The following is a 72,089-nucleotide window of genomic DNA, read 5'->3' as shown; positions in this document are numbered from 1 at the left end:
GTGGAATCAACTTAGGTGTCCATCAACAGTGGATTGGATAAAGAAAATGTGGTACACATACACCATGGAATACTAGGCAGTCTTAAAAAGGAACAAGATCACATCCTTTTCAGGGACCACAAATGGAGCTTGAAGCCGTTATTCTCAGCAAACTAACACAGGGACAGAAAACCAAACACCAAATGTTCTCACTTCTGAGTGGGAGCTGAACAATGAGCACACATGGACACAGGAAGGGGAACAACACACACTGGGACCTGTTGGGGGATGGAGAGTGGGGAGGGAGAGCATTAGGAAAAATAGCTAATGCATGCAGGGTTATCACCTAGGTGATGGGTTGATAGGTGCAGCAAACCACCATGGCACATGTTTACCTGTGTAACAAACCTGCACGTCCTGCACATGTATCCTGGAACTTAAAATAAAACAAATTTTTTAAAAAAATGGAATCATGTCATTTGCAGCAACATGGGTGCAGCTGGAGGCCATAATTCTAAGCAAATTAACTCAGGAACAGAAACCCAAATACCACATGTTCTTATTTATAAGTGGGAGCTAAACAATGAGTACTCATAGACATAAAGATGGCAACAATAGACATTAGGGACTAGAGTGGTGGCGGTGGTCGGGGGCGGGGAGGTGAGGCAAGAGCTGAAAAACTAACTATTGGGTACTATGCTCATTTTCTGAGTGATGGGATCAATCAATCCCAAACCTCAGCATCATGCAATATACCCAGGTAACAAACCTGTACATGTACCCCCAGAATCTAAAATAAAAGTTGAAATTATTTTTAAAATTACAAAAGAATGGTAACAAAAAAATTTTAAGCATCTGTGGCTCCATCTACCAGGTACCAGGCTTTTCTATGCCACTGGGGCTGTATCAGACAAGGTTTCCTGGCCGATACTCAACCTGCCAATTCAATTCTGCCTAAAATTCAACTTGACTTTGTCCATAGAATGAAAAGCAGTTGGCCTGAACGCCCTGGATAAATTATTATAGTGTCGCAAAAGTAGTTGCAATTACTTTCAATGGCAAAAGCCACAATTACATTTGCACCACACTCAGTTGTGAAGGGGCTGCTTCTCCTGGGTTCTGCACAGAGGTACCAGCCAGTGTTGTGAGTCAAGAATCAGTAGCCAGCAGCAAGCAAAACAGCAAGGCCAGACTGTGACCAGGCAACCAAACTGCTACTGCTCTGAAAGGCTTTTGCTTCCTGCTACCAGATTTATTGTCATCTGTTTTTAATAACACATTTTCCTTAAGTGATTGAAAGCACTTCAAAAATTTGTTTTGTTTGTAACGGACGTCCACAAAGAACTTCGGTGCACATTTTTTTCTTGTTTGATCATCATTTTGACCATTTCGTTAAACAGGCAAAACAAGACATATTTTCTCCAATTTATAGATGAGGAAACTTGAGCCCTTGGGAGGTTCAGTGGCTTGTCTAATCTAAAGTCGCACAGCTAATAGGTGGTAGAACAAGATCTAGAACCCACTTTTCTTGACTCCTGGTCTAATTCTCCTTCAAGTTTTGCACATGTCTTCCTAAAACTGAAATGAATGCTCCTCCAAACCAGGTGACTTGAGCTCTAGAAAGTCCTGATTTTTTTTGGTCTGAAATTCCCTTTTATCTCGTGGAAATCACTTCTTGCTGCTATTTGACCTAATTTCCTCTGGCTCCGGTCTCAGTGGGAAAGAGGAAGCCCTTTGGGACAAGAAAACACGAAATTCCTTCCCAGCACGTCAGATCTGAGTCACCATCTCTCTGCCCCACTCACCCCATGACCTTTGACTCCCTGGAGAGCTTAGGAAGGGTCAGGCCAGCCACAGGAGATAAGGTAAAAAATGAGAAACTTCTTCTGGAGGTCTATTTGCTTTCCAAGAAGCCCCTGCGACAAGGGGGGCCTCTGATCTTATTTTGCATGAATTCAACATCTCATGGATGAGATTTTTTTTTTTTTTTTTTTTTTTTTTTTTTTTTTTTTACTGGATCCATATAATCCTCTTCTCTGTAACAGCCTTTCTGGACTGACTTGGATCCATCCCTGCAGTGATGTGGGGCCCGGTGGGGTGAAAGGGCTGAGGAGCACAGCTCAGCCTGTGCTGACAGAGAGACGCTGTTCTCAGACATTGGCATCCAGGAACATGCCAAGCCCACATTCACGGTTGTCGGCCTCCCTACAACCCACTGGAAAGGCAGGAACTGAAAGCTGCTGATTTCACGTGCAACCTCTTCAATCTCCCACTTCTCTCAAACATACACTATCAGCTCCTTGGCTCAAAAAGCCAGAGAGAGCCTGGCTCTAAGTTGTTGTATAGCAGGACATCTGAGGATAGGTTCCAGGCCTGAAAGCTGCTCGGGGTTTAGCTGGCACATGACAGTCCTGGTTGGCAGGCGGTGGGAGAGTCTCGGCTCAGGCCTGAGCCCAAGCCTGCAGTGCTGTTGCCATAGCAACCACTACTTCTAGCTGCTAAGAAAACCCAGGCCTAGGTCTACACAGGCCAGAAGGAAGGTGGTTTCAGAGCTGGTCCTGGGTCTTACCCTCTCAATTTCACTCCCCTCTTTGTCCTTGATTGGCCTAATCCTTCCAGACTAGGGGTAACGTGTGGGTCAGGAGACTTGTTCTCTATCATCCAAATTTGACAATTACTGAGAATTTATTGGGAACATTTTAGTAAATGTTAAAAATGCTAACTTTAAAAATTAAACCCAATTGTAGTCATTTTTTCATTTTTAAAGGCATAGCAAAGCTCTTAATATATATCCAGATGAAAGAGAAAATGTTTCCTGTCCTGAGGTCAGACGCTCATCCTTCCTGCAGAAGGAAACTCTCTCACAGGATGTAAAAGGATAAAAGGAAACAGCCCACTTGATCAAATTAATTGAATGCAGTTGATTTCTGCTTCAATCCCCTTCCTTCCTTCTAAGAGTCCTGGCAGTGAGAGGCAGTTTAAATTACCCATGAGATAAAACAACTGGGCAGAAAACTCCCAGGCCAACAGCAAACTTGTAGCTACTGAGATTTGTTATTCTGACTCAGGGGCCAGTGAACTTGGGGCTGGTTTAGGCACATTTTTCTTTAGCCAGGAAGTTGTATTACCAACTGGATGCAGCTTTTTCCTGGGCTCTGGGAATCTGTGACTCCAGCTGCTCCCTGGTAGAGGAGAAGAAAAACAGGAACCTGCTGTGCATGTGCCCCTCCCCCAGCAGGGGCAGTTCCTCTTCTGCTAGTTGTAAAGGATAACATTGAGCTGAGCTGCCACTCTGAGCCCCTGTCAGGTAACCAGACCACCGTGGTTTGATGTGTGTCCCCGTGAACCTCACGTTGAAATTTGATCCCAATGTTGGGGGAAAGGCCTCATGGGAGACGTTTGGGTCCTGGGGGCAGATCCGTCATCAATAGATTCATGGCTTCCCTGAGCAGGGGTGAGTGAAGTCTTGATCTCCTAGTTCTCAAGACAGCAGGCTGTTAAAAAGAGCCTGGCACCTTCCTCCTCTCCTCACTCTCTCCCTTGCCATGTGATCTCCACACACAGACTCCCTTCTGCCTTTCACCTTTCCCCAGGGGAAGCAGCTGAGGCCCTCACCAGATGGCCAACCTTCCAGCCAGCAGAATTGTGGGCTAAATCAACCTGTTTTCTGTATAAATTATCCAGCCTCAGGTATTCTTTTATAGCAACGCATATGGACTAAGACATGGACTGACCTCCACTGTGTGCTGGGCTCATGCAGGTAACATACCTGTCTCCCCATGCAAATGACTGACTCCATCATTTAACGAGTATTTCTTCAACACCTGTTATGCATCTATGAACATCTGCTAAGAGCTCATAGAGAAGGAGACAAATCCGTAAGCAATTTGATACATTGCAGGAATACATGCCATAGGAAAAAGGGAAGAGCCAACCAACCCAGGAGGAGGCGACACCTGACGTGAATATTCTGGAAGGAGAGAAAGGCATTTCAGACAAAGCAGAGGTAGTGGGGTAAGTAACATCATTGTGTGTTACTGTGGTACATCTTGTAACAAAATGGCTCCTTGAGGATGACTGAACGCTCTAAGGAATAAAAAGCATAATTAGTTATAAATATACACACATATGCACATATTCCTACACACATACCTATCATAAATTATAATGTGTTCTCAAGGTGTCCCCCATAATGGAAAGCCATCCAGAGGAAATCATCCAAGCTGACCAAGTACCCACATTCATTCTGGCACCTTGTCTCCTTGTCAGCTTCTGCCCCCTGGGATTTTGATTTGCCCATGGACTCTCTCCTCCACTCAGTCCATATGCCTTTGCATTTCAGTCAGTTTAGGCTAGCCTAGTCCTTGATCCTGGTCCTGCTCCCACTGGCCATGGCTTGCTACACTGACTAGCTTGCTGTATGGTCTGTGTTAATGGTGCCCCTGACCCCACCTGGGCCACCTTGCTGTTTTATTAGCATTCTACCATCCCTCACCTGCAGCTTTAAATGGTCTTGCCCTGGCATGTGGTTAAAACATGACCTGGATCTCTGTTAACTCACTTTATAGAATCACAGCTACAATGAAGCTAAGTATGTGGTTTCTTCAAGTGATTCAGGGGCCACTGCAGTAGGGTCAGGGCACCCCAGCCCCTCAGCCAGAGCTGTTCTGTGTTCCCATGTTGTATATGATTCCATGTAAAATTTCATTCAGAAATCACTACTCTATACAATGATCATTTGTCAGTATACAATTTATAAAAAGAAAAAGAAAAGCACCATTGTGCTGCTAGTGTTGGACCCTTTTATAAACCTCCCCAACTAGTTAGAAGAAACCCTTCAAAGCTGAGGGCTGCTTGGAAGATCATTTCTGACCCTGATTTTCCACCTGTCCTTCTCATTCTACTGCTCATGCTGCTTCTGCCCCCTGCCAATTTGTTATTGTTTATAAACCCTTTATCTTAGGAATATCAAATAGCCTCAGATCCTCACTACAATGGTTTAAGTTGAACACTTTGCATTCACCATTTTTATGTAACTATTTAATTATATGTAGTTTATATCAATGGTTCTCAAACTTGAGTGAGCATCAGAATCACCTGCAGAGCTTGTTAGAACCCTGAGCACGGGACTGCACTCAGGTTGCAGGTGGAGCTTGTGTTTGCAATTCTAAGTTTCCAGTTGACTCTGATGGTGCTAGTCCAGGGACCACACTTTAAGAACCATGAGTTTTTATGAATACAATCTAAAATTAGCACGAATCATTCTTGAGGCACTGAGAACACAGATGAACTTAAGAACAAAAGGAAAGGATGACCCTGAGCAGTAGATAGTAATTTTGTTCAGCTTGGGGTGGGCCTGCGAGGGCGAGATTGTGAGAAGATGGTTCATAGAGGCAGGCTGCAGGAGGGTGGGGTTGGAGCAGGGGGTAGGAGGTAAAGTGAAAGATTAAACGTGTTATCCTAGAGAAAGTGCTTGCATAGCACCCTTTACATCATAGACACTCAACTTGTATTAGGTCATATCCCTGTCATAAAATTACATTGAGCTAAAGGTGATTTGTAAATATTATTGGGCATATTCATTCATTCACTTATTCCACAAAATATTTGTGTCTACTACTACTTTCAGAGCTTAGTGAGCAGCACTGTGGATACACAGATACAAAGTCACTCTCCCTGCTTTGAGCTGTGCTTCCTGCAATAGGTGAGGCAAGTACAAGAATGAATGCCATGTGGGATGGCCCAGGAGGTGGTGGTGCGGGTGGAAGTGGTGGCCATGATGAAAATAACGGTAGAGGTAGTATGAGTGATACTGGTGGTAGAGATTGGGTTGTTTTTCTTGTAGGTGGTGTTGATGGTAGTAATAACTTTCTCTACCAGGCTCTACCTATCTGCCAGGTATTGGTATAACACTTTCTATATCTTATCTACCTGCCCCCACAACATACCAAGAGACAGCCATTCTTATCCATGTTTGATAGATGTGGGGACCCAACTTGTCTATAGTCAGTTAGTTCATAATTAAGTGGCACATCAAGATTCACAGACAGGTCTGTCTGACTTTAAGATGCCAGCCCTTAACCCTCCTGACTGCCACGTTGTTCTGTGCTGCACTGTTTGCTATGGGCAGAAGACCTTGAACTGTGTCTGGAGAAGGTTATGTTAAGTCACGTCTCTCAAAGAATGTACTGCTTCTGCTGTGGTTCTGATGGACAAGGTGGAGGAAGGCACTCTAACGAAAATGCAGCATTTAGTTTGAGACTTAAGTCTACTTTATAAAAAATAAAAGTAACTTTTTACTCTCTAAAAAATAAATAATGCAAATATGACTTGGCTAAATAAAGAATGCAAATTTGACTTGGCTAGTCAGGACAGACTTATTTATAGAAACAGTTGAGAGTTAGCTTTGGTGCATGATGAGAGAGCTCCCTGGGAAAGCAGAGAGGAGCTGAATGTGGCCCAGAGCCAGCCATGCTCCCATGAAGAATGATCAGAGCTCCATCAAAGTGAACGTGGCAGTCCTGGAGAGGCCCAGAACTCAGAGCCACAGGAGACTCAGTAGAGACGCCAGCCAAAGAAAACAGTAATCTAAAAAGATCCCAGAGAGAAAAGATCTTTTTAAAAGATGTGTTCCACAGATGAATTTGCTGAAGTGCTTCCATACTTGTGAATGGAAATTCATTTATATGGCTGCCTAACAAATCACTTTAACCTATTAGCAAAAAGCAACCATTATTATGCTCTCAGAGTCAGCAGGTCAAGAATTTGGACAAGGCACGGCGGGAACAGCACGTCTCTGCTCCATGATATGTGAGGTCTTAGTTGCAAGGCTCAAAGGCTCAGGGCTTAGAATCATTTGAAGTTTCTTTCTCATACATGTTTGGGGGTTGATACTGTTTGCCAGGGCCTCAGTTCCTCTCTACTAAGTATCTCCATATAATCTCTGCATGGGCTAGTCTGGGTTTCCTTCCAGCCTGGCGTCTGGGTTCCAAGGGTGAACATCCTGAGTGAGAAAAAGAATTAGGTAGAAACTGTATCACTGTGTATGACCTGATCTTAGAAGCTGTGCAGCACCACATAAGCCACATTCTGTTTGTAAAGGTTGTTACAAAGGCTCATGTCAAGATTTTGGAAAAATATGTGGAACTGGAAATATTGCTTTCGTCATCTTTGGAAAACACAATTTGTTGAAATAATATAAAGAGTTTTGAAGTGGACATGATGCTGAAATTAATCCATAAACATACATTAAGGCCGGATGTGGTGGCTCACGTCTGTAATCCCAGCACTTTGGGAGTCAGGCACCTGGGGTTGGGAGTTTGAGACCAGCCTGACCAACATGGAGAAACCTCCGTCTCTATTAAAAATACAAAATTAGCTGGGTGTGGTGGTGCATGCCTGTAATCCCAGCTACTTGGGAGGCTGAGGCAGGAGAATCTCTTGAACCCAGGAGGCGGAGGTTGCAGTGAGCCGAGATAGCGCCATCGCACGCTAGCCTGGGCAACAAGAGCAAAACTCTGTCTCAAAAAAAAAAAAAAAAAAACATTAGTCTTCCCTCTGACTTGACCTAGGTTGGGTTTTCTAACCATATGCAGATTGCTGCTTATGTATTTTGTTTAGCCTGTATGAAAGTCAAGATTTTGGATTATCTTGAACAATCAGAAGTTCTAGCAATGCTGAGCTGAAATTCTTGCTTATCAGCAATTTGCTGAAGCAGAGAAATAGCTTCTCTTTTTAAAGCATGTGTACTCTTCCCTTTACCTCTTTACTGTAGACCTGGTAACTTGGTGGTTTTCTATGTACCTCAGCCCCTTTCATCACATACCTGATCCTCACAGATTTTGAATTTAGATCCTTACCTAGGGGACTCAGCTGTCCCTAGTCCAACCACCTATGGTGTTGAGAAAAAAATCAGGTCTGAGGTTGGGCAAAGAAGGTATAATATAAGCTCTGAAATCATTATGTTTACTACACTTAAGAATGGGTTACTGGTCTACTGGTGTTTGTTCTAAGTTTGCCTCCCTGAGAGCTTGTAGTGAGAACATTATTTGCTGTTAGCTCTAATTGTCTTTAATTTGAACAATGCTCTGAGGAGGCTTTTTGGCTTGGGCCTGACAAACTGAGGCTTCAAGACCTGAGTTGCCAGAGGTGAAGGAATTCATTTGGTGTACTTAGAGCAAGGCTTTGTTAACCTGGGACCAGGGACTGAGGACTCCATGAATCTCTGAAATTATATACATAATATTATGTATATATAAGTGTATGTATATACAGTTATGTGTGATTTTGTGTATGTGGATAAAGAGCACATATTTATACAGGTTTCTCAAAGGGTCCTTTAACCCAGATGGTTAAGAATTTCTGTAATATCTAGAGGCAAAAGATCAAGGCAGTGACAAAAGATTTCAAGGATATATGTTGCATGGAGAAGCTGAATGAGACCCAGGAGGAGAAGGTAGAGGTCAGGGTAGGCAAAGAGCTGGAACCCAGAAGGTTAACATGCCAGAAACTTAGGCCCAGAAGCCAGAGAAAACTTACCTGAAATTTCTCTTGTCAGGGTCACCAATAACTTCCATGTTGCTAAATCCGGTGGTCAGTTCTCAGCCCCACCTCACTTGACCTATCAGCCAGTTGATCATTCTTCCTTCTGGAAATGATGCTTTCTTTTGGCTTCCAGGACTCCAAGTCCTCTTAGATTTTTTATGTTTCACTGACCACTCCTTGTCAATCTTCTTTAACTGGGTCCTTTTCTATTCCCTGACTTTAGAAGGTCCTCGGGCTTTTCTTCTCTATAAACATTCATGTCCTTATCTAGCCCCAGGGATTTAAGTAAGACCTATATCCTAAAATTTCCAAATTTCTCTGTCTTTCTCAAAATATTAGCTACTATAGCTTTAACCCTTTTTCGTGACTTCATACTTAGATATCTAACTGCCTACTCTAACTCTGCTTAGATGATTTAAAAGGATTCCTTGAGCTCTGGAGTACATGTGCAGAATGTGCTGGTTTGTTACACAGGTATATATGTACCATGGTGATTTGCTGCACCTATCAACCCATCATCTACATTAGGTATTTCTCCTAATGCTCTCCCTTTCCCTGCCCCCCTCCCCTCAACAGGCTCTGGTGTGTGTTTTTCCTCTCCCTGTGTCCATGTGTTCTCATTATTCAACTCCCACCTATGAGTGAGAACATGCAGTGTTTGTTTTTCTGTTCTTGTGTTAGTTTGCTGAGAATGATGGTTTCCAGCTTCATCCATGTCCCTGCAAAGGACATGAACTCATACTGAATTCTTGTTCCCTCTGCTCATTCCACCACAACTTTCTCCATCTTAGTGAAAAGGACCTCCAGACAGCATTGCCAGGAGTTCAGTGCCCACACTTCCCTCACAGAACACTGCAGGCTCCCCTGCATTTTCCTACTGCAGAGTCAGGACTGTCACAATCAAATCTGGGAGGCTAAATGAAATCTTCTGGCCAGTCAGATGTCTCCCACAGTTGTTAATTGTGGACAGAAAAAAACCTGAGTTTCCTGCTCTTTCACAAAAGGGACCCCAAATAGGGTCAATTCAAATGTGGTCAGTGGCTGGCCCATGGTGCTGGTAATGTCAACCACAGCAGTTACCAAGGGGATACTTTGAGGAACAGAAACAGAAGTGATGTGAGCCCTCAGATTGCATTTATTTCACAAGAAGCCCAGTTGGGGAAGAGTGTGAGGTAGAGTCTGTGAAGGCAGAATATGAACAAATCAAAAGTGTAACAGAATTTGAGGCAAATTGAAGCTGAGCAGGAGGCAGGCGCCATTCCCATAAGGGATGGTGTCAACATCCTTAATTGGGGACTGGCACCTCCTGCAATTATTCTGCTCATGATCTGCAACAAAAGAAAAGAAAGGGCCCTGATGCACTTCTCTATGTGTCCCTTTCAGAGGTGAACATTGTTAATAGACTGCTTACAGGAACAGATGACAGACTTGAAGCAATCACTGTTATTATTTCTGATTTGCCGTGTAATTCTGCCACTTATATTTATAATGCAATTTGAGAGGTTGCTATAAAGCAACATCTCCCTGTAACACATACAACATTCCTCCAGTCCAGGGTACAGCAGATGATAAGTGTGATGCCCAGTGTTTTTCCCTTTCAGAAGGCTCCTTACCTGCCCTTCTCCAGGCCCAGGCAGAGTAATCACCAGGCTGCATGAAATGGTCTGAAGAGTTCCTGAAAGCCCTTGGCCAGTTGGTCTTAAATGCATACTTGAAGTTTACAAACATGATACTTAAGTTGAAAGGCAAAATTGTAAAGGAAAAAGTGTTAACAGGAAATACATCATATTAACACTGACTGAGAACATAGTATGTCTTGCATAGAAGCTCTATACTAAGTGCTTCTTCACATGTAGCGTTTAATTTTCACAACTCCACAATTGCCATAACTTTTTTTTTGAGGTGTAGTCTTGCTCTGTCGCCCAGGCTGGAGTACAGTGGTGCGATCTCAGCCCATTGCAAACTCTGCCTCACGGGTTCATGTGATTCTCCTGCCTCAGCCTTCCTAGTAGCACGTGTCACCACGCTTGGCTAATTTTTTTTTTTAGTAGAGACAAGGGTTTGCCAAGTTGTCCAGGCTGGTCTCGAACCCTTAACCTCAAATGATCTGCCCACCTTGGCCCCCCAAACTGCTGGTATTATAGGTTTGAGCCATTGTGCCTGGCCAACTTTATAAATAAGGGGATGGAGACACAAAGTTCAGTACTTTGCCCATGTTCCCACAGCTAGTGGGTGGTAAAATCCAGGCTATGAACCTAGGCAGTCTGGCTCCAGACTCCTAACCACTGTCTTGGGGCAGTCATTTCCTGGAGAAGGCATCAGTGTCCCCAGAAAATGGTACACCAACAGTACCCAACCTTTTTCACACCAGGGACCAGTTTCATGGAAGACAATTTTTCCACAGATAGTGGGTCGGATGGTTTTGGGGATGAAACTGCTCCACATCAGATCATCAGATATTGGATTATCATCAGGAGTATGCAACCTGGATCCCTCACATGCACAGTTCACAATAGGGTTCACACTCCTATAAAAATCTAATACCACCACGAATTTGACAGGAGGCGGGTCTCAGGTGGTAATGCTCCCTCATCCACTGCTCACCTCCTGCTGCATGACCCAGTTCCTAACAGACCACAGACCAGTAGCCCAAGAGTTGAGGACCCCTATGCTGCACAATATCTTAAAAGAACAGTGTACAAAACAACTCAGTCTTGATGCTGAGGAGAAACTGAAAGGTGGGATACATGGGAACTGCTTGAAGTGACTTCTGAGACAGAGTGTGTTGAGTCTCTGGTGTATGTTAGGAGTCTCCGTGGGAGTGGCAGCCACTGTGATATGCTGCTCAGATCTCCTCAAGAGGACATGCTGTGGGTAGGTCACTGGTTGATGGCCTTCAGTCATACATATTTAGGTCCATTCAAGCCTTCATGCCGCAGCCAGGCTCTCCCGGTTGCTCCCAGCCAGTGACATAGGCATGGCAGGGGTACTGGGGCCTGGCTATTCCTGTTCAGTGCAGACTTCTCTGGTAAGAAACCATGCTCCAGGGCTCCCCATTGGCCTGGCCAACATTTTCCCAGAGTTCTCTGCAGTCAGAGGCTCCTTTCACCCAGTGCTGCCCCCTTCCTTCCCTTTCTCCTTTCATATATGTCAGACCTGCACCAGGGACTGAAGGCCATCCCCACCTGCTCCTGCTCTTCTCCCTGTGTCCTTTACAGTGTTTCCCAAATAAACCTCCTGCATATCTCATTCTCTCTTGACATTGGCTTCTCAGAGAACTTGAACTGGCACATGTCAGTTATGTCGACATAAAAGACGTGAAAAAAAATATGGCTCCCCTCTTGTTTTAATGATCATCTATTTAAGAAGATTAAATGTACACATAAGAAACTGTTAGTGGCTGGGCATAGTGGTGGGTAGATTGCTTGAGGCCAGGAGTTTGAGACCAGCCTAGGCAACATGGCAAAACCCTGTCTCTACTAAAAATACAAAAATTAGTCAGGTGTAGTGATGCGCACCTGTAGTCACAGCTACTGGGAGGAGGCTGAGGTGGGAGAACCATTTGAACCCAGGAGGCAGAGGTTGCTGTGTGCCGAGATCATGCCACAGCATTCCAGCTGGGGCAACAGTGCCAGACTCTGTCTCAAAAAAAAAGAAAAGAAAGAAAGAAAAACTGTTAGACATCATTCAAGGCATCCTCTAATTTCTGAAATGTAGCATTTATTATTTTTACCAGAAAGGTTGTAGGCCACGTATAAAAATACATATGACTCAAAAGACAAAAATAGTGGAGGGAATTCAGGCAAAGGAAAAATAAGGCTGGAGAGTGACTAACAAATTAAGCCTAGGATGAGTGGATGCAAGTGTGAAGAGCCACTTGGAACCCCACAGCTGGTATGAAGACTAGTTTATGCTGAAGGTGTTTGAAATTCAACACATGCAGAAATAAGGTTTCTTGGAGCTTCCTTCATCTGATTAAAATCAGCAACTTCTGGGAAATGAGGCTGCCATAAATTCCCTCTTCAGGAAGGGTCTACTTTCAGAAGGAGGGACTGAACTATACCTACCGTAAATTCCCTGGAGTTTTATGGCCCTGAGAAAGACAGAAAGATCATTTGTAAATACCTACATAAACAAACATTGTCACAAACTTTCTCTCTCTTGTTCTCCTAAAAACCCAATTTGTCTTTTTTAAGAAAACGATTTGTTCTTCCCATAGGATCCTTTTCTCCCTACTTCCTCCTCCCTCCAACTTTAATGAGCTAATTACTTTAGTTACTTATTTTGTTAGCTCATATGCATGTGAATAAACCTTTTTTCTCCTGTTAATCTGTATTTTAGCATTTTAGTTTGCAGGCCCCACCTCCTAAATCTAAGAGTCTCATAGATTTTGCAAAAATCTTTACATATGAAAAAATAAAAAATAAATTTAAAAAAAAGAGTAGTAGAAAAGGTTTTCTACCTTATGACAAAAAGGACCCATAGAGATCTGAGGACTTTTTAGTGACCAAGCAAAAAGGAGATTCTTGCCTTTATAGGAGTCATCGAGTCTGTGGAGTAAAATGAATCCGGTTCCTCTAGAAGATGCACTGCTTTTCCTGTAAAGACTTGGTGCCATGGGAAATACTCCTATGACTCCTCATCAGAAAGACCCTGTTGTGATGCAGTGTGTTTAGGATCCTAAAGAATACCCCATAAAAGCTACCATAGCATTTTGCCCAGGGCTGATTTTCATGATGTTCCACAGTAGAGAACAATTGCCTACCCTTGGGCAAATGTTCAGCAAAAGTGAATCTATGGGCATCCAACTTAATAGTCTAAGAGCATAGCTATGGGGGGGGGGGCAGGGTGGCTCACACCTGCAATCCTAGCACTTTGTGAGACCAAGGGGGGCAGATCACAAGGTCAGGAGTTCAAGACCAGCCTGTCTGGCCAACATGGTGAAATTCCATCTCTAGTAAAAATACACAAATTAGCAGGGTGTGGTGGCATGTGCCTGTAATCCTAGCTCCTAGGGAGGCTGAGGCAGGAGAATCGCTTGCACCCGGGAGGTGCAGATTGCAGTGAGCGGGCGACAGAGTGAGACTCCATCTCAAAAAAAAAGAAAGAAGAAAAAGCACAGCTATTTCATGACCTAGTTTGATCCAGTGATAAAATTCATAACAGGTAGATGAATGAAGATATGGGGCCTGGAATGATGGCTTATGCCTGTAATCCCAGCACTTTGGGAGGCCGAGGCAGGTGGATCACCTGAGGTCAAGAGTTCGACACCAACCTGGCCAACATGGCAAAAACCCATCTCTACTAAAAATACAAAAATTAGCCAGGTGTGGTGGTGGATGCCTGTAATCCCAGCTACTTGGGAGGCTGAAGCAGGAAAATCTCTTGAACCGGAGGGCCGGAGGTTGCAGTGAGGCAACATTGTTCCACTTCACTCCGACCGGGGTGAAAGAGCGAAACTCCATCTCAAAAAAAACCCAACCAACTAACCAAAAAAAGACACAGAATTTGTAGATATGAAGAATCAATCTGCATAGTCACAAAATCACTAAATTCCAGGACTGAATTTTTTGGAGCAAATCACTTTACCTTACGTATAACATTAGTGAGAGAATGCAGCAGCAATAAAATTCTTCCCCTGACCTTAGAACATTCTCCTGAGGTCGGAAACATAGACCTCCCAAGATCTTTGGGCTTCTCTGTGAATCCAGAATTTTCACACAAAATGTAGTTAGTGTACCTCTGGACAAGCCACACTTGGGCTTTAACCAGTGAATTAACTGTGAAGAATGCCTGGATGTGAGTTAAAAATACATTCAGGACCTACATGTTTTTGTAACATGATAGAGCACCTTATCCTTGCTGTTCTAAAAATATATTATAAATATCAAAACCGCATTAATTGCTGGAGGGAAAGGCAGAGTTGAGTTTGGTTTCTGCCTTGCCGACTATAATCTCACTATCCTCCCTGGGATCTGGAGAGTCCTTCTCACTGTCCTTTCTTAGGCAGTAGTTAGTGCAGCCGTGACATCATGCCACCTCCCAGATCGTGGAGAAGCAACTGGAATAGTAAGATCTTCAGCTGTGGCAATTTGGGATAAGTTGAGGAAAACAGACTGTGTATGTATGTGCAGGGGTGTGTGTGTGTGTGTGTGTGTGTGTGTGTGTGTGTAGAGAGAGAGAGAGACATAAAACAACTGGATAGGTGCATATGGGTGCATGTGCCTGACTGTGAAAGTATTTTTTGATGTCTCCTTTGAACCCAAAGTATTTTTTGATGTCTACTTTGAACCCAGACTAGCGGGTGTATACTTGCCCTGATACCTAGACTGAAACATGAAGCAGTCAATTTTTTTTTAAATGACTTATATGTAAGATATAGTGCTAGGAATTTTAGAAGCATAACATGTAATTTCTTCTTTTGAGAGGGAAAAATTCAGTCTGCTGTATGACAAAGGCACAAATAAACTTTTATCAAAGACAGAACATATGTGTTAATGTATCATATCTGAACTAATGACATCCCATTTCTAGACTCCATAAAGAAAGCTAAAATGAAAACCAAAATGTTGATGACCTCACTTCAAAATAAGTATTATTTATTTTGATATCTTGGTTTACAAATAATGACTAAGCACATTTATCTCCTCTTTCTAATAAGAATTGTGAGAAAGATTTTTTTAAATTACGTGTCTAAACCCAGAACTGAAATAAGTTTGAATTGACTAAGACTGCATTTCTTATTTGGGAGAATAAGGGTAGGAAACAGAAATTAAATTGAATTGTGGTAAAACAAAAGTAAATATATTTTTGCATGCCTGAGTGTGTAGCCTGAGAATTATTTACTATATAGAGGGCAGGAATTGTGTTTAAGTAGATATTCATTTTATATATGTATAGTATATACATATACCTACACACACAATACTGAAGAAAAAGATTTTGGTGGCCTAAAACATAGGCAGAATGATGCAGCATTTTCAAACTAGGAAATGATGCAGTGGTTTTCAAACTAGTTTAAGTATTGGTATTAACTGGAGAGCTTTGCAAAATATTGATACCTGCGTCTTAGCCCCAAAGATTCTGATTTACAATTGACCCCCTCCCTCTTCTGTGCAGCTGAAAATCTACATATAACCTTAGCTCTTCTAAAATTTAACTACTAATAGCCTACTGTTGACTGGAAACCTTATCAATAATGTAAATAGTCAATTAACACATATTTGATATGTTATATGTATTATATACTGTATTCTTACAATAAAGCAAGCTAGAGAAAAGAAAATCATAAGAAAGAGAAAAGACATTAATATTAAGGGGAAGTGGACTGCTGTGAAGATCCTCATCCTTGTCATCTTCATGTAGAGTAGGATGAGGAGGAGGGAGAGGAGAGGTTGGTGTTGCTGTCTTAGGGATGGTAGAGGCAGGAGAGGTGAAGGAGGTGGAAAGGGTGGCAGGAAAGGTAGGCACATTAGGTGTAACTTTGTGAAAATACAGTGTAATTTCTGTCTGACTTTTTTTTTCTTTGATGTGTCTTTAAAAATGTTTCTACACCATAGTAATCCTTTCAGCATTTGCTTTAGTTTCAGTACCCAAATCATAGAAGGGTCCACGTTGTAAAAGAAGTCAAAAGCAGTCTTAAAGAAGTAAAAAGCAGTCTTGAACAGTGAGAAGCCTTCTGACAGATGGTTTCTTTTTTTTGTTTTTTGTTTTTTTTTCTGACAGATTGTTTAATGTCAATTTATTTTTTGGCACTGCTTCTTCTACAACTTCTTTCTCATCATCTGGCACTGGTTCAGAAGCTCTCGTCTACATCAAATTGTCTTCTGTTAATTCCTCTGGTATCTGTTAGTTCTTGAATTGCCCCTGAGTTCCACATCTTGAAACCCTTCCCCTCCACACACCTTTTTGTGCTATATCCACAATCTCTTTCATGATTTCCTTGATTGGTTTCTCATAAATCCTGTCATGCACAACATCTGGACACTTCTTTTTGCAGCAGGAATTTATTGTTTTGGGCTTAATGGCTTTCATGTTTTTTTCTATAAGAATAGCATCTTCAGTGATGTAATCCTTCCAGATTTTCATGATGTTCTCCATCAGGGTTTTCTTCTATAGCATTGGCCGTCCTTTCCATAGTGTACTGTGTGTAATGAACCTTAAAAGTGCTGATGACCCCCAACTTAAAGGCTGAATGAGAGACGTTGTGTCTAGGGGCAAGTATATCACTTTCTCTGTTGAACTCATGGAGTTCTGGGTGGCCAGGGGCATTGTCTAATATCAAAAGAATTTTAAAAGGGCGCCCCTTACTGGCAAGGTACTTCCTGATTTTAGGGACAAAGCATCAATGGAATCAATTCAGAAAAAGGGTTCTGGTTGTCCAGGCCTTCTTGTTATACAACCAAAGGACTGGAAGCTGGTGTTCACCTTTTGCCTTCAAGTCCAAGTCAGCAGCTTTATAGATAAGGGAAGTCCTGATTTTAAACCCAACTGCATTTGCACAAAGCAGTAGTGTTAGTCTACCCCTTCCTGCCTTAAATCCGGGTGCTGTCTCTACTTCCTTACTAATAAACGTCCTTTGTGACTTTTTTTTTTCCAGAATAGGGCACTTTTGTCTGCATTAAAAACTTGTTCAGGCAGATATCCTTTCTCCTCAGTGATTTTTTTTTTTTTTAGATGGAGTCTCTGTTGTCACTCAGGCTGGAGTGCAGTGGCACAATCTTGGCTTACTGCAACCTCCACCTCCCGGGGTCAAGCAATTCTATTGCCTCAGCCTCCTGAGTAGCAGAGATTACAGGTGCCTGACATCATGCCTGGCTAATTTTTGTATTTTTAGTGAAACAGGGTTTCACCATGTTGGCCAGGCTGGTCTCGAACTCCTGACCTAAGGTGATCCACCTCCCTCAGCCTCCCAAAGTGCTGGGATTACAGGCATGAGCCATGCACCTAGCCCTCAATGATGTTCTTAATGGGGTCTGGGAACTCATCTGCTACCTCTTAGCAGGCAGAAGCAGCTTCTGTTATCTTAACATGTTAAAGCCAAATCTCTTTCTAAAATTATCAAACCATCCTTTCCTGGCATTACATTCTCCAGCATTAGATCCTTCACCTTCCTTTTGCTTTTAAGTTATCATATAATGACTTTGCTTTGACTCAAATCATATTAGAATCTATATGTATGCCTTTCTTATAGTAATACTGTACCTACGTAAAAGCGGCATTTTTGATACAAGATGAAAGAGTATTTCACAAAAAGTTCAAGGTTGTTGCACTTGGTGTCATCGCCGCAGCCATGACTTCACAAATCTCTTTTTCTTTTATGGTACTTACACTGTATTCATTTGTCTTGAAATGGCTGGTAAGTGCAGCTGCAGACCTCAATCTATGGTACATATCAAGAAATTCAACATTTTCTTGCAATGTCATCACTTTGCTTCTTGGGAACACTTACAGCACTGCTAATGGCATTTTGTATGGGTCATATATTGAACTTTTATGGTACTGCACTAAACATGATGAAAAATATTCAAGAACTAAGAGATAACTTTTTATTGCAATCTGTAATTTACTGCAGGGAGGAATTACTCAGGTAGAGATGATTAGCATCACATAGCATTTTAGGTGGATACTTGCAACACTTGAGCTCACTGGAGTAACAACAGGAGGTGACTAACAAATGATTACAGTAGTTCAGTATGTACTACAGCTAATTTCAGGCAGCTACAATTTAACTTAATCTGTACCTTTATGTTTGTTTACTTTTCTCTTAACTGTGAATGGCATAATGTATGGTCTGTTTGTGTGCTTAAGTTTTGATCAATTTTAACTTTTTAAAATAGATTAGTGTACAATTTTTGGCAGTAATTTATAAAATAGACTAGTATCTGTTTAATGCATTTGTGGCACATGTAACATTTTCTTAGTTTTTAAAAATATTTTTAGGGTACATAGTTCTGTCAGTTTTGTCAGGTCATTGCATATCTCTAAAATTTTTTTCCAATATATTCATTGAGAAAAACCTGTGTATATGTAGACCTGGGCAGTTCAAACCTGTGTTGTAATCAGTTGACCTGGCGTGTGGCCTGAGCATCGGAATTTTTTAAAGTTCCCAGGTAGTTTAAATATACAGCCAAGGTTGAGAATCACTGGAATACTAGGAGAGGTTCAAGGAAAAAGAAAGAGGTCTTGACGATTTTAAATCTGAGTACAAAACTTAACTGAGATGATTAAGTGAAATAATTGAAATAATTAGAAAATACCCTGGAAAGTAGAACAAAATGATAGAGACAAAAACGTGAGGAAAATAAAGGAAAGACAGAGGTTAATCTACAAACCAACTGAAGTTCTGAAAGAGAGAACAGAGGAAATGAAGGAGATATTATCAACAAAATGAGAACTTTTCCCAGAACTGAAGCCTATGAATCCTCAAAGAGCTCATTGGGAACCAAACATAATAAGTGGTAAAAGACTCACAACTAAAAAAAGAGATGATCCCAACAGATTACAGATTCAAAACAAAACTAGAATATATATTTTCTAGGAGAGCATTAAAGGCAGTCACAAAAATGACACTCATCACTAGGCCACCACTTCTAGACTGGATGGTTCTGGGAAAGAGAGGACTTGAATATATATAGAATATACAAAGAAATATAAAGGAGGTTGACATCTTGCTTTCAAGAGCAATCCTGAAATTTAGAAGAAAACATAGCAAAACCTTTCAATAATAGGATAAATTTATTTTTAACCTATATTCAGGAAAACTATCGTGTGTGTGTGTGTGTGTGTGTGTGTGTGTGTATGATGGAGGAGGGGTAGTAGAATAAAGTTAGAGGTACACATACAAGGGCTCAATGTGTTAAGTCTCCTGAATTCTTTCTTAGAAAGTTATTTTAGGATGTACTCCACCAAAAGAAAGGAGCAAATCAAGAAAGAAGAAAACATGGACCATTGGAAATTTGTTTCTACATAGGAGAGCATTAAAGGCAGTTGTATAAATGACACTCATCTCCAGGCCACTGCTCAGATGGAAAAGAGAGGACTTGATTGTGTATCTGATATAATGAAACAATTTTTTAAAATAAAGATAAATATATGAAGAAATTCCAAGAAGAAAACCAAACATTCTAAGAAAAAAAATGTGGATAAAGGAAATTTAATCATAATACTGGCATTTTAAATTCTTTGTTCCTTTTTCTTTTTCTTTTTAGATGGAGTCTTGCTCTGTCACCAGGCTTGATTGCAGTGGCGCAATCTTGGCTCACTGCAACCTCTGCCTTCTGGGTTCAAGTGATTCTTCCACCTCAGCCTCCCGAGTAGCTGGGACCACAGGTGAGTACCACCACGCCTGGCTAATTTTTTTGTATTTTTAGTAGAGACGGAGTTTCACTATGGTCTCAATCTCTTGACCTTGTGATCCGCCCGCCTCAACCTCCCAAAGTGCTGGGATTACAGGCATGAGCCACCACGCCTGGCCAAATTCTTTGTTCTATAAAATCTTTCTGTGTAATAAATTTACCTGTTTTTCTCTTACGATTTTTGCTTTTGATACCATGCTTAGAAAGGCCATCTCAGCCCAATGTTAAACACATATTTACCTATTTTCTTTCTCCAGTACATTTTTTTTTCCTTCAAATTCTTTAGACCACATGCAATTTATGCTAGAGAACTTGTGAGGTACCAGTAGGGGAACAGCTATGTGCTGGCACCCATGACTTCATAGCCATCTCCATAGGTCACACAGGCAAGATGTAACCTACAGCTGGCCTGAATCTTGGCAGAACGCCTTGTATCTCTCCTGGACCCTAAGAACATAGGAGGCTTAAAAGGAGCTGCTGCAAGGGCATTTCTTACTTGCTTCTCATCTCCTGGTTCTGGCAAGGTAAGAGGCGTTCTTCCTCACCACCCTTAGGGCACACCTGGAAGCTATAAAACGTTAGTTGCAGTGTCACACCAGGGTGTCCAATCATTACTGTCACTGTCATTTGGTCCCTTTTATTCCTGTGTTGCCCTACACCAGGGTCAAAGGGACTAGCACCTTTGGCTACTTTCTTCAGAGTCTGACAGTACTGAACGATCTAAATCTAAAAGGGCTTTGTTGTTTGTTTCTTTATTCACTGAGTCTATCAGCTTGCTTGGCCTTATGCTTGACAGTAGCAACCTATTTTCTACCAAATTGTTGGTAAATTTTCCTGACACTGTTTACTAAATAGTTCATTCTTTTTTCCATTGTTTTTCTCATTTCTTCTTTTAGGATTTTTTTTCCTGTATACTAAATTATTTTGTAGCTCTGCTAGTTTCTGATCTTTTATCATGGTCAATTTTTCCTTCATCTCTCTATTCTGGGGACAGAGCCACACTAATTTTTCTGTTTATGATGCATTTAAAAATTGATAGGGGAAACTCATTATTCTTGCTTACAATAATTTTTTCTGGATATTCTTACAAATTTAATGAAAAAATTTTAAAAGAATTTGGTCAAAACGCCAATTATATGGGTTTAAAAAAAATCCCAACCCACTGTAATTTCATAATTCCTTTTGGATAGACAACTGATATCTTTATACCACTGAGTCTTCTCATTCACAGATATTCCTCCACATTATTTAATGCCCCACAAGAGAGTATTGGTGTCTCCTTCAAAGAGGTCCTGTACATTTCTTCAGTTTATGACTATGCATTTTACATCATCTGTAGCTATCATGAATGGGATCATGTATCCATTATATTTACTAAATAGTGATTGTTTACTGAAGGGCTTAAACAGGGAGTGACATGGTTGAAGTTCCACCAGGGATGGTGGGGTCAAGGTGGCCCAGCAGGAGAAACGAGGCCAGCTCAGAAACTGGGGCATCTGTGGGGCCTGCTGCCAGAAGGGACATGCTTGGATGCTCTGCAAGCTTTGCCACTTCTGCTATCCCAGTTTTCTTCTTGTTAGCAGCCTTTTTCTCCCTTGTGCTTCTTTGAAGTAAATTCTTCAAGAGTGACTCAACTCCCAGTTCTTACTGAAAATACTCTCCGGAAATAGGTCTCTGGGACCAAAAGTTAGACTTTGAAGGTGTAAATGCTGAGGAAATCTCAAGATGACTTTAGAACCCATTTCTCTGAAAAAGTCAAAGCATTATTTAAGCCCCTAACCCTCTCTCCCCCTTTCAGGCTCCAGCACATACAGAGATGATTGAGCTCCCAGGAAGCTGTTTCCAGTTAGTCTAGGACTTTTAGGAACCATTTCTCTGCCTTTTTCTGAAAAGGGAGGCTGTTTGAGATTATGATAAAATGAAAAATCACCCTGGAGAGGAAACCTGGCAGACGCCTTTCTCAGGAGTGTGAACACAACAGGTTTCTTCCTTCTCGTCTTCTCACCTCCTAAAGTGCCTCTGAGAGCTAGGTCAGGTGAGAGTGAACAGGACATTTCAAAAAATAAAAACTCCTAAAAGAGCCCTGTATAAAGATTTTAGGAGCATAGATGTATGTGGAGGCTCTGTGCGAGTGTAATTTAGGAAAGATGCTAGTGACACATCTCCAACATCACCACAAATAAAAACAGCACCACAAGTAAAATGACACCAAGCATTTACTAAAAGATGACTCCAAGGCAGATCCCATTTTTTCCATGCTTGACCTTGGCCAATATCCCACCCTTCTGAAGCTCCAGCTGTCTCCTCTCCCAACAGGAGGGGCTCAATTTAATTAGTCCTATCTCTAAGAAGGTACCCTAAAGACGGGACAAGCCCTCCCCTCCTCCCTGGTGCCTGTGCTTTGGGTATCCATCCAGCAGGAAACTGACCCAGCAGGGCCTGCTTCTGGCAGGACTCCCCAGGTCTCTGCTTTTTAGGTTCCAGCTTTTCCACTCTGCCTGTGTTGGTACCTGCCCCTTCCCAAGCCTGTGGCCAGGCCTACACCAGAAGTGGGCAGCAGAGAACCTGTTCTGGGGAAGTCTAGGAGGAAGAACCTCATGGGACCCAAGCCCCCAATCCCTGACACATGCTCCACTCTCCCATAAGATTTTATTTACAAAACACACATTCAAAGATAAAATTGGGAACAATTTTAAGACAGCAATGGCTGAGCATTATGAGGGTGGAGCTCTCCTAAGTGTGGGGCCTGAGCAACTGCACTGGAGGCAGGATGCTAACTTGGATCCTCAGTTAATACTTTTCCTCTATTCTTTAGATGATTGAAAACTTTGGTGAGGAGGACAAGGGAATAATTACCACCACTCTCAAGAGCCTCCAAAAAAAATTATATGAACTAGGTACTTGTATCACTGCTAATCTTCAGCTTTTTAGGGGAAGTGTTATCACTCTACAAAGGAGGAAACAGGGTCAGAGATTTAAATAATTTGTTAAGGCCATAAAGCTATTAAGTGGCAGAACTAAAATTCAATCTAGTTTCTTCAGGTTCTTGTGCTTTTTCTACTCTATTATGTTTCGTCCAAAATAGCAAACACTGAAGCCACCTAGTATTCAGACAGGCCTTGCTTTGTGCCCAGCATGGTGGGGAGGATGCAGGCACTGCCCCTGAGGAGTCTGGATTTACAGCTGCAGTATCTTTGGTTTCCAGGTTTAGTCTACCATGTGTACAGCTGAGTATGTCATGCCATGTCTGTACTAGAGGTTGTACTGTCAACATCTTCCTGTCAGTGCCCGCATTTGTTCTAGGTAACCTGGTTCCTGCTCACTGCTCACAGGACCAGCTGTCTCAGGATACAGAGGCTCTATTGGCTGGCAGAGCTATAAAGACATGAAGTCCTTCTTCCAAGGAAGCCGGGAGCGTGAATGAGTGACCTCCAGTTTTGTGGCACAGAAACCAAGTCTTGCAGAAAAAGTGGGGCAGACAAATAGAGGGAAGCCAAGAAAGAGCTGAACAGAGTAAGTGCCTTTCAAGTATTCTAAAGAAAAGCCACAATTTTACTTGAGTTGCTGTGATTGAGTTTCTAATCCTAGTGACCAGGCAATGCCTGTCTGGGCCATACCTATGGCCCAAACCAAGTTCTGAGAGGTCAGGGAGCCTCTTAATTCAGAATCAAACTTTATGATAGAACAATAGGCTTTTAGACTTTTACATAGCCTCTGCTAACTGCTACTAGAGGCAGCTGAATAGACATGCACGAAGTTTACTCTATGTGCCTGCCAGATATTTAAACCTTGTTATTATTTAATCCTCACAAAAATCCCTCAATTGTCCTGTTACTATTGTTCCACAGGAGAGCAAACAGAAGAGCTCATTAACACAAAGAAAGCAGTCAAGTAAAGCAATAAAGAGGATGGGCTTAGAATAGAGTTCTAGGTTTCAGTCTTGGCCCACCTCCCTTATGGGTTTTTGACTTTGCTTGTTTTTAAACTTCTTACAAATGTCAGTTTCCTATCTATAAAATGGGGAAAATAATGCCGCCTACCTTACAGGGATTGGTGTCAATTAGATGAATAAAGTACAAATGCAGTTCTTGAGCATTCAATAAACATCAGGGGTTTTTTTTGTTGTTGTTGTTGTTTTGAGATGGAGTCTCACTCTGTTGCCCAGGCTGGAGTGCAGGGGCATCATCTCGGCTCACTGCAACCTTTGCCTCCTGGGTTCAAGCGATTCTCCTGCCTCAGTCTCAGTAGCTGGGATTACAGGTGCTCATCACCACACCTGGCTATTTTTTTTTTTTTTTTTTTGTATTTTTAGTAGAGACGGGGTTTCACCATGTTGGCCAGGCTGGTCTCAAACTCCTGACCTCAAGTGATCTGTCCACCTTGGTCTCCCAAAGTGCCAGGATTACAGACGTGAGCCACCACACCTGGCCAATAAATGTTCTACTAAAGCTTGATGTTGCACAGCTGGGCTTCACACCAGGTCCTCCTGGCTTCAAAGACCTCTCTTTACAATCAGCATCAGCTTTTGAAGGGATGAGACAGATTCCACAACCACTCCAACAAGAGGTATTTTAGAAGGAGTATGCAAGGCATTTTAGCTAAATATGCTGTTACTTGTGCTGGAAATCAGAAACCTAGCAACACATTTATGTATCTCCTGGGTCTGACTCAGGTTATAGGATGGTTTACATTGAGAAACCACAGGGAAAGGAAGAAAGAAGTCAATGAAATCAGCTTTACTGATTCTTCCTGAAACTTTTCAGGCTCAAATAGGGAATCTGAAATAAGTGGACCCTGGAGCAACAGTGCATTTGTCAGACCCCTGGCTCTTGAGATGTTAAAAAGAAAAGAACAATTCCAAGAACTACAGTTTTAGAAGTCTGATAATGCCCATCACATAGATAAGGATATTTTTATGTAATTGGGAAGTGCTCATACTGACTCATCATATATTAATCCTAAACAAGTTACTTGGCTTGAACTTCATTTTCAACTTTGAATAACACAGCACTTCCTACCTAAAGTTGCTATGAAGCTAACCAAAAACAAATGTAAATTCATTTTTTTAAAATTTTGTTATTATTTTTTGAGATGGAGTTTCACTCCTGCAGCCCAGGCTGGAGTGCAATGGTGCAATCTTGGCCCACTGCAACCTCTGCCTCCTGTGTTCAAACAATTCTCCGGCCTCAGCCTCCTGAGGAGCTGGGATTACAGACATGCACCACCATGCCCAGCAAATTTTGTATTTTTAGTAGAGATGGGGTTTCACCACGTATAAATTCATTTTCTAAGTTGTAAAGGTAGATAAAAAGGTTTTTAATACTAAAAACTCTTAAAAACACTAGCTGAAATATTCAAAATGTTGTTTAAAAGCTCAAAAAAATGTAAAACATAAATGTGGAATCCAGACCTGGGTTCCATTTCCAGCTCTACTCCCGACGTAGGATAGATAAAACCAATGTCCAAACTTCCACTGGGAACGTGGAACTTTTCATTTAATAAGGAAATAAGGTTTTAAATAAATAGTAACACATTATTTTGCTTTAAAACTTCTATTTTTAGCCTTAGGAAACTCAGTGTCATTCATGGCTGGGGAAGCCTATGAATGGGTCTCTATCTGTAGAAGGTTCAATTTCTGGTCTCAAATTTTCTATCAAAAGTGGCCCTGTCAAATCACAGCCTAGGTTCACAAAAACTTTATTTCCAGAAATATTGCTTTTAGTATAGCTCAACTCTTCCTCTCACTTCCCACAGATATATTCTTCAAGATAACAACACATTATTTCCAAAGGTTTTACTTTACATATGGTTTGATTTGAAGCTTTCTCGGGCTGTGCACTGAATGCATGTCAGTGTGCATATTCAATCTCTTTCCAAAGAAATATAGCAGTTGAGTATCCAGGAGAACACAAGTGAGTACCATATACTTTAATAGAATGCTTATAGAGCTCTCCTCTTGGGCCAAGAGAAAAAAAAAAAACAAGTGCCTGCAGAAGTGAGCAATGCCCAATGTTCTCCCAGACACACGCTTGGGTATTTACTGTTGATAACACTCCTCCACACTATTTTCTTGTCCAAAATGTAATCTGTCTCATCTTTCATCATACTCTAAAAAATGCAGAGAAAATATTATGAATTAACTGATCTGAAATCAATGAGAGAGAAACAAGGGGGAAAGGGGCAAGTTAATGCACAACCACAATACACAAAGGTAATTTTTCTTTTCAAAAGAAATGATGCAATGTATTAGCAGTAGCATAAATTCCAACAAAAAGTCGGGCACACAGATTTGGTTATTTAGATTAAAAATATTTATTACAGGCAGATTTGCTTTTCCCAAGGAAAAGTAGTACTGGAAACATTGAGAAAATGCAAACTGGGTTAAACCTATTCCCAAGTCCATTATCAAGTAAGGTATCACTAAAGAAAAAGGAGTTTAAAATTAGGGAAGCCTACACACAATTTAGACAGGGGAAAAGAAAAAAACTCAGCCAAAAAGGTCAGAATGATCCTTTACGTTTTACAGTCTTTAATTAAGCACATAAAACTGTACTACTTAATATATTTCTCCATAAACTTTTTGTGAAATTCAGATCGCAGTGTGTCATTTACAAATCTTTTGTCTTTCTTCTGGTCATCTACACCTTTTGCACAGTTCTTGAAGACAACATCATCATCCCACCTGAGGAAGAAAAGGAAAACCGAACGTCTTAAAATGTTTGCATCAGGAGACAAGAATATGTGCACTGCAAGGCTTAGTCATTACACAGAAAGACCCGCAACATGTGTATCATTTGATGCAGTAATTACACTCAAAATAATAAAGTAATCCTTAACATATAATCTTGCTTTATTATAGCAAGAATCCTACTTAGAACATGTAAAAGATTCTTATTTCTCCAGTAAAAGAAACTTTTGAGTTAAAAAAATAAAAATAGATTTTAATTGCATAAATATTTAATATTTTTAGTTCTAATATAAAAAGGCAGCACCTAGGACTACTCTAATATTGGTACAGGCATCTGTAGATGATAGTAGCCAATCAACTTAATGTAGTTTAGATTATGTGGTTTTAAGGACTGTAGATATTCCTCTTTTATCAGTTAATGTTTAGTAATCATCTACCGTAGTATTCACATCATAGGCCAACAAGAGAAGGAACCATTGGGGTATAATAATTAAGGCTCAGATATGGCCCACATGTACATTAACCACGGAGAAGTACCAGCTGAAGAACTCAGGGCAGAACTCTGGTTGGATTCTGTAACATATAAGCATGAAAACAAAAACAAAAACAAAACACAACACCTGTAAGTTACAAAATACATGTGTTACAGAAAATAAAAATCATGGCTGGGCACGGTAGCTCATGCTCATGCCTGTAATCCCAGCACTTTGGGAGCCGAGCAGGGTGAATCATAAGGTCAGGAGATCGAGACTATACTGGCTAACAGTGAAACCCCTTCTCTACTAAAAATACAAAAAATTAGCCGGGTATGGTAGCACACGCCTGTAGTCCCAGCTACCTGGGAGGCTGAGGCAGGAGAACTGCCTGAACCGAGGAGGCGGAGGTTGCAGTGAGCCGAGACCATGACACCGTACTCCAGCCTGGGTGACAGAGCGAGACTCCGTCTCAAAAAAGAAAAGGAAAAGCAGATTTCAGAGTATCATCTAGCATATAAAACATAAGCCCGTATACATAATACAGATACCCTCACAGATATATATATAAAACATAAGCCCATATAACATGTGTATTTGTGCATGCATGTGGTTATATGCCAGGAGAAACTGCACGTGGGAAATGAGCAATGAAAGTGGTGGGCACCTTTGGAAAACAGTGCAATAAAGTCATCACTGATTTAGTACACAGAAGCATAAGAAGCTGAGCAGATCAATATGACTGGGATATAAGACAGGTTTCTATCTCCAATTTGCATTCAAAAAAGGCAGAACAAACTATACAGCTTAATTTTTATATAAAACCAGTACACTTTTTTCTGTATCCAGTCTCTCCTCAACTCACTTCAAACAGGATTTTTGTCCCTCCTTCCCAACACCAAAATGCTCTTTCCTGACATTAGTATTTGTCCTCGATGATCACTCATCACCTCCTGAAACACTATGCTTCACTTCTTTTAGTTCTCCTCCCTTCCCAAATGGCTGCTCCCTGTCAGCCTAGACTTTGTCATTCAAAATTCATTCAATCAACATTTATTAGGCACCTGTATAATGTTTAGAGGTTGGGTAGATGATTAGAACAGGTATTGGTAACTAATAATCTACCTAACCTCTAAACATTATACCAGGCTCAGTTTTGACTTCTCTCTAGCTATACCCTTCCCTAAGTGATTTCATCCTGTCTCACAGCTTTAAAAAGTTTATCTGAGCCGACAACTTCCACATCTACTGTCTCCAGCTTGGAGTAATTGGAACTGTATCAGTGGCATGGCATCATGCCAGAGAGGAGAGCAGGTAGTGATACTGCATCACTCCAGAGGGGAGAGCAGGAATGAACGGTAATGGATCACGCCAGAAGGGAGAACAGTCAGTGGTACTGCATCATGCCAGAGGGGAGAGTGGTCAGTGAGGTAATGCCTCACTCCAGAGGGAGAGAGCAGGTAGTGGTACTGCCTTATTCCTGCGGGAGGAGCAAGTAGTGGTACTACATCATTTGAGAGGGGAGAGCAAGTAGTGGTACTGCATCACTCCAGATGGCAGATAATAGCAGTAGAGGTGGTGAAAAATAACAAATATGGCTTAAAAGTTAAGCAATGTTTCCTTGACAGATGCATATAAAATAACCACCAGGCTGGGCGCCGTGACTCACGCCTTTATTTCTAGCACTCTGTTCTATTCATTATTTCAAATAGAACAGAGAAGAGTTCAGTGGATGGTGGACTTTTAGAAGCTTTAGATAATGCACCTAACCATCCAACTTAAAATCTGCATGCCTGTGTGTATAGATACACACACATATACACACCCTGATATATATAGATACACACACACACTGTTCCTGTATAGTACCTTCTTATCCAACTTTTAAACTGCATGACTGTGTGTACAGATACACATACTCTCACACACACACACACACACACACACACACACACTCCGTTACTCCATTACTGTATAGTACCTTCTTTTAACTTTGAAGTTGGCCTGAGGCTGGGATGGGCCAGTGAGATTAAGGAGAGGGTTTCCGCTCAGAATGTTTTCCATACGAATCCTCTCTTCTTCAGCTTTTTGTTCTTGTTCCTATCAATGATAAAGGAAGATTAATATTCACTTATTTTAATATTCACTTATTTTCTATTTTTCAATTTTTTTAAAAAAAATTTTTTTATATGAGCTCACTGAAAAAAAAAATCATTAGGATTTTACAGCAAGAAAAGCATCAAGGCAGATTTTGTTTTTGTTTTTAAGACATACTAGAAAAGTCTCCCTCATCAAAATAAAATAATTTGGCATTTTTATTATAAATATTTCATGCTTGACATCATACAGTAATTAGTCTCTTCCAACTGTGAAATGCTAGAAATCCATATTTAAATCTATTTTCTTTCTTGAAGTAATGTAAAATTAATTGCTTTAAATTTTAAACGTTTATCAATTAGCACAGTCTAATAATTTAAGAACATATTACATATCAAAAAGACACATTTAGCAAAACCATTACCTCAATTTTAAAGGGTCATACATAACTGTAATAAATTTAATTTAATCTTATTTTGAATTACATTAATAACATAAATAATCTTATTTTGAATTACATTAATAATGTAAAAGTACAACTCTAGGTTTGGTGACAAGTTATTAATGAGAAAGTAACTCCTAAAATAGGACAAACTACCATGTACAAAATTATATACAGCTAATATGAATTTCTACTAATTTACCCTAGGTTGACACATTTTGTTCTTATTGACTTATTATTATTATTATTATTATTTCTTTTTTGAGACGGAGTCTTGCTCTGTTGCTCAGGCTGGAGTGCAGTGGCATGATCTCGGCTCACTGCAACCTTGCCTCCACGGTTCAAGCAATTCTCCTGCCTCAGCCTTCCGAGTAGCTGGGATTACAGGCACATGCCACCATGCCTGGCTAATTTTTATATTTTTAGGAGAGATGGGGTTTCACCATGTTGGCCAGCCTGGTCTTAAACTCCGGACCTCATGATCCACTCGCCTCAGCCTCCCAAAGTGCTGCAATTGTAGGCGTGAGCCAGGTGCCTAGCCTGAGTTTCTATTTTTATACCTCCCATCCTTTATCTGTTACAACACTGTCTTTCTTCACTTTCATTTTAGCATCAACTTCTTCAAAGACAATTACCCTGAGTTTTCGTCTCAGAATTTGGAATATAAAATGTCGAAAACCCTTAGCTATCACTTCTAGATCTACCTGCTAACATGTTATCTTAAGCCAAATATAAATCCCGTTTTGCTGTGTTTGGGGGATGACAGAAATTGATGACTTAATAGATCAAGGAAAAAGAGATGGTGTGGAAGTCATGGTCCACACCATGACTTTTTTATGATGAAAAATAAAAATGAAAATGGGAGGTGAGAAGATCTAACTTTTAATGAAATAAACAAGAAAATTCCTTTAGGCCATTGCTCAGAACTTAAAATCAGTAACTATCCATCATAGATTAAGAATAGACAGTTTTCTAAATGCTATATATTTATTTTTAAGAAATTATACTGATGCTTAAAGGGAAAAGATATTTATCTGAAATACTAGAAAAATAGGAGCTAAGTATACAATATAGCCAAACTTATAATGTGTATGACATATAAAGGTCGCAAACATTTTTATGTTTGGAATATCATTTCCTCTGGAGTTACTGAATGATTGCCACACATAGCACTGGGAAAAGGCATAAATTCTATATTCGAACAGCAGGCATACTATGTTTCATAAATACAGGCTAGTCATCAGATGGCATGTATGTCAAATCCTAACTACCCCGTTGTAAATATTTTATTGGAACATTGCCACAACTGCTCATTTATGTACTCTGGCTGCTTTTATGCTGTAACAGTGGAGGTGAGTAGGTGCGACAGAGGCTCCATGACCAGCCAGCCTAAAATATTTACTATCTGGCCCTTTACAGAAAGTGTGCTGATCCTTGACAAAGGCTAAATGGTTGGAAAATCTTAATTTGGGGCATGGAAAAACCAGCCAATAGAAAGGGAAACAGGGATAAAAGAAACAAAACTATCATTCAACCCCAAGAAATACCAACACATTTTAATACAAAAATTAGATGAAACACAAAACTGCAAGGCCTTCTATCTAAAAATGTTTATCCTTCCTCAAGGTCAACGAAAAGCATTTAAATTGTTCCTCTCTTTATGTATCCAGAAATATTAGGCAAGCTAAAATAATTTGGAACAATTGCCCTCTAGTGGTGTGCAAGTGGGACTGGGAATGTTTTTTATAATTCTTTGACTTTTAAAAACTGGACGTAAAAACTATAAGCTATTATAGAAATTATGCTCTCTTCCAAAAAACTTTGATGAAAATTGTATTTTAAAATACTTTTCTTTTTCCAATCTGAATTCTAAGTCTTCAAAGTCTATCCCAAATTCTATCTCTTTTTTGAATTCTGACCTGGCCCTCCTGATTCACACGAACTCTACTTCCCTAGATCCCTGGTATTGACCATGTAGTATCTTTTCTTTCTTCTTTTTTAAAAATAGAACAATTCTTGCCTCAAATAAAATCTTCCACACAAGTCTATAAAAAAGCTATGCTGCTCTGGCTGAAAACAGGAGCAGACATTCCTACTCGAATGTCTCACAATGTGTCAAATTCAATATGTTCAAACAGAACTCATCAACCATCTCTTCTTTCTGCTTAAATATGCCAATTCTTTTGCATTCCCTGTAGTGATGTATGGCAGCAATGTCTACCTAGAAGCTGAGAGTCCTCTCTGCTGCTGCAATCGGTCAGTTACTTTATCTATCAACTCAATCTCCTTTATTTTTTTAGTTATTTATTTTGTTGAGACAGAGTCTTGCTCTGTTGCCAGGCTGGAGTGCAGTGGCGTGATCTCAGCTCACGGCAACCACCGCCTCCTGGGTTCAAGCGATTCCCCTGCCTCAGCCTCCTGAGTAGCTGAGATTACAGGCAGGCACCACCACACCCGCTTAACTTTTTGTATTTTAGCAGAGATGGGGTTTCACCACGTTGGCCAGGATGGTCTTGATCTCCTGACCTAAGGATCCTTCCGCCTTGGCCTCCCAAAGTGCTGAGATTACAGGTTTGAGCCACTGCACCTGACCAACCTCCTTTTATTTTTTATTTTTCCCTGCTCCCCTTCCCACTTTGACCTCCCTGATAGCTCTATCAGCATCTAATTACTTATCTCAATTCCAACTCCTATCATACAAGCTGAGAGTCTCTTAATTGCATGGGAAGATCACTGGAACAGCCTCCTAACTCAGTTTTTTCCAATTCATCCTCATATTTTTGCCAGAGTAATCTTTATAAAATACATATCCAATTTTATCAATCTCCTGCTGAAATCAACTGGCTCCTCCTGTCCTTTAGAAAAAATTGAGACTCCAACAGCATTATTCTGCCAATCTCTAATGCTCTGACTTGTTCTTGCCACTTCAGTTTTACCTCTTAATATCACTCTGGGTAATTCAAAGTTTTAACTATCTTTGAGTTTTATATTTTTTCCTCATATTGTATAAATGGAGAGACCGAGAAGCTGTGGAGGCTCAGAGAAGTTAGATAGCTTGACACAGGTTTTATGAAATCTGTTGACAGATTGCCTTAATAGTACCTAGGCAGGAGACAAACAGAGAGATAATCTTTGCAGACCATGACTATATCTTGATCATCTTTGATTCTCCTGTCAATTAACAACCATCAAGTAAATGCTGAACAAACGAATAAACAAGTAAATGACTAGCAAGCTGGTGAATATTACTCAATGTATTTGAACTATTTGGAAAGAATTTTTTACATAACCAGGATACCTAGGATGTCATACAAATAATAAGATTTATAGATCTACAAGTGCTAAATATTTAGACATGGCAAGGGAAATTTCCAATATAAGAAGATATTACTTATATTTTAAAAAATTTGCTACTTTAGTATATATGAGAAGATAGAGAGATGTAAATATTTAAAACTTTGGTTTTACCTTTCTGGCCTGCTCTTCAGCTCTTTCTTTTTTAATTTTTTCCAGTTCTGCAAGAAGAGCTGCAGTATCATCATCATCACTTTCCTCTTCAAAATCTTCATCTTCCTCCTAAAAGAACAGTGAGAGTCCGTAAGATTAGACAGAAAATATACATTACCAAAACATGGTACATATGTACAGTTTATCACCCTAAGAGACTCAAAACAATTGTATGTAGCTCAAAACAACTTTAAGCTAGCAAGTAATCAAAAGTGCAAAAAAGTGTGCTAAATTCTCAGAAAAAAAAATTTCAAATGAATTATCATTAAATTTCACTTGAAATTAGGTTTCCTGTTTTAAACTATTATGAGTAACTCTATCATTTAACTCTAGAATTAACTGCTGATGTGTATAAATAGTTAGATATTACTCACTGGATGCCACTTCAGGTTTTTTCACTGTCCTATATGTAGAAAACTGCAAATTAATTATAGGGTCTAAGGTCCCACAGGATTTTAACATTAACTGATGTGCTAGTCCTTAAAAACCTTTTGCTTAGATTACTTCCCTCCCTAAGCACAGAGGGAACCATTAAGTGTCTTGCACTTAACGGAGGGGGCATCATATCTAATGTAAAAAGGCCGCAGGGTACAACTCTAGAGGGCACTGTTCATAGAGAGCCCAGTGTGAAGAGTGCCCTGTAGAGATATGAAACCCAGCAGTAGTGCAGTAGTTTAGTACAGGGTATTATTTTGGGGGAAAGCATATCCTTTAATAAGTTCCTTCCATTTTTGGTTCTCTAGAGATCAAACTTGCTCTTAAAGTCCTTACTACAAAATAATACTTTTTGTTTTAAAATCAACTATAAAGTTTAGCACTGAGGTTGGGGCTATATCTGAATAATAGTAAGTAAACATAAATACAGGTCACTTCTTAAAGCCAAAAGCACAACAAGTATTTTAGAAAAACATGGTAAATCAATTATTAGATAGAGATGAAAGGAGGAAACAAAACATACGTCTGTTAGAGGGTCATCTGCATCAAGGTTGGCAGCAGGAATCTGGTCTAACCGTGGCTTTTTTGACACTGAAGAGGAGGTTGTATGTTCTAGGTGGAAACAAAAATCATTTAACTTAGTAAAACAAATACTGCATTTCTTAAAATGTTTTAGGGACCTGTGGGCACAAAGAGCCCACATTAAAAGCATTTATGACAACAGAAATCATATCCATAGTGCCTGGCAAATATGCTTTTGGTAAATGTTTGTTATTATCATCTCTAATGACTTAAGAAAGTATTACAGCTCACATCAAGCTGTAAAAGCAAACAAATGGTTAACATTTTCCAGTTGCTACATGAAAGAAAAACTATCAACAAGATAATTTTATGAGACAAACGTCTGGGATAGTGTTGGTACCTCGGGTTGGACGATCCCTATTTTTCTCTCTTGCAGCAGCTCTCTCTCTTTCTTCCAACTCTCTCCTGAAGTCACGGTTACGAACCTCTTCAGGGGCATCCTGAGTAGTTTGTCTAAAGTAAAAAGCCAGGGCAAAAATGTTACTTAAGCACATACACACACAATTTCAAGCATAAAAAAGGGAAGTAGACAAGATCATAAGCTAATCTGAGGGTTACTAATAGCCACTCTTGTGATGTTCCCAATATTTCAAGAAATCCAAATTCAATCACATATTTTCCTATAATAAGGCTTTACACTGATTAAAATATCTTTAATTAGTATTATATCAACTCAGAACAGTAACATTTAAAATATATTGACTGGTGCTGATTGTGCATAGTCTCTCTGAGACAGTATCATTTATTTATTGTTCTATCTACATATCAAAATTCCTGGTTAGTAGGAATTTTGCATTTTAAAATCATAGAGCAAAATTTTAGTGTTTAACATCCTATTGCATTCTATGCCTATGAAAATAGGTAAGTAACATAACTCAAACATACGACTATATCATGACCATGTCATTTAACAGATTTGGTCTTGTTTTGCAAACAACAACAAAAAAGTCTTATTACCTGTATTTTATCTTTGTATGAGAAGGTAGGTCTCTGCTTGAATACTGCTTTGAAAGTTGGCTCAAATCACCTTCTCCTTTTCCTCTTCCACCCCTTGCAGGTTCAAAGGTTGGCCTGGCTGCAGTTGTCATCTTTTATGCTTTGAGGAAAAATAGTATCAAGTTATTTCCAACATTACGAACTCTCATTTTACAGAGTATTAATCAATATCCATACTGGTGAAATAATTTCTAAAACTCATTCCCCAAAACTTGCTTAATCTTCTTAAACAAAAGTTTTCAAGAAAATAAATTATGAGGCTTAGGCAGTAGAAGAAATATGGCTTCCCAGGCATGTTTTAGTACAAAAAATTGTCATGAAGATCTGAGTTTGCATCCCCATTCTTCTTCTGACTGTGTGGGCCTCAGGAAGTCACCTAGCTTAACTTTCTGTCATCTGCGGAATGGAGATATTCCTCCTAGGATTACTGTAAGAATTATGACACAACATGTCAAAACCTTTGTAAAATACAGCACTGTCATATCTGAGTTTTAAAAATTCTCAGCTCAACCTTACTCCATCAGTCTCTAAGGTTTGCATTTTATCTAAACTTCACACAATAGCAAATAGACTAATAGAAACAAAAGCCAAAAACAATTTTTAAAAAATCACTGACGAAGTGACTAAGTGCCCTAGAGAAAAGTGTGTTAAACTTCAATGACAGTTACATAGAAAAAAAATTCTTAAACCTTTTGTTGATCCAATTTTCTTCTACAACAGGCATCATATTATAAATCAGATCTTTTGTGGGTTGTAATTTAAAGACTGTTCAAAAAAACAAGAACCTCACCCCAGAGGATTCTAATACCAAAAACCAGGGACCCATTCCTTAAGTTATTTTCTGCTTGGCGCAGTCACAAGAATACTGTATACAGATTTAGTTACTAAAACCCTGTAGGTGTCGGAAAAGTAAGTGTGTGGGAGGGTGGGCGAATTGGGAGGATTTTTTTCGTTTTCTTTTTTTTTTTTTTTTTTTTTTTTTTTGCGGGAGGGCTATTTCTCTTGATTTCCAAAAATGGTAGAAGCAGGTATTCAAAGAAGAAACAGGGTTATCTGGCGCTGGGGGCACCGCCCCTTCCCACACACCAACAGAATTATCACTCCGGCCTCCGGAAAGCTAGTCTTTCGCTTTAACCAGAAACTCGCTGCCTCTTCACCCGTGCCTAGCACTACAGGGATGCGAGGGGTAGTGAAGGGTGGACCTAAGGCTCCCTTTAAGCGGTAGGCGAGCTGCCTTTACGCTGCGATCTCAACTGCAGGCCGAGAGCTCCGGACGCGCCTGACAGGCACTCGGTTCCGCCCCTAGCGGGCTGCTTCAGGGCCTCCGCCGCCCGCGCTCAGCACTCTGCCACCAACTCCGACCCCAACTGCCCTTTCTCGTCCTACCGGGATAAAGAAGATAATCTGTTATCCTCCTGCCGCTCACCTTGGCCGAGGTCCGATGCAGCAGGCTCCGAAGATCATACAGAAGCCATTACTACGCTTGACTCCCAAGAACCTTTGCGCTCAGGGCTAGCGCCTACGACCCGGAAGCAAAACCCAAGCGCTTCAGAGGAGGAGGTAACAACCAATCCGCAGAGGCCGAAGTGGAAGTTGGCGTAACGGCAATAAGGGGCGGGGCCGAAACGGCCCAGGGGGCGGGCGTTTGAAATCAGTGCCTTAGAGTAGACCCTAAACATCATTTTATACCTTCAAGAACCAATTACTTAATGTCTCTTCCGTCTTTTCCGTCCCCGACCCCCTCCCAGACTCCATTCCGGTACTGCGTGGACGGAAAGCCCCGGGTAGCCGACACCACGTCCCCGGCTAGCGGGCTAGAGCGTGGAAAAGGATTACACCAAACTGTTTAAATCCAACGACTCCTGCTTCCATCCTTTCTCCTGAGCTAGAACCAACAAGCCTAGAGAGTTGGGCTTCGGAAAAACTAGTGTTTTCATTTAATTGGATATGAAGAAAGAACAAATAAGTACGGGGCAACCACGATCTTTATAAAGGTACCATTCCTGCAAAAATATTACACTTCAAAGCAAAGGTTGTATGCGTAATGTTTGCTAAAATTTTTTATTTAAAAAAACGTTAGTTCTTGTGGGAGGGGAGATGTCAGTATTTACGACAGCGTTTAGAACGGTGGGCCCAACTGCCAGGAGCACAGTGTAGTTATTAAGATGGCTACTCAAATATTAAGTTTTAATAAGACAACGAAAAGGAGAAAACCCAAAGACCAAAAAACCCACCAATCGTCACTCCTCCCTTCCATAAAAAAATAAGTCAATCTGAGAACAGAGATCTTGATTGCTTAGTTCATCTTGGTATATCATCACATAGACCTTGACATACAGTAGTTGCTCAATAAATACTTGTGAAATGGAAATTCAACTTCCCCAACTTAGTTTAAAATGTAAGGAGCTCACAAAATTGAAAATTTAAATGCTTTATTATCCCTAAATTCTTTGCAACTTTTAAATGAAGGGAAAAAAAGCAGAAAAAGCCCTTTCACTCATAAAGTTCAAGATGAAAATCTTGATTTTTCTTATCAAAATTACACATCTCAGTGAAGGACACGGTCATCATACTAGTTACTCAAACCAAAATCCCAGAGTGCCTATTTAAATTTTTTTCCCTTCACTCTTCACATACAGTTCATTTACAGGTCTTAACGATTCTACTTTAAATACTTACCAGAAATTTTATTCTACTGCCACTACCCTTGTTCTTGCCAACACTGTCTCCTACATGGATTGTAATTTTTCCTAATGTATCTTCCTGGGCCATCTTTTATCCTACAGTCAATGCTGCATATAGCCTAAAGAGTGATCTTTTAAAAATAATCAGATGGTGTTACTATCCGTATAAAATTCCAGTGCACTTAGAATAAAAATTACATTTCTTAATGTGACCTGAGACCCCACAGAGTCTGGCCCTCGCCATCTTCCAGACTTCACTTCCAATCAGTCACTTGCTTCCACACTAAGCTTTAGACACAGCCAAGTGATTTCTGTTTTACAAAGCAGGGCAAGATTCCTTCTGTCTTAGGGCCTCTGCACTAGCTTTTCTCTGTTGCCTGTGCCCCAAGATAACTATCACCATCCTTCATGTCTCAGGTATCACAGTGAGGTTTTCCCACTCCTTCCCCTCCAACACTTGTGTTTATACACCATCACATCATTCTGTTTCATTTTTTCCTACCACTGAACATTACCAGAATCTATTCTATTCTTTTTTTATTGCCTTGTTTCTTGTGTGAGAGGCAGCATAGGAAAGTCATTAAGTGAAAAAGATCTTCAGCCTGCCCATTTTTGTTCTAAATTCCAATTCTGCCCTTTCCTAGCTTTGTAACCTTAGGCAAGTTGCTTCCCCTTTCCGTGCTCTCAGTTTCCTAATGTGTAAAATGGGCATAATTCCAGTCCCTAACTTATAATACGACACTAAGGATTAAGTGAATTTATACTTGTAAAGTGCTTAGAACTGTCTCAGCAAATAGTACTTGCTAAATAAATGTTAGCTATTATTATTATTAATATTATTTTTATTATTGTCTATCTTCCTGTATTAGAACATAAGTTCCAGGAAAGCAGGAACCTTGTCTCTCTTGTTCACTGGGTGTATCCTCTGCATATAGAACAGTGCCTGGCACATAATAGGTACTGAGTAAGTATTTGTTGAATGAATGAATGAATGAATGAATGATGCACTATGAAGTAGAAGAATGAAGTAACAATGGCAAGATGGTAACACAATTATAGAAAAAAAAAACCCAGTTTTTATGTTCCAACTGTCTTTATTAGCCCAGAGTGAATCACCTCCATTGATTTAACTTCCAGCCTGCTAACCCAATCTTTTGGCTGCCAATGGAGATCAAATAACCACCCTATAATTTCATTAACACCAATATACAATTTAATCAATCCAAAAAATTAAAAGCTTTTGACTTAAATGGTCTGAAAGTGCTAATAAGAAATTGAAACGAAAGCTTTTGACTTAAATGGTTTGAGAATATTAAAAAAAAGAAAAGTTTACTAAAATCTTGAAATTCATCCAATCAATTAACCTAGCTGGCAAAAATCACATAACCTCCCAAGAATTTTAAACCTGTTACCACAAAATCTAGTTTGGCTTTTATTTCTGCCTGCCAGTGCTCTTCTACTCTCCTAATTGTTTATTTTCCCCCTCTGCAATAATATAATTTTCCACATTCCCCTTTCTTCAAGTCTACATGCCTCTGTCACCTCCTTTTCCCTCCCCATTCTTCTCAGAAAACAGAAGCTCTTAAACGTTGACTTCTCATCTCTTCTTTGCCTTTGGCTATTCCTATATCCTCAGATTCTCATGTATTACTGGAGATGAGGTGACCCAAACTCTCCTTTGTGCTCTGGATCCTAATAGTGACTGGCATCTTGTGATGTATTTTCTGTTTCTTCTGATCTGTGAGGCTGTCCCTTTCATATCATTTTTATCAGCTTTTCGACATGGTATAGTGTATTTTAACCTTAAAAAATGCTCCTTCATTTTAATATGCCAAAGGTAGCATTTAATTAAATGTGAAAGCAATGTAGTTTGGCCCTTGATTGCAAAACTGATTATTCTTATGGCAGGAGTAACATAGGAATTCCAGTTTAAAGCTTAAACAAAATCAACACCTAAAAGGGAAAATGGAAACCATAAAAACCTAAGAAGAAAATTTAAGAAACTATTTATAGAACCTAGAATTTGAAAGATTTTTCAATCAAAGCAGAATACCTTAAGAGCTTTAAAAATAAATAATTTTTAAAAATTTATCTACCCAAAAATTAATTTTATAGCAGAAGATGCCAAAGACAAGTCAATAAATGCAGATTGGCAAATAAATTTTGTAATGCCTATAACATACAAGGATTTCTACTACTACTAATGATACACGTAATATAAAAATCACAAATTACCCAATTAAAAAATCAACAAAAGATATAAACAGGCCATTCAGAAAAAGCAATTCCAAATAGACAATAGTCAATAAACATGAAAGACACTCAACCTTCTAATGAGGAAAATGAAAGTAAACTAAAAATGGATTATACATTACAGCCTCAGATTGGCAACAGTTAAAAAAATTAATAACATAGTTGGATGGGATTGAAAGAAAAGGGGATTCAGTCAAACAGTGAGGGCATTGGTCCCCCATTACCTTCACAGTAAAAGCCAAGGTGTTCACAGTGGTTTTCTATAGTCTATCCTTTCCCCTACCCCTTTGACCTCATCACTTGCTTATGCTTTTCTTGGCCGCCTCTTCCCTGTTGTTGCTTGGACACACACATTGCTGCTTCTGCTCAAGGCCCTCATACTAGCAGTTTTCTCTGGCAAGGCAATTCTTCCCTGTCTTATTCAAGTCTTTGTTCAAATGGAAGCCAACCAACCTTGGGCATCCCTATTTAAAATTGTACCTGTTCTCTTTCTCTGTCCCCTAACATTGTTTACTCCATATCTCCCTTTCCCTGCTTTCTTCTTTTTATTTTTTCAAATTGTATTATACATAATTGCATGGCATGTATCGTCTTCCATGACCCTATGTAATTTAGTTATATTACATTTATTGTTTCTTTCTCTGTTTCTCCCATGTAGAATATAAGTTCTAAAAGGGCAGGGATCTTTGTTTTGCTCAGTGATATAGGGCCAAGCATTAAAACAATGCCTGGCACCAAAGCTACCCAATAAACAGTTTCCATATGAGTGAATAAAAGAAAGAACGAATGGATGAATTAATTAATTAGTTTTAAAAAGAAAAAACTGTGTTCTGATGTAAAAAGTTATTGCCTAATCTATTTTATATTTTAAAGGAGAAAATAACTTACATTGTGCTAGTCTGAAATCCTGATTTCAAATGAAGATAAGACCCAGAAATATGATTTTCTTTCAGGAGAGAATCTCTAAATAAAAAAATCATGTGAGATCAGGCTTTATATTTACCATCAAAATCCTAATTGAATCAGTCCTAATCCAATCACAACTCTGATCCGACTCTCTCCATCTCTTCCAGCTGAATCACTCTAATTCCCCTAAACTCTCTTATACCAAGTTATTAGCCTACAAAATGTGAACATTTTGCTTAAAAATGTTTCTTTGAGGCTTTTAGTAAGAATACAAAAAAAAACAAAAAAAACAATGCCCACATGTCAGAAATTAAATTTTAAAACAAAGTAATATAAATAATGAAATCTTTAAATTTTTAACCTGAAAATCACACATTTTCTAATATAAAAAGCTAGTACTTTCTTTGATGTTTTGACAAGTGAGAATATAAAAATAAACTGGCTAGCCTTCTACCAACAAAACCTTGATTTTAAATGAAGACATTCTAGGGTTTAGAGAGACTGTTTCCTGGAGACAGCCTCAAAATGAGCTATCATTTGCTGATGGTACAGGCTAGATTAATATCACAGTTTAACCACCTCTTATTTAATCACATAAATACCTCACCAGCTGACCAGTGTTCTACTATGAAGACAGTTAAAAACAAAACAAACATATCAAAAATAGTTTAAACAACTAAAATACAGAAAATAAAGAGATAGAAAAAGACATGCCAGGCAAATTCTAATTTAAAAAGCTTGAAGTAGCAATATTAGTTAGCAAAAGTATTCTAGAGGTTGAATAACATTAACAGTGATGAAGAGGTGCATTTTATTACATTATCAAGAAAAATCCACTAGGAAAATTTTAATCAAGGACATGTATGCAGCTAATGACAAAGCTTGAGAAAATATGAAGCAAAAATAAAGAAAAATGACAAATCCATAATCATGGTGGGATTTTTTTAAGATAAATTTCTCTCAAACTAGCAGATCAAGCAAACAAATTAATAACTGATCAAATATATATGATATATGTGGTATGTGCATTATATATGTATGCTTATTATATTTATATTTGTACATAAAAAGTTCACTGTAATCAAAGCAGAATATACATTTTTTTCAATAAACATTGAATATTTACAGCAATCAGGTATAAGGCCCCAAAATAAATTTCAACAAATGCCAATGTATGCATTTATTTTTTTTAATCAATTTTTTGTTGTTTTTGAGATGGAGTCTCACTCTCGCCCAGGCTGGAGTGTAGTGGTGCATCTCAGCTCACTGCAACCTCTGTCTCCGAGGTTCAATCAATTCTCCTTCCTCAGCTTCCCTGTGCAGGTGCATGCCACCACGCCAGACTAATTTTTGTATTTGCAGTAGAGACAGGGTTTCACCATGCTGGCCAGGCTGGTCTCGAACTTCTGACCTCAAGTGATCCACCTGCCTCACCCTCCCAAAGTGCTGGGATTACAGGTGTGAGCCACCACACCAGGCCCAGTGTTTGCATTTCTATAACAGTCTTGCCAATTTTTGAATTTTATATAAATCTTCAGAATGTTTATGTAAATGAATATGTATTCCTTTGTGTTTTTGCTTTATTTCTCCACTTAATTTATGCTATCTGTAGCTCTGAAATACTATTTAGAGTTTCATTGTATAAAAATACCCACTATAACTTGTTAATTCTAATAATTATCTTTTCATTGTAGGGATATTGCAAATAATGCCACAATGAACATTTTTGTAAATGTGCAGAGGTGCATGTGTGTGCATTTTTCATATATACATTTCATCAACAGGATGAGAGTTCTTGTTCTATAATCTCACCACACTTGATATTGTACAGCTTTTCAATTTTAGCTCATTTAGTGGGTGTATAGTGATATATCATTAAGGTCTCAGTTTGCATTTCCCTATTAATTCGCATGTTAATTGTCCATTTGTATCTGTTTAAGTCTCTCTATTGAATTGTCTTTTCTTTGTGGATTTCTATGCTTTCTTAATACTTTAGGCATAGTTCTCTGTTACTTGCTTGTGCTGCAAATTCAGTTCTCCTCTCTGGCTCTCTTTTTGGTATATCTTAATAAACAACAATCTTTAATTTTATAGTAGTTCAGTTTATCATTCTTTTCCTTTTGCTTAATGCATGATATTTCTTGATCATGAATGTCCCTACTTTGGAAGTCATAATGATATTCTCAGGTATTATCTTCTAAAGGTTTCATAGCTTCGCGTAAAATTCATTTTTGTGCATGGCATAATGGAAAAGGGGCCTTGAAATCTGGTGGGGCAGATATTCTTACGTTATTTATCTTTTATAAGAGTGGCTTTGCTATTGTTGGCCCTTTAGACTTTAAAATTTAGGAGCCAATTGTTAAATTCCACAAAAATAGTTTTGGAATTTTAATTGTGATGACATTTAATTTATAGATTAAGAAAACATTCTTAAAAATGTAATGACATTTTACAATACTAAGTCTTCAAATCTATTAACAGGTTGCATCTTTCCATTTATTTAGGATGTCTTTATATTTAATATGCTTCTCTAAGTATATTCATATTATTCATAGAAATCTTGCGAATTTTTGTTAGCATTAGTGTTATTAATTAATGCTTAATGCTGTTATAAATGGCATCTTCCTTAAATTTTGGTTGTCTAATTGTTGCTGGTGTATAGGAATATCATTGATTTTTATATGTAGGTATTTTAAATTCAGAGAATTTCCTAAGCTCTCTTATTAATTGAAATGGTCTATTCAGAGATCTTGTGGATTTTGTTACATATACAATCATGTCATCTGCCAATGACAGCTTTGTTTCTTCCTTTTTTATCTCTTTTCCTTCTTTTTTCCTTGCCTTCTTATGTTGGTTAGGACTTCTAGGACAATGTCAAATAAAAATGTTGATAGCAAGCATCCTTGTCTTTTTCCTGATCTGCAAGGGAAAACTTTTAACTTTTCATTATTAATATGATTTTGCTGAAGGTTTTGGATAGATACACTTTATTATATTAAGATTTTGCCTACTATTTTTAATTTGCTGAAGGGATGATGAATTGTATCAAATACTTTCTCTGCATCTAGTGAGATTCTCTTTAATTTGCTAATATGTGTTATTACATTATTATTTTTTAAAGTTTTAACCTTTCATCACTGGAATAAATTCACCTGGGTCATGATGTATATATTACTGCAATCAATTCGATCAGATTTTATTTAGAATTTTTTCATCTATGTTCATAAGCGAGACTGACCTATTATTTTTTTTTTTCTCATAGTATGCTTGTTGGGGATTTGTATCATAAACAAGTTGGGAAGTATTCTTTCTTTTCCTATTCTCTGAGAAAATGTATCTAAGATTGGAAGTATATCCTTCTTGAATGTTTACCAAAACTTCTTGGTGTAGTCATCTGGACCTACAGTATATTTTCTGGGAAGAGCTTTACCTACTGCTTCAGTGTCCTTGAGGGTTATGGATATATATATTGTTCTGTTTATTCTGTTGTCAATATTGCTGTTATATTTTTCTAAAACTTTATTTCATTGAAATTTAAAAATGTATTGTCATAAACTTGTTCATACTTCTTTATTTTCTTTTTTATGTCTGCAGCATCTGTAGTGATAACTTCTTTATCTTTGTTGATATTGGCTTATTTGTGCCTTCTATTTTTATTCTTCCCTATTTTCATCAGTCTTTTCAATTTTATTAGACTTTTTCTTAAAAAGCCCAACTTTTGGTTTTGTTCCTCATATTTTATACTGGCTTTATATTTAATCAATTTCTGTTCTTTCATTATTTCTCTTCTTTTTCTTTCTTTCCTGTTAGTTTTTTTCTGACTTCCTCGGATGGATGGTTAGCTCATTTAGTTCTTTTAACGTTTTTCCTTTTCTTATATGTTTATTTCAATTTATGTTTCCCTTTTAATACTATTTACATGTATCATACAAGATTTGAAATGTAATGTTTTCCTTCCCATTTAGTTCAAAGTATTTTCTAATTCCCATTTTTAAATTTTATTCACATTAAAGATTTATTTGGAAATGTATTTTTTATTTTATAAAACTGAGAATTTTCAGTTATCTTTTGAATATTTCTAACTTCATTGTTTTGTGGTCAAATAACATATTCTGACTGTTCTCAACCTTTTGACATTTGTTAAAGCTTGTTTTATGGCCACAATTATGGTCAACTTTGTAAACTTTTTATAGAACTTGGAAAAAATATATTCTGCAGCTTGGGATTACTGAGTTTTATATGTCTATTGCTTTTTAACTGCTTGATCAGTAGGGTCCTGGTTTATGTCTGTCATCCTTGGATCCCTTTTATTCTCAAAAGTGTCTCAGCTTAGATGGTAAATGATAGAACATAATTTAATGTCAAAGTTTAGAACCATTCTTCTTAAAATCTTAAATGAGTATAGAATTTCTACCAACTCAGTCAACATTCAACATTTTGCTAGAAATCATATCTAGTTACTTAAGACTTCCATTCCTGCCTATTTCTAAAATAAAAATGAGTAAGAGACATGACTATTAGAAAAAGAAGAGATTTTTAAAAATTTTTTTTTGTAGAAAATATCTACATGAAAAATTCTAGAATTAATGGCCAAGCTAATAGAACTAATAGGAAATAAGAGGTACAAGGTTTGAAAAGGGGTATAAGATCAATAAATAATAAGAAAACTTAATAGAAAAAAATTTCCATTTATAGTACACTGAAAAAATTATAAAGTTCCTAAAGTTTTATCTAAGAAAACAGATTCACTATCTTTTTGCTGCAAATCTGAAGCTTCATTGATATACACAGAACAAGATCCAAATAAATGGATAAACATACCAGTTAATAGGTGGGAATGATCAATGCAGGAGCTATGAAAATACACCTCTAATTTTCTTTACGTTCATTGCATTCCCAATGTAAATTAACAGTATTTGACAGAAATAACAGATTTATTCTCAAATGAATACTGAAGTTTTAATCTATAAATATACCCAAAATAATTCTGAAGAAATTTGAATAAGTACAGGGAGACTTGCCTTAACAATTATCAATACTAAGTATAAAGCTTTAGTAATTAAAACAAGCTAACATTGGCATAGAAATGTACAAATAAATAAATGGACCAGATCAAGAGTTTAGAAAGACATCCATCCTTACATTGTAACTTAGCATATGTGAGAAAAGGATTCCAGCTGAATGTGGAAAACTGTGGCAAACAACTGGATTTCTTCAAAAAAAGGTTGCCTTTTTCATGATAACAACACAATATTCTAAACTGGTAAAACAAGTAAAATTGAAAAGCAGATAAAACAGTGATATTCTAAACTGGTAAAACAAGTAAAATTGAAAAGCAGATAAAACAAACAGTGATAACAAAATGTGATCTTTTTGACCCCAAGGAATGGCATGGATTACTTAAATATGAGATAAAGGCATACACCATAATGGAAAAGAGCAATAAATTTGATTATATTTAATTTTTTCAAATATTTAAAAAAATCATAAAGTAAATGGAGGTGGTGGGCTGAGATAAGTTATTTGCAACAATACAGTATACATAGAATTATCCCAGACATTTAAAGAACTGTAAAAAATCACTATAAAAAGAAAGCAATGTAACTGAAAAAAATGGGCAAAAGATGTAACTGGTAATTCAAAAAACTGAAACCCACAGAAGATCAATAAATCAATGAAAAAGTACTTGACTTTACCAGTAAACATGTCACACAATAATAATAACAACTACAATAATAACAACAAACACAATAAAATAAAAGGAGATAAATCATTTTACCAAATTGTCAACAACTAAAAAGTTGACATTATCAAATGCACCTGGAGGTCTGGAGAAACAGAAACTCCTATTAGTACATAGATGAATTAGGATAGCCACTAGGCAATTTGACATTGCCTAGTAAAATGTAAAGTGTTGTTTCTCTATTATTTAGAAATGATAATTCAAAGTATCTACCCTAGATAAATTGTCACATATAAGAAAGAGAACACACCCAGCACTGAAAGTAATAGGAAATACCAGAAGTAATGTAAATACCCATCAATAGGAGAGTACATTAATAAAATATATTTTTATAACAGACCATATATAATTTATGTTTGTGTGTGTATGTATATATACATATGTGTATATATGCATATGTGCGTGTATGTATATATGAATATATCTTGAAATTGTTAATGTTGAATTTAAAAATTGTAGAAAATAAGGCCAGGCATGGTGGCTTATGCCTGTAATCCCAGCACTTTGGGAGTCTGAGGATGGCAGATTGCTTGAGCTCAGGAGTTTGAGACCAGCCAGGGAAAGATGGCAAGTCCCTGTCTCTACAAAAAAATAAAAATAAAAGAAAAATTAACTGGGCATAGTAGCATATGCCTGTAGTCCAAGCTACTTAAGAGACTGAGGTGAGAGGATGGTTTGAGCCTTGGAGAGGGAGGTTGCAGTGAGCTGAAATTGCACCACTGCACTCCAGCCTGAGCAACAGAGCCACTTCCTTTCTCAGACTAAATGAATAAAAGTAAAAATTGTGGAAATGAGCATATTACGCATAAAATTTTTTATATAAAATAAAAATAGCAGATACACAAAGCAGTATTATTGATGGATACACAACACATACACACATAAAAAGATACCCAAAGATGGAAAGTGTAGCCAATTCATGACTAGTTATAGGCAGGGGGAAAGAGAACAGGATTTAGGATTCAGATCAGAAAGAGAATCCCATTTCATCTGAAATATTTATTTATCCTACTTAAAAATTATTGAAGCAGGAGCAAGATTTTTAAGGGATATCTGTTCTTATGACTTTATTCAACATTACACTGCCAGGGTAATTAGGCAAGAAAAATAAAAGCTATCCAGATTCAAAAGGAAGAATTAAAACTATCTTTATCGACAGATTGCATGATCTTATGTATAGAATAACCCTAGTAGCATGCTAAAAACCACTAAAACTAAAAAAGAATTCCAGCAAGGTTGCAGGATACAAGATCAATACATATAAATTAATTGATTTATATACATTAATAGTGAGCAATATGAAAACAAAATTTAGAAAACATCCATTAACAATAGTGTCAAAAAGAATAAAGCGCTTAGGAATAAATCTAACAAAAGAAATGCAAGACATATACTGGGAACTACAAAATATTGTTAAATTAAACAAGCTAAATGGAAAGACAGTTCATATCCATGGATCAGAAAACTTATTAAGATGGTAATGGTCTACAAATTTATCTCCAGATAAATGCAATCCTACTATAATTCCTGCTGGCTTTTTTTCCTCCAGGAATTAAAAATTGATCCTAAAGTTCATATAGAAATATAAATGAACCAGTAGAGTCAAAATAATCTTGAAAAAAAAATTTGGAGGGCTCACACTTTTTTATTTCAGACTTTAGTATAGAGCTATAATAGTCAAGACATTGGTATAAGGATAGACATGGTTCAATGGAATAGAATTGAAAGTCCAAGATAAACTCTTAGGTTTGTGGTTGATTGATTTTCAATAAAACTTTCAAGAGAATTCAATGGAGAAATAATAAGAATTGTTGCTGGAGCAACTTGATATCCACATACAAAAGAATGAACTTGTATTTCATAGCATACATAAAAATTAAGATCGTTAGCCTAAACGTGAACTAAAACTATAAAACACTTAGAAGAAAACATAGAAAAAATGTTTGTGACCTTGAGCTGGGCAATAATTTCCTAGACACAAAGCCAAAAACACAAGCAACACCAAAAATTGATAAGATGGACTTCATCAAAATGCAATATTTGTGCACTTTGAAAGACATAGTCAAGAAAGTGAAAAGAAAACCGAGAGACCTGGAGACCACATTTTCAAATGTGGTCTTGTAATCAGAACACATAATGTAACCAGAACACACTTGTAACCAGAACACATAATGAACTCTTACAACCCAGTAATAAGGAAACAAAAAATAAGCAAGGGACTTGAATAGAAATTTTTCCAAATAGATATATGAATGGCCAATAAGCTTATGAAAAGATGCTCAATATCATGAGTCATTAAGAAAAGGCAAATGAAAACACAACGAGGGCAGCAGGCATGGTGGTTTGCACCTATAATCCCAACACTTTGGGAGGCCAATGTGGGAGGTTTGCTTGGGCCCAGAAGTTGAACACCAGCCTGGGCAACATAGTGAGACCCTGCCTCCACAAAAGATAAAAAAAAAATAGCCAGGCATGGTGGTGTGCTCCTGTTAGTTCCAGCTACTTGGGAGGCTGAGGCAGGAGGATCACCTGAGCCTGGGAGGTCGAGGCTGCAGTGAGCTGTGATCGTGCCACTGCACTCCAACCTGGGCTACAGAGTGAGACCCTGTATGTTTTTTTTTAATTAAAACCCACAAAAATTACGACTTTTTACCTACTAAAATTGCTGTAATGAAAAAGACAATAACAAGTATTGATGTGGATATTGAGAAACTGGAATCCTCATATATTGCTAGTTATAAATGTTGTATTTACTTTGAAAAACTGTGTAGCAATTTTTAAAAATGTTAAACTTGGAGTTATCACCTAGCTCAGCAATTATACTCCTAGGTATCTACCCAAGAGAAATACAAACACATTCACACATAAACTTGCATATTAATGTTCATAACAGTATTATTCAAAATAGTCCCAAAATGAAAACAACCCAATTGTTCATCAAATGATGAATGGATAAGTAAAATGCAGTATATCCATACCATAGAATATGATTTGGTCATAAGAAACATAATACTGTTATATACTACAACATGAATGAACCTCCAGAAACATGTTGAGTGAAAGAAACCACACACAAAATATTACATATTATTCCATTTATATTAAATATCCAGAGTGGGGAAATCTATAGGTTGTCTGGAGTTGTGGGTGGAAATGTACTGTTAACTGCAAATGGGAACCAGGTTTCTTTTTGAAGTGATAGAAATATTCTAAAATTAGATTTTGGTGATGGTCACACAATGCTGTAAATATGCTAAAAATCATTGAAGTGTACACTTAAAGTGGATGAATTTTGTGTTGTGTAAATTATATCTCAATAAAGTTGTTTAAAAACTACTCGAAGCAAATTTGATAAAATACTAAGGTTTTAGTTCTGGCTGGATGGAGTACAGGTTTTTGTTTCTCAAAAACAAAAACTCAGATACCACAGATTCCTGGGCCCCAGTTTCGAAGGAGATAAATGAATAAATTTAGAGTGTTTTCATTATATTCTTATTTTCAACTATGGACAGGGGCCCCCATCTTCAAAGGAAATGAATAGGTTCCTGTCGGAGCACTCAGTGATGTCTACCAGTCATACATAGCAAACACAACTCTTTAGTGCCTGACTCAAATACAAGCCAAGAGTAACTAGACATACGAGGAAAACGTTTAATGAAAAACAGAAACCAAGACATTCTGGAAGGGCAAATTTAGAGGAAACAGACACAATATAGAGAGCAAATAAAACTTAAACATTATTATAATACTTCTAGAGAGAGAAGAGAAAATCTGCAGCCATGAAAAATTTCAGAAATATATAATGAATATTCAGAGAACGAAAAAAATCCTGGAAATTAAAAATATAATTGACAGAAGATTTGGAAAATAACAAAAGAACAAATGGAGAGTAAAGAAAATTAAGGATCAATCAGGAGGTTTGCTGTCTAACTAATTGTATTTCCAAAGAAGGAGAAGAAAACTGAAAATGTAGAAAGGAATATGTCAAAGGAATGATGTAAGACAATTTCACAGCAAGGAACAGCATGAGTTTCTGTATTGAAAATTTTAGCACAATAATTGACAAAAAAACCAATTATATCTTAATGAAATGTCAGATAATAAGGAGCAGAAGAATACCTTAATAGTGTTCAGAAAGAAAAGTCAGATTACAAAAAGGAACAATAAACAGGTTTTGGACTTCTGGAAGGTAGAATTCAGCAGAACAATGTCTTGAAAATCTTGAAAGAAGAGCATGAGGATAGAACAAAGACATTTTCAGACTCAGACATGCAAACTTTAGGAGAGTGTTATGATATTTGTGGCCATCCAATAACTTTCACATTCCCTTTTTATTTTTCGGTAAACCTCTGACATGATGATCCATCTCAACAAGATCAGAGCCAGAACTCAATTATCCAGCATCTATTGCAGTTAAGGCATAGACATGTGGCCTGGGCTCTTCCAATCAGACATCCCTCTAGAGACTATAATGTAAAGAAATATGAAGAAGTAGATTTCATGAAGAATCTGTTCCTGGAGTAGGGGAGTGAGAGACAGTGACCTTTCAGAGGCAGCAGTGGCTTAGATTCTAATTGGAAATGCCTCTTGCTCAGAGTCTTTGGTGCCTTTGACCAGAGGATGTATATGAATACCTAACTGTTGCTTGTTGGGTAATCTGGATATTGTTCCTGGATACACAGTCTCCAAACCCTAGTCTCTGGTCCTGCTGAAGATTCTGTGAGATACTTGATCTCTAATGAAGCTTCTAAGGATGCTCCTGGTAGATATGCTTTACCAACACAAGGGAGTAAACCAGGAAGGAAACTGAGATGGGGGAAATCAGAATCTAACATAATAGAGAGGGAAAGGGGACCCCCAGAATTACGATGACTAGAAACCTCAAGATTCAGGTCATGCAACAACTTAAAGACTATTAGTCTGGATTCAAGTAAGCATCTGAGGACTCCAGTAAGAATATTTCTGAGAAAAGAAATCTGATTCAGTACCAGATGTGTTTTATGCATTAAGAAGATATTTACCTTTCTGGAAATGAATCTGGGAATGAATTAATATAAAGTATAAAGCCAAGCAAATGTAAGAATGAGATAGTTATTAACTACAGGATAAATAAAAATTTATACACTAATGGAAGTGCAATTATACTATGCTACGTGACTCATCTGTGACTACTTTTGCCTGACAAAAATTCAGGCTTTGATTTTATTAAAAATTTGATATGGCTGTATAAGAGAAAGCTAGGAAAAGTCTGTGTGTCAATGTGGGGCATAAGAGGACTAACTACATCTTTTATAGTACAAGTGTCTACAATATCTGAAACTGAAAAGTCTAGAAATACAGGAAAAGCAAAATAGATGAAACAGCTAAAATATGTGAGTGATTGCTTTTGAGAGTGGGAATGAGGGAGGGGAAATGCGTGAATCAGAGTTCCTTAGCTGCATACTATGGAATTCACTTTAGGCCAAAGGGGATTTTTTTTAAAGGTAAAAAAGTTATTGAGTAGTTTACAGAATCTCTGGGAGAGTCCATGTAAGTCCAACTTACATGCTACTCAAGACATGAATTTAAAATTTATTGACAATCCAAAGAAGCATCTTTTAGGTGATGCCTTAAAACTCAATGCAGTGGTGTGTCCTTATAGATGGATTCAGGAAGACTTCTGGCTCCTGCCTCTCTCTGCTGCCAGATACCACTGTTACTGCCACAGTATCCATGCAACAGATGAGAATAAAGATGATTTGAATGAGGTTAATAATCCCATGTTCAATTTATTATATGTCACAATGAAATAATAATGCTATACTTAAGGTGCTGGATTTAAAGGCGACATCCCAAACATTGGGTTTATGTCACAGTTTAATCTATGCTGTTCATGCCTAATACTTGCAGCCATATGTCTTTCTCCATTATATCTACTTTCCTCTGGATGTTCATAAAAAGTCCACACCAAATATTGGCATTTGTAGGCACAAAGGGTACAGAAAAAGTTACCCTTTTACCTTCCTTTTTTTTTCTTTTTTTTTTTTTTCTTTCTTTTTTTTTTTTTTTTTTTTGAGACAGTTTTGCTCTCTTGCCCAGGCTGGAGTGCAATGGTGCGATCTTGGTTCACTGCAACCTCTGCCTCCTGGGTTCAAGTGACTCTCCTGCCTCAGCCTCCCAAGTAACTGGGATTATAGGCCACCACCACACCTGGCTAATTTTTGTATTTTTAGTAGAGACAAGGTTTTACCATGTTGGCCAGACTGGTCTTGAACTCCTCACCTCAGGTGTCCCTACCGTCTCGGCCTCCCAAAGTGCCAGGGTTACAGGCATGAGCCACCACACCCAGCCTTACCTTCCTTTTTTCATGCAGCTTATCAAGAAAAGTCTATCAAACCTTTTGGGTCAGAGACATGCAGATATTTGGGAGAGAGAAGCAAACACATCTCATGGAAGAGATGTATTACCTTAAGACAAGTGCCCACTAGAGATGAAGGCTGCTTGTCAAGTAAGACACATTCTGGAGAGCTGCCACCTCAACAGATTGTAGTAAGCACCAAATAAGTGGCCCAGGCTAATAGCACTCATGGAGTATAGAAGATAGAATTCTCACCAAGGTTTGGGTTTGGTGTAGAAGGATCCCTGACATAGGAGAACCTCAGATTGGTCAAAAAGGTAGAGTTTATGACTTAGAAAAGAGAAGGAAGAGATAAGTGAAGCAAGGGAAGAAAAGCGTAGACTCAAGGACAATGATTAGGTGTACTTGACTGAAACTAAGTTTGTATAAGAACAATTGAGAGATAAATTTGGGAAACAAGAAAGCAATAAAGATGCGGTTTAAACACAATCATTTACTTTGCAAACTCCACTAAAGTGACAGTAACAGGATTTTTGTTTTAAGAAATGAACTTACAAAGACAGAAAATGGTAAAGGAAAATGGGTGGTGGCCAGTTTTGGAAATTGTAAAACAGATAGACAAGTATAAACTGATTTATCAAACACTAGAAAGCTGAATCCTAAATTGGCAGTGAGGAAAGCCAAGAAGCAACACAGTTGTCTCTACAGAACCCAAAAGGCTTAGGATGTCATGGCATTTGGTACCTCTGGGAATGACAGCTAAAATGAGGCTAAGGAGAAATTGTTGAAAGTCTGTCTAACAAACAGAGCCCTAGATTCCCATCCAACTGTAAGCAGCTGGAAAAATGGCCTCTCTTCCACCCTGGCAGAAGATTGAGCTTCGTTTTCTAGAGTAGGAAAAAAGATGGTCTTTGGACTGGGAATTTCCAGATACTTTTGAGAGTGTGGTTGTCATAGGGAAAATAAGTTGATAAAATGAACTTTACAAGTAGGGTACTTTTAGGAATGGTAGTCTCTTTTACCATTTGGTGGGAAAGTCAGACCTGTATCCTCCAGGACAAAGATTGAAGCATCTTTTAGATTGAATATGACCAACTCTAGAAATACCAGTGTTAGGAGTTCACCCAGGAAATAGCCCAGTTAGAACATCACGCAGGGAAGCATAATCACTAAAACCATTCATGTATCCTGAACTTCTAATGTGCCTTTTTTGTGCTGTACTTTTATATATAAAGCAATTACTAAAGGCCATCAGACATTTGAGGAAAGCCTTAAATATGAAAGAGACCAAAGCAAAAAAAGATAAAATGAACAAAAGGCAACTTCAAAGAAACAGCATGCAGACGGAAAAACAAAACAGAATTTCAAAAACCATTGAGATTTTAGTATTTTTTTTTTAATTGTACTTTAGGTTCTGGGATACATGTGCAGATCATGCAGGATTGTTGCATAGCTACATACATGGCAATGTGGTTTGCTGCCTCCATCCCCCCATCACCTATATCTGCCATTTCTTCCCATGTTATCCCTCTCCAACCTCCCTACCCACCGCTGTCCCTCCCCTAGTCCCCCACAACAGACCCCAGTGTGTGATGCTCCCCTCCCTGTGTCCATGTGTTCTTATTGTTTAACACCCGCATATGAGTGAGAACATGCAGTGTTTGATTTTCTGTTCTTGTGTCTGTTTGCTGAGAATGAAATTTTTGTATTTCTAGAGAGATAGAAGAAATGCTCCCATGAAGCAAGAATAAGACAATAAAAAAGAAAGAAAAGGAATGTACATACATGCAGGCACTCTCAGGTAACAGAAATGATTACTGGAAATTAAAAATTGGATTGGAGAAATGAAAAAGACAAAGAGAAGGAAGTTTAGAGATAAAGATGAAGACACTTTTCAGAAGATAAAATGTAGTGATAAGGAATAGAAAATTGGGAGGGGAAAACAAAGAGGTAAAACTTAGAGGTCTAATCCATGAGAGGCCCGATATCCAAATAAGAGGAGTTAATATTTGGACAAAAAGGAGTAGAGGAAATCAAAGAACTAAAAAAAAATAAATAAATAACTAGAATTAAAAAACTTTATTTTTTAGATTGATAAAATTTAAGAATATGGTTTAAAGAAAAGCTTCTATTAACATTGACAGAGAAACAACCTAAAATCAGCAACACATACAATGAACAGGTCATCTGTAAAGAACTAAGAATCATATTTATATCCTCATGCTCACACCAATACCCATGCAATAATTTCAAAAGTTAACCCCTCTCTCTGAATTAAAGGTATAATTAAAATCAGAATTAAAGGTACAATTAACATATACAAAGGAAAAAACTGTAGGATAATATTTATCTTCATCTAGATAGGGAAGTATATTTAACTTTCTAAACATGAAAAGCATGAAAAACATTGCAAAAGAAAATATAAATTCAACAAAATAAGACATTGTATATCAAAAACATTTTTGTTAAATAGCAAACTGGCAAAAAAAAAAACTATTAACATATCTAACAAAATAGTTTAATATGTAAAATATTCATGTAATTAATATATATAAAACATTTATATAAGTAGGTAAAAAAACACCCTAGGACCCTATTAGAAAAAAAACAGACAAAGGATATATACCAATACATAAGATGAAATCCAAATGATTAATATTTATGAAAAAAATCAAAATCAACCTTAGTGGTAAATTGAAGAAATGTAAATTAAAACTTGATCTAACTTTTTAACTTAATGAATTAGCAAAATATATATTTTTTCAAAGTAAAGTTGGTTAGTGTTGAGGATGTAAAATATGTTTTTTTCTGGAAAGCTTTGGCAATGTGTATTAAGGATCTTAAAATATTTCAATTCTATAATGTAATTTCATTTACAAGTGTCTAATCTAAACAAATTCATTCAACCAATATTTTACGGGATGTGCTGTTTTAGATACTGAAATACAGACTACATATTTAAGTAAAAGTGATTAGTAATAGTTATGGAAAAGTGAAAACAAAATAGCTGTCCACTAATGGGGGAAAGTTCAATCACTTGTCCACATAGAGTAGAATTTTTTCAGTTATCAACTATATTATTCTTATAAATTATTTTAAATAAGTAGTAGATTTTCTGAGAAAAAAATTGATTAAACATAGTGTTTAGATATTGACTGTCAGAAGAAACAATGGCTAATGTCTGAGGCACTTTGTCAACAATCCCCCATTTGAAGTAATAGATTTGAAATACACATGCAACAGGACAGACAAACAGGCTGTCCTCTTGTCCTACAATGTGGGCAAGGGCTGCAGTGAAAGGGACTGTTAAACTTATTCAGCTTCATTTCTTAATTTCCTTAGTTTAACACCCCACAACACATACACAGCAAGAAACTTAGGAGGCATTATTTCTAAAAGACCCAAAGAAAGACTTTCTAATTCCCAGAAATCCATTAATTTCAGGGGATCAGGTATTATTTTTTAAATTATTCTGGTAAGAAGAAAATACTTTTCTGTTATTGTCGGAACTGTCCAAAGTTTTCTTAGATGAAGAATTCTGCCTTATTGTGATTACTGTGGATAAGGATAAAATGAAAGAGTATCAAGTGACAGTGTAACTATTCTCTCCTGGTAGCTGTGGCTCCAGTTGAAAGAAGCAATAAGTAGTCTCACAACAAAAGCAACCATTGAAGACTCTTAGAGAAGTGACACTTTTGGTTAGAACACTGAAGGATCACTCTGTCATTGTACCTGGCAAATTCTAAGCAGTTTTGTTTGGACACAGTCACACTTACAAATTGTGGTATTTCCTTTTGATGTGCAACAGCTGAAGATTATATGTATAAGAAGACATTGCATCGTTCTTCCTAGAATCCTTAGAAATGTAGCAAAGAAATAATGTACTTATAAAACAAATACAAAGTGCTCAACCCAAAGCTTATTTTACTTGTATATTCAAAAGGAAATTTCTGTGATTTTCATAGTTAGCATTTTGTTATTTCTTGAGAGAAAGACCCTCAGTGTGGTATTTAAGTTTCTGATATTTAATTATCCTTCTAAATTGTCTCACTTTTCTCTCTTCATTTCTCTACAGTAAGCTTTCTAATAGAAAAAAAGAAACATTTTATATTCCAAAATATAAAGAATTTATGATAAAATCATTGTAGAATAATTTTTAAGATTAAAAGATTAGAATGAAATTGGGAGACTATCATATGGTACAGGTAATCTTGTCACTTGTACATCCACAATGTCTCGCTTGAGTAGTGACAGCTTTAAGTAGGAGAGGAAGGCAAGCTGGATCCTTGGGTTCTTCTATAAGGAAGATAAAGTGAGCACATGCTGGGGTGTCTAGATGTCCTTGGGGCCTCACAGTATACTGTTGTTGGATCCTCCGACAGGCATTGACTATATGTCTGGGAAAAGGGAGATGTAATAGTCAGTGGTGACTATGATAACACAATATTGCCCTTGGTAGAAATAAAGACATCTAAAGGAGAAACTTAGTTTCAGGAGAAAGATCATCAATTTTTATTAAACCAGTTGACTTTCAGGGGCTCACTGGGCCATCCAAGATGGAGAAGGAAAGCAGAAACTTAGGAGAGAGTCAGTTATTGAAGAAAGCTATGACAATAAATAACAGGTTTAAAGGGAAACAGTGTGGTACTAACAGAAGCCCTGACTATAAATAGGAAATTTAAAGAGAGAAAGAAAGTTAAGAGAGAGGAAAATTTAACTTTGAGATGTCTGCATGTTTGGGGAAGAAGAGGAGGTGGAACCCAGGAGAAAGAAAAGAACCAGAGAGTTAAAAGAAGTATCCGTGCCCTAGAGGTTGGAGAAGTTTTAAGAGGAAGGAGGAGGTTTTCTGTGAACCAGTGGTGTGGAGAGTTGAAGTGTAACTCCTGGAGCAGAATTTGGGAGGCAGTTTGATGATTTACAAAGAACAATGTCAGTAGAAAGGTGTGGGCAAGAACCTGGGATTTGTGGGTGGTGGGGTTGGGGCAGACAGAAGAGAGGAGGCTGAGAGGAGGGAGAGAGGAAGTAAGGACAGTAGCTTGAATTAGGAAAGAGATTGATAACTGATGTTTTAATAAAGAGAAAGATAACTGATTATTTAATTGAGCATAGTGCTGTAGCAAGTGAGATGTGTTGATTTAAGGAGTTCAAATGGAGAAATTAGCTCTGGAAAGCAGCGTTTTCTCTTCCCCTGAGAAGAGGGAGAACAGTAAGAAAGATGGGTATAATCAAGAGGAGACAGAGGGAAGTGTGTGCCAACTCATTTAATTATGTAATAAAAATGTTTTTAGTGCCTGCAATATATAATATACCAATATCCTTGGAAAATACAATGCTTAACAAGACACAGATCATGTTCTCGAAATACTTTTATATGGAAGATAAGTCAAGCAAAGACATAATTCTAGACACTGAAAACACAAGCTATTAATTATAAATTTTTCTATACCTTGGTTTCTTCCTTCATAAAATGGGGATAATGATAGTGCCAGCTTTAGAGATTAGTTGTGAGTTTTGAATGGGGTACTCTAAAATGCTTAAATAAGGGGCCTGGCTAAATGAAGTGCTAAATAAGTGACACTGTTGACATTATATAAGGTAGAAGTGATAACTGCCAAAAGAACTACAGGATATGAAAAATATTCAGTTTTGTCAGGACAGTAAAGGAAGATGAAGGATCAAGTTCATATACTTGGGAAGGAGTGGAACTTAAGAACTGAGAAAGAAGGGGAAGTTTGGGAGGGAGAATGTAGGAGGAGAGAAACAGTTTGAAGTTGAATAATAGCATAAAGTTAAAACTCAGGAAGATTTCAAGATATCAGTAAAATAGGCGCTTAGTTAAAAACTGCCCCTAGTTTAAAAAACCTGTTTCAAGCATCCCAATCTCTTTTGCGCTTCCCTTTCCTAGAGTTCTAACATAATTATTTGACCAAATAGAGAAATCTAGCTCACAAACCTCCCTCAAGTTCCCATTTCCTTTTTTAATCCAGGATAGATTTAATGGTTCATTCTCCATTCAACCCACCAACAACCTTATCCCTTTCTCACTGAGGTATATTTGCCTGGAACCTTACTATCTGCTTTCTACATATCTTTTGAATGGCCCTTCTCTATGGGGAAAATTCCTGTCATGCTAGCTTGGTCCGTAGAGGGCTGCTACCAGTTGTGCAAGGGATAGGGACAAATACTGCAAAGTCCCATAGTATGAGTTAAGGAAACACATCAGCTTTATTTTTTGTTATTTCTGTACCATTCATTCTTTTTTCTCTAACTCTAATTTGCCACCTTTATCATTTGAATGTATAGTTTATTTTCAATTGTTCATTCTTTTCCTTTTAATGCAATGAAATATGCCTCTTAGTTGTAGTTAATGCTTTTCACCCTAAACCGTATTTGTAAATGAACATACGGAAATTTGTGAAAATCATCATACCTTGATGAGTTATCACAATGAGCTATTCTGATAGGTATGAGACAAGCACCCAGGTTCTGAAAAGATTAACTTTACTCAAGAGATTCCCTTAAGCCCCCCTCCACAACAACTCATCTTTCCCCAAGGTAGCCACTACTCTGACTTCAAACATAGATTACTACACTCTAGCCAAAAGGCCTAGAAGCGATTCAGACATAGATTGCTTTGCCTCCTTTTCATCTTTATATAAATGGAATTATATAATAGGTATTCTTCTGAGTCTTGATAATTTTACTCAATATTGATCTTTATAAAACTGCATTTTCATGTGGCTTTTGTTTACATTCATTGCTATATGGTATTCTGTTGTGTGAATATACTGCAGTGTACTCATTTGTTTTATTGCTGATGGACATTTGAGTTGTTTACAGTGTGTGTCTACCAGAAACAGTGTTGTTACGAACATTGAATGTGACTTTCAGCACACAGCCATACACATTTCCTAGGCATGTGGAACAGTTGGATCACAGCACATGAGTATGTTCACTTTTAGAAGATACCATCAGAATAGTTTTCCAAAGTGATTATAGTGCTTCATATTCTCTGTAGTAGGGTATGAAAATTCTCACTGTTCCATTTCCACACCACCCTTGAATTATCAATCTTATAAAATTTTAACTTCTCTTTGTAATATTAGTGTTCCATTCTGGCATTTAATTTATAGATGCCTAATAATTTTTTCCAAATATTAATTTTCAACCTCTGTGTATTCTTTCTTTTAGATTTTGTTCTAAACACTGAGGACATACTCTGCTACATTTGGGTCACCCCCCCCTGCCCAGGTCTGAGTAATTCAATAGACTTTAAGAAGACAGAGCCCAGCAGCAACTGAAACATAAGAGTTGCAGGGTCAGCTAACATCAATGCCTGGGCAAAGTTGCTGCCCAGAGTGGAATCTCCCTGGTGAATAAACAAGCCTGAGAAAGATTATCATCTCATTTGCAAAAAAAGTAGGCTTAGGCTGGTAGATCCTGCTACCTCATAGATACACCAACCCAATTTTTTTTAAAGTAGCATTTTCCTACATCATCAACTATATAGAACATACCTAAACACTGCGCGTTTACTGCTAATTAAATGGAAAGTATGAAGTCTAAGGCCAACTGTGCCCAGAATCCAAACTGTAACATAATGATATTTTATCCAACCAAAGAAGAGTTTAATGATTTTGATAAATATATTGCTTACATGGAATCCCAAGGTGCACACAGAGCTGGCTTGGCTAAGATAATTCCACCCAAAGAATGGAAAGCCAGAGAGACCTATGATAATATCAGTGAAATCTTAATAGCCACTCCCCTCCAGCAGATGGCCTCTGGGCGGGCAGGGGTGTTTACTCAATATCATAAAAAGAAGAAAGCCATGACTGTCGGGGAGTATCGCCATTTGGCAAACAGTGAAAAATATCGGACTCCACCACACCTGAATTTCGAAGATTTGGAGCGAAAATACTGGAAGAACCGCATCTATAATTCACCAATTTATGGTGCTGACATCAGTGGCTCCTTGTTTGATGAAAACACTAAACAGTGGAATCTTGGGCACCTGGGAACAATTCAGGACCTGCTGGAGCAGGAATGTGGGGTTGTCATAGAAGGCGTCAATACACCCTACTTGTACTTTGGCATGTGGAAGACCACGTTTGCTTGGCACACGGAGGACATGGACCTTTACAGCATCAACTACCTGCACCTTGGGGAGCCCAAAACTTGGTACGCAGTGCCCCCAGAACATGGCCAGCGCTTGGAACGCCTGGCCAGGGAGCTCTTCCCAGGCAGTTCCCGGGGCTGTGAGGCCTTCCTGCGCCACAAGGTGGCCCTCATCTCACCTACAGTTCTCAAAGAGAACGGGATTCCTTTCAATCGCATGACTCAGGAGGCTGGGGAGTTCATGGTGACTTTTCCCTATGGCTACCATGCAGGCTTCAATCATGGCTTCAACTGTGCAGAGGCCATCAATTTTGCCACTCCACGTTGGATTGATTATGGCAAAGTGGCCTCTCAGTGTAGCTGTGGGGAGGCGAGGGTGACCTTTTCCATGGACGCCTTCGTGCGCATCCTGCAACCCGAGCGCTATGAGCTGTGGAAACGTGGGCAAGACCGGGCAGTTGTGGACCACATGGAGCCCACGGTGCTGGCCAGCCAAGAGCTGAACGCCCAGAAGGAAGTCAAGTTGCCTAGGAGAGCAGCGTTGGGCCTGAGACAACTCCCGCCCCACTGGGCCCGGCATTCCCCTTTGCCTATGGCTGCCGGCAGTGGGACTCGCTCCCACACCCTTATGTGCTCTTCACTCCCACGCCGATCTGCAGTCAGTGGCACTGCTACGCACCCCAGAGCTGCTGCTGTCCACAGCTCTAGGAAGCCCAGATCAACTCTATCATCCACCCCTGGTCCATCTGCACAGATTATCCACCCGTCAAATGGCAGACGTGGTCGTGGTCGCCCTCCTCGGAAACTGAGAGCTCAGGAGCTGACCCTCCAGATTCCAGCCAAAAGGCCCCTCTTGCTGGATACAACATGCACAGCTTCGGGCCCAGAACCTGAGCCCCTGCCTGAGGATGGGTCTTTGATGGACAAGCCTGTATCACTGAGCCCAGGGCTCCAGCATCCTGTTAAGGCTTCTGGGTGTAGCTGGGCTTCTGTGCCCTAAGCCCAGGGGCTGCCTTTATATCTACTGCTCTGCTGTGTGGAAATTTGATGAAATTGGTTACATTTACATCCCAGAACTTTGGTTGAGTTTGCAGGACTGTGGTCATGCATGAAAGAGCCCCTCTGATGATGCCCTTGGATGCTGCCAAGTCCATGGTAGTTTTCAATTTTGCCATATTTTGTTCTTCCTACCAGCCCCTGGAATGTCTTTGGATATTGCTAAAATCTATGTCTGTGGCTGAGGTTTTATCCACTGGACACATTTGTGTCTGGGAACTAGGTTTTGCTGAGGTTAGTGTAACCTGGTATACACAACTACCATCCTCTGGACCAACTGCGGAAGCTGCGGCATTTGTGAAGAATCCTGAGCTTTGATTCCTCTTCAGTCTCTCCATTTGTTTCTTCCCCTCCCTACCCCCTATTTCTATTAAAACTAGGCCCTTTTTACAGATAAGGTCAGTAGAGTTCCAGAATAAAAGATATGACTTTTCTGAGTTATTTATGTACTTAAAATGTGTTGTCACCAGTATTTGTTCCCAAAAATATTAAAAGTAACCAAAATGTTGAAATCTGATTTTATTTCAAATATTGTGTTTTCAACCTGTGTGCATATGTGTGTGGGTGTAGATTATTCTTTATGTATTTTTCTTCATAATTGTTTGAAAAAGTTTATCGCATTGTGTGATGGTGAATGAGCTCAGGGGATGGTTGTAGCATTATGGCTGTCTGGCTGGGTAGGGGGGCTGGGTTGCAGTCCATTTGCATATTGCTATAAAGAAATACCTGAAACTGGGTAATTTATAAATAAAAGAAGTTTAATTGGCTCACAGTTTCACAGGCTGTAGGGGAAGCACATAGACCAATGGAACAGCACAGTGAGCCCAGAAGTAAGCCCATGCATTTATGGTCACTTGATCTTTGTTAAAGTTGCCAAGAACACACAATGAGGAAAGGACAACCTCTTCAGTAAATGGTGCTAGGGAAACTGGATAATCCACATTCAGAAGAATGAAATTAAATCCTTATGTCATACCATATGCAAATATCAACTCTAAATAGTTAAAAGAGTTAAAACATACCAGAAACTGTAAAACTAGAAGAAAATGGGAAAAACTTCCTTTTTTTTGGTGCAGTGCAAATTTTTTATTTTTTTATTTTAATTTTTTATTTCCATAAGTAATGGGAGAACCAGTGGTGTTTGGTTACATGAGTAAGTTCTTTCGTGGTGATTTGTGAGACTTTGGCGCATCCATCACTCAAGCAGTATACACTGCACCCAATTTGTAGTCTTTTATCCCTCACCCCCTTCCCACCATTTCCCCTTGAGTCTCCAACATTCATTGTGTCATTCTTATGCCTTTACATCCTCGTAGCTTAGCTCCCACTTAGTGAGAATATAGTATGTTTGGTTTTCCATTCCTGAGTTACTTCACTTAGAGTAATAGTCTCTAATCCCATCCAGGTTGTTGTGAATGCCATTAGCTCATTCCTTTTTATGGGTGAGTAGTATTCCATCACACACACACACATATATATATATATATATATATATATATATATATATATATACAACAGTTTCTTTATCCATTTGTTGATTGATGGGCATTTGGGTTGGTTCCACATTTTTGCAATTGCAATTTGTGCTGCTATAAATGTGCATGTGCAAGAATCTTCTTCATTTAATGACTTGTTTTCCTCTGGGTAGATACTTAGTAGTGGGATTAAGGAATCTCCACACTGTTTTCCATATTTGTTGTGCATTCCCACCAGCAGTGTATAAGTGTTCCCTCTTCACCACACCCACATCAAAATCTATTATTTTTTGATTTTTTTTATTATGGCCATTCTTGTGGGAGTACGTTGGTATTGCACTGTGGTTTTGATTTGCATTTCCCTAATCATTAGTGATGTTGAGCATTTTTTCATATATTTATTGGCCATTTGTATATCTTCTTTTGAGAATTGTCTATTCATGTCCTTAGCCCACTTTTTGATGGCTTTTTTTTCTTGATAATTTGTTTGAGTTTGTTGTAGATTCTGGAAATTCGTCCTTTGTCAGATGTATAGAGTGTGAAGATTTTCTCCCACTCTATGGGTTGTCTGTTTATTCTGCTGACAGTTCATTTTGCCATGCAAAAGCTCTTTAGTTTAATTAAGTTTCAGCTGTTTATCTTTGTTTTTATTGCATTTGCTTTTGGGTTCTTGGTCATGAATTCCTTGCCTAAGCCACTGTCTAGAAGTGTTTTTCCAGTGTATCTTCTAGAATTTTTATAGTTTCAGGTCTTAAAGTCCTTGATCCCTCTTGGCTTTTTTATATAAGGTGAGAGATGAGGATCCAGTTTCATTCTCCTACATGTGGCTTGCCAATTATTCCAGCACCATTTGTTGAGTAGGGTGTCCTTCCCTCATTTATGTTTTTGTTTGCTTTGTTGAAGATCAGTTGGCATTTGGGTTTATTTCTGGGTTCTCTATTCTGTTCCATTGGTCTAGGTGCCTGTTTCTGTACCAGTATCATGCTGTTTTGGTGACTATGGCCTTGTAGTATAGTTTGAAATCAGGTAATGTGATGCCTCCAGACTTGTTCTTTTTGCTTAGTCTTGCTTTGGGTATGTGGGCTCTTTTTTTGGTTCCATATGAATTTTAGGATTTTTTTTTCTGATTCTGTGAAGAATGATGGTGGTATTTTGATGGGAATTTCATTGAATTTGTAGATTGCTTTTAGCAGTATGGTTATTTTTACAATATTGATCCTACCCATCCATGAGCATGGGATGTTTCCATTTGTTTGTGTCATCTGTGATTTCTTTAAGTAGGGTCTTGAAGTGTTTTTTGTACAGGTCTTTTACCTCCTTGGTTAGGTATATTCCTAAGTATTTTATTTTATTTGCAGCTATTGTAAAAGGGTCTTGATTTTTGGTTTGTTTGCTGTTGTTGTATAGAAGAGCTACTGATTGGTGTACATCAATTTTGTATCCAGAAACTTTGCTGAATTATTTTTTTATTTCTAGGAACTTTCTGGAGGAATATTTAGGGTTTTCTGGGTAAAAAAATCATATTATCAGCAAACAGTGACAGTTTGACTTTCTCTTTACCAATTTGGATGCCCTTTATTTCTTTTTCTTGTCTGATTACTCTGGCTAGGACTTCCAGTACTGTGTTGAAGAGGAGTGGTGAGAGTGGGCATCCTTGTCTTATTCCAGTTCTCAGAGGGAATGTTTTCAACTTTTCCCCATTCATTATTATGTTGGCTATGCATCTGTCATAGATAACTATTATTACATTGAGGTATGTCACTTGTATGCCAATTTTTGCTGAGAGTTTTAATCATAAAGGGATGCTGGATTTGATCAAATGTTTTTTCTCTGTCTCCATTGAGATGATCATGTGGGGTTTTTTTTGTTTCTGATTCTGTTTACATGATGTGTCACATTTATTGACTTGCGTATGTTAAATCATCACTGCATCTATGGTATGAAACCCACTTGATCATGGTGGATTATCTTTTTTATATGTTGCTGGATTTGGTTAGCTAATATTTCATTAAGGATTTTTGCATCTATGTTCATCAGGGATATAGGTAGTTTTCTTTTTTGGTCATGTACTTTCCTGGTTTTGGTATTACATTGGTACTGGCTTCATAGAATGATTTAGGGAGGGTTCTCTCTTTCTCTATCTTGTGGAATAATGCCAGTAGGATTGGTACCAATTCCCTTTTAGTGTCTGGTAGAATTCTGCTATGAATCCATCTGGTCCTGGACATTTTTTGTTGTTGGTATTTTTTTTTATTACCATTTCAATCTCACTACTTGTTGTTGGTCTGTTCAGGGTACCTAATTCTTCCTGATTTAAGTTAGGAGGATTGTATCTTTCCAATAATTTATCCATCTCTTCTGGGTTTTCTAGTTTATGTGTGTAAATGTGTTCATAGTAGTCTTGAATCATCTTTGGTATTTTTGCAGTGTCAGTTGTAATATCTCTCATTTTGTTTCTAATTGAGCTCATTTGGATTTTCTCTCTTCTTTTCTTGGTTAATCTTGCTAACGGTCTTATCAATTTTATTTATCTTTTCAAAGAAACAGATTTTTTTTTTTTTTTTTAATTTTTTGTTGTTTCAGTTTCATTTAGTTCTGCCCTGATCTTGGTTATTTCTTTTCTTCTGGTGGGTTAGCATTTGGTTTGTTCTTGTTTCTTTAGTTCTTTGAGGTGTGACCTGAGATTATCTGTTTGTTCTCTTTCAGACTTTTTGATGTAGGCATTTAGGGCTATGAACTTTCCTCTTAGCACTACCTTTGCTGTATCCTAGAGGTTTTGATAGGTTGTGTCACTATTGTTGCTCAATTTGAAGAATTTTTAAATTTCCATCTTGATTTCATTTTTGACCCAATGATCATTCAGAAGCAGGTTATTTAATTTCTGTGTATTTGCATGGTTATGAAGGTTCCTACTTGACATGGTTTGGGTAAAGATTTTTAGGATATGACTTCAAAAGCACAGCGACAAAAGCAAAAGTAGACAAATGGGATTACATAAAACTAAAAGGCTTCTGCACAGCAAAGGAAGCAATGACCCAATGAACAGATGAATAGACAACATGTGGAATGGGAGAAAGCATTTGGAAGCCATACGCGTAATAACAGGTTAGTATCTGAAACATATAAGGAATTCAGACAGCTCAATAGTAAGAAAACAATCCAATGAAAATGTACCAAAGAACATGAATAGACATCTCAAAAGAAAACATACAAAGGGTCAAAAATATATGGAAAAGTGTTCAACATCACTAACTGAGTACTAATTAAACCCACAATGAAATATCTCCTCATGTCTGTTAGAATCCTATTATCTTAAAAGACAATAGATAAATCTTGGGAAGATGCAGAGAAAAGGGAACATTTGTACACTGTTGGTGAGAATGTAAATTAATGCAGGCATGATGGAAAACAGTATGGCTCTTTCTCAAAAATACTAAAAATCGAACTACCTTTCACATGCAAAAGAATGAAATTAGGCCCTTATGCCATACATAAAAGTTAACTCAAAATAGATAAAAGACATAAATTTAAGACCAGAAACTACAAAACTTCTGCAAGAGAACCTAAGGGAAAAGCTCCTGGACATTGGCCTTGGCGATAATTTTTTGGCTATCACACTGAGAAGTAGGTCACAAAAACAAGTGGATGACAAAGGAAAATGCTTCTGCATAGCAAAGGAAGCAATCAACAATATGAAATAGCAGCTTATAGATTGGGAAAAAATATTTACCAACTATGTATGTGAAAAAGAATTAGTATCCAAAATTTAGGCCAAGTGTTGCAATGTCTCACACCTATAATCCCAGTGCTTTGGGAAGCTGAAGTGAGAGGTGTTTGAGACCAGTCTGGGCAACATAGTGAGACCCCCCCACCATCTCCACAAAGTAATTTAAAAATTACTTTGGTGTGCTGGCCAGGGTGGTGCACATCTGTAGTCCTAGTTACTCAGGAGGCTGAGGTGGAAGTATTGCTTGAGTCCAAGAGTTTGAGGTTATAGTTAAGTACAATTGTGCTACCACACTCCAGCCTGGGCAACAAAGTGAGACTCTTTCTCAAAAAAAAAAGAAAATCAGAAATTTATAAAGAACTCATATAACTCAATAGTGAAAACAAACTAATAACCCAATTAAAAATGGGCAAAACGGCTGGGTGCGGTAGCTCACACCTATAATTCCAGCACTTTGGGAGGTTGAGACAGGTGGATCGTTTGAGCTCAGGAGTTCAAAACCAACCTGGGAAATATAGTGAGACCTCATCTCTACTAAAAAAAAAAAGCTAGACATAGTGGCACATGCTTGTAGTCACACCTATTCAAGAAGCTGAGGCAGGAGGATTGCTCCAGCCCAGGAGGGAGATCGAGGCTGCAGTGAGCTTAGATCATGGGCAACAGAGCAAGAGACTGTATAGCAAAAAAAAAAAAAAAAAAAAACAAAACCTCAAGTCCCGAATAGTTATTTGTCCAAAGAAAACATTAAAATAGCCAACAAGTATATTAAAAGGTGCTCAATATCATTAACAATCAGGGAATGCAAATCAAACCACTTTGAGACACCAGTTCACACCTGTTAGGATGGCTATTATCAAAAAGTCAAAAAAGATAGCAAATGTTGACAAGGGTATGGAGAAAAGGGAACTCTTGTACACTGTTAGTGGCAATATAGATTGGTCCAGCCATTATGGAAAACAGTATGAAGGTTTCTGAAAGAAATGAAAAGTAAACCTATTATATGACCCATGAATCCCTCTCTTGGACATATACCCAAAGGAAATGAAATCATCACCTCATAAAGATATCCACATTTTTATGTTCATTGCAGCACTATTCATAGTAGTCAAGACACAGAAACAATCTTAAGTGTCTGTTGACTGATAAATGGATAAAGAATTTTTTTTTTTTTTTGAGACAGAGTCTTGTTCTGTCACCCAGGCTGGAATGCAGTGGTCCAATCTCAGTTTACTGCAACCTCTACCTCCTGGATTCAAGCAATTCTCCCGCCTCAGCCTACCGAGTGAGTAGCTGGGATTACATTTGTGTGCCACCATGGCCAGCTAATTTTTCTGTAGTTTCAGTAGAGACAGGGTTCACCATGTTGTCCATGCTGGTCTTGAAGTCCTGACCTCAGTTAATTTACCCACCTTAGCTTCCCAAAGTGCTGGGATTACAGGCACATGCCACCACGCCCAGCAAATTTTTTATAGTTTTAGTAGAGACAAGGTTTCACCATATTGGCCAGACTGGTCTCAAACTCCCGACCCTAGGTGATCCGCCTGGCTCAGCCTACCAAAGTGCTGGGACTACAGGTGTGTGTCAACATGCCCAGCTAATTTTTGTATTTTTAGCAGAGATGGGGTTTTGCCATGTTGCCCAGGCTGGTCTTGAATTCCTGACCTCAGGTGATCCACCTGCCTTGGACTCCCAAAGTGCTGGGATTATAAGCATGAGCCATTGCACCTCGCCAAACATTCTTAAAAAAAAAAAAAAACAACTTTCATTTTAGGTTCAAGGGTATAGGTGCAGCTTTTTTATATAGGTAAACTTGTGTTATGGGGGTTTGTTGTATGGATTGTTTAATCACCTAGTTACTAAGCTTAGTACCATATATATATATATATATATATTTTTTTTTATTTTTTGTGCCTCTCCCTCTTCCCACCTCCATCCTTAAGTAGAACCCAGACTCTGCTGTTCCCTTCTTTGTGTCTATAAGTTCTCATCATTTAGCTCCCACTTATAAATGAGAACATGCAGTATAATTACCATGAAATAAAACTAGAAATTGATTTTAAAAATCTGAAAATATAGAGATGCATTTTCCTTGAAAGTTTAAAATTCTCTGATAAGTAAGTTTAGGTAAGAGGGAAACATAAGCCAAAACAGCCAAACTCCACTGGCTTTTCAAAGCTGTAGGTCTATTTGACATTGTTAATGATTTGACTCATCCCAATAAACACGTCCCCAGTAAGTGAGCAAGGCAGTTTCAATCAGGAGTGTGTGCTGTGCAGAAACTAAAGCAGGACTGGATGACAGAGCAGAGTGGGCAGTGGGCTGATGGAATTGCAGGTCCTGGAAGGCTTCACAAAGCAAGAGACCTTTTTGGGACCCAATTGACAAAATTGGGATGTCCAGAGTAGAGTTTCCCACCTGCAGGGAACAGCAAGTGCAATAGACCTACCATGGAACTTAGTGATTTTGTTTTTCCAGGTATACAAAGCTCATTTGTTCCTAGGGCATAGAAAGAAAGAGGAAGAGAGGGAGAGAGGCAGGGGGCAAAGCAGGTAGGGCCCTGGGTCTCATGTGAAGTACATTATTTGGTGTGTGTTCAACTTGAAATGAGAAGGCACTGGAAGTTTCATTTTTATTTTTTATATTTAATTGTATTATACTTTAAGTTCTGTGGTACATGTGCTGAATTGTTACATAGGTATACACGTGCCACAGTGGTTTACTGCACCCATCAACCCGTTATCTACATTAGTTATTTCTCCTAATGCTCTCCCTCCCCTAGCCCCCCACCCCGCCGACAGGCCCCAGTGTGTATTGTTCCCCTCCCTGTGTCCATGTGTTCTCATTGTTCAACTCCCACTTATGAGTGAGAACATGTGGTGTTTGGTTTTCTGTTCTTGTGTCAGTTTGCTGAGAATGATGGTTTCCAGCTTCATCTATGTCCCTGCAAAGGACATGAACTCATCCTTTTTAATGGCTGCATAGTATTCCATGGTGTATATGTGCCACATTTTCTTTATCCAGTCTATCATTGATGGGCATTTGGGTTGGTTCCAAGTCTCTGCTATTGTGAACAGGCATTGGAAGTTTTAAACAGCAGTTGACAAAATGTGATTTATACATTTAAATAATCATCTTAGTTACTCTGTGGATAATGTGTGGACAGAAGAGAAGAGCATCTAAATAATACAAGTGAGAGCGGCAATTGCTTAGATTTATGTTAGCATCGAGAATGTACAGAAGTGGTTAGGTGTGGTGGCTCAGGCCTGTAATCCCAGCACTTTGGGAGGCCAAGGTGGGTGGATCACTTGAGGTCAGGAGTTTGAGACCAGCCTGGTCAACATGGTGAAACCTGTCTCCACTAAAAATACAAAAATGAGCCATGGCATGTGCCTGTAGTTCCAGCTTGGGAGGCTGAGGCAGAATAATTGCTTGAACCTAGGAGGCAGAGGTTGCAGTGAGCTGAGATTGCACCACTGCACTCCAGCCTAGGTGACAGAGCATGACTCCATCTCAAAAGAAAAAAAAGGAAAAAAATGCACAGGAGGGGACAAACTCACATGTATTTTGTAAATAGCTAGCCACCCTCCCTTTAGTACTAGCCTTACTTAATTGCCCCCACAGAATTTTAGTAAGGCTCTCAATTTTGAAGCACCTGTAAATTTAAAGGCCAAAGTAATTAAAAATTGGTGCTTGTCTAAAGTTTTGAATAAAGAATAGAAAAACCCACAACTTCTTACCTCTCCCATTCAGTTAGGTGGCTTTGTCATTCCTAGTATAACAAGAGATGGAAGTTTATTCTTAGGAGAATTGAAGCTGAGAGCCTGACTCCAGGCACAAATGAGGATGGGAACAAGCTGCCTGGCTGAAAAGGGTCATAATGCTCAGCTAATACTGAGATGGTGGAAACACCAGATGAAAGCACACTGCATTCATGGGAAGGGAGTACTCCTAGAGAGCTGCTGGGCCCACAGTACATCCTGCATGACCAAGGAATAAACTCTTATCTGATAAGTAAAAGCCTCATTGACCCTGGACTGTAGTAGGCAGACAGCCTTCAGCTGCAGAGAGCTGCCTCACCCAAGGCCATGCCTCTTCCCAGTTTGGCCCACATCCAGTGACTGCTCAGTGCTGAAGCATTAAGCTTGGCCATCTCTCTCCTCAACTCAGGACACCCCTGAAGGGCCATTTGAGCTCCAGAGCTGCCTGCAGGATCTGCTGAGACTATATTTGGCCCTGAGCCACAGATCAACTTTTCCCTATGCTCAAACTGCTTTCTGCCTCTTTCTTTCTCAGATATGGAAAGAAAGATCTTTGTGCTGAAGTCTTAAAGTGTGCTCTGTAGTGAACCTGAACTGCAACTATACTTTAGGTTTGTGTTTCAAAGAGCATAATTTTTGTGAGAGAATAAATATCAATGGCCCCTGCTGAAATTATACTTCTTCTTTGCATGGTTATTCAGTGATGTGAAGAGAGAAATGACCACATGAAAATCTTAGCTTCCAATTTACGTAATTACTGCTATGACCTCCCCCTACCTCCAGTGAAAACATGTCCCTTTGAACACCAGAAGTCACAAGGACAAACAGAAAACATTCTGCCTTTGGTATGATGGATCACTCCCAGTTTTTTACCCAGATTTACTGGAACCATGCCCTCTGGCTCTGAGAGGAGTCCTATGTCTGGAGCAATG

At 38.4% G+C, this 72,089-nt stretch overlaps 2 protein-coding genes and 1 pseudogene across 4 annotated transcripts in view; 2 read left to right on the top strand and 1 right to left on the bottom strand.

Annotated features, from left to right (window-relative positions):
- Window positions 1-25,659: 25,659 nt before the first annotated feature.
- CWC15 (CWC15 spliceosome associated protein homolog) lies at window positions 25,660-36,660 on the bottom strand. Of its 2 annotated transcripts, none has more exons than XM_032295729.1 (7): window positions 36,527-36,660; window positions 35,062-35,200; window positions 34,445-34,557; window positions 34,046-34,134; window positions 33,049-33,156; window positions 29,023-29,141; window positions 25,660-26,562 (listed from the first exon to the last, which is right to left on the bottom strand). In XM_032295729.1, exons 2-7 carry the CDS (start codon window positions 35,190-35,192, stop codon window positions 26,433-26,435), a joined length of 690 nt encoding a protein of 229 aa, XP_032151620.1. In that variant the 5' UTR covers window positions 35,193-35,200; window positions 36,527-36,660; the 3' UTR covers window positions 25,660-26,432. The 2 variants fall into 2 exon arrangements, with proteins under 2 accessions (XP_032151620.1, XP_032151622.1); XM_032295731.1 differs by having other exon boundaries at window positions 36,487-36,585.
- A 21-nt stretch (window positions 36,661-36,681) lies between these two features.
- On the top strand, window positions 36,682-62,714 carry KDM4D (lysine demethylase 4D). The gene is made up of 3 exons (XM_032295728.1): window positions 36,682-37,094; window positions 38,654-38,748; window positions 60,215-62,714. Exon 3 carries the CDS (start codon window positions 60,570-60,572, stop codon window positions 62,139-62,141), a length of 1,572 nt encoding a protein of 523 aa, XP_032151619.1. The 5' UTR covers window positions 36,682-37,094; window positions 38,654-38,748; window positions 60,215-60,569; the 3' UTR covers window positions 62,142-62,714.
- A 9,128-nt stretch (window positions 62,715-71,842) lies between these two features.
- Window positions 71,843-72,089, top strand: part of LOC116563105 — a 1,255-nt pseudogene continuing 1,008 nt past the window's right edge. The window contains exon 1 of the transcript XR_004274232.1: window positions 71,843-72,089. This exon is cut by the window's right edge and continues 1,008 nt beyond it. The product of XR_004274232.1 is annotated as a PHD finger-like domain-containing protein 5A pseudogene (transcript).

This window comes from Sapajus apella, unplaced genomic scaffold (assembly GCF_009761245.1).
Source record: "Sapajus apella isolate SASKATOON/1434 unplaced genomic scaffold, GSC_monkey_1.0 scaffold34, whole genome shotgun sequence".
NCBI lineage: Eukaryota > Metazoa > Chordata > Mammalia > Primates > Cebidae > Sapajus > Sapajus apella.
Note: the sequence above shows the minus strand (reverse complement) of the source record. Positions and strands in the feature narration are given on the sequence as shown.

What these genes read in the sequence shown, in the direction of transcription:
- CWC15 (XM_032295729.1), bottom strand. Translation starts at nt 35,192, where the DNA reads ATGACAACTGCAGCCAGGCCAACCTTTGAACCTGCAAGGGGTGGAAGA. An exon ending in CATACAAAGATAAAATACAG is followed by an intron (nt 34,558 to 35,061) that starts GTAATAAGACTT and finishes TTTTTACTTTAG; the next exon opens with ACAAACTACTCAGGATGCCC. An exon ending in CAGATGACCCTCTAACAGAC is followed by an intron (nt 33,157 to 34,045) that starts GTATGTTTTGTT and finishes CTGTTCTTTTAG; the next exon opens with GAGGAAGATGAAGATTTTGA.
- KDM4D (XM_032295728.1), top strand. Translation starts at nt 60,570, where the DNA reads ATGGAAAGTATGAAGTCTAAGGCCAACTGTGCCCAGAATCCAAACTGT.